The sequence below is a fragment of the Balaenoptera ricei genome, chromosome 2 (genome assembly GCF_028023285.1).
Source record: "Balaenoptera ricei isolate mBalRic1 chromosome 2, mBalRic1.hap2, whole genome shotgun sequence".
Classification (NCBI taxonomy): Eukaryota; Metazoa; Chordata; class Mammalia; order Artiodactyla; family Balaenopteridae; genus Balaenoptera; species Balaenoptera ricei.
Genome location: NC_082640.1, coordinates 156,764,997 through 156,819,768, shown reverse-complemented (window position 1 = coordinate 156,819,768; position 54,772 = coordinate 156,764,997). Strand labels below are relative to the sequence as shown.

Below are 54,772 nucleotides of genomic sequence, written 5' to 3'. Positions count from 1 at the left end.
ATCGTGGCCTCTCTTGTTGCGGAGCACAGGCTCCAGATGCGCAGGTTCAGTAGTTGTGGCTCACGGGCCCAGTTGCTCCACGGCACGTGGGATCTTCCTGGACCAGGGCTCGAACCCGTGTCCCCTGCATTGGCAGGCAGATTCTCAACCACTGTGCCACCATGGAAGCCCTAGAGCTTCTCTTGAGGCTGGCTAAACCCATTGTCAGGCTTGCATCAGAGCTCAACCTTTCCCTCGGCTGACTCTTGCTTCCCTCCCCTCTTTTCCACAGAAGTTGATTCCCAAGCCATGCTTGCTGAACACCTCAGAGTCTATCTCCCTGAGGGCTCACTCTGTGACACTGAGTTCGACAGTTAAGTGCTCAAGGACCCTCTAGCTGTCTCAAGCAACCTAGTTTTTAGGAGATGGTTTCTGATCCCTATAAGCTGTGCCTCCCCCAAACCCTTTTCTCAGCCCCACTGCTCTCAGAGACCAGGTTCTGGGCAGCAAACCTAATTCCAGACTCTACCTATTGGTAGAGATGAGACCCAGAAGACATTGCCTGGCTTGGGTAGGATTAACCCAGAAACTATTCAGGCTAAGTGAGGATGAACTGTCATCACGGATGTTTGAACTGGGAATACAGAGATTTAAAATGAAATTCATTTTGTTGGTCCAAGGCAGCGTTTCTCAATTTTTTTTTTCATTATTGAGCCCTTAAGGAGCCTTTTTAGAGGCTTTTCTCTAATTGCCATCCTCCCCCATGACTTTTTACAGAGGGAAGGTGTTTTCTTAAAACAATTTTATTGAGATATAATTCACATACCATAAAATTCACCCATTTAAAGTGTACAGATCAATGACTTTTAGTATATTCACAGAGCTCTACCATCATCACCACAATAATTTAAGAACATTTTCATCAACCCCCAAATAAACCCTGTACCCATTAATTATCACCCCAAGCCCCTACCTTCATTCCTCCCAGCCCCAGACAATCACTAATCCACTTTCTATTTCCATAGATCTGCCTTTCTGAACATTTCATATGAAAAGAATTATATAATATGTGGTCATAGGACAGATATACTATACATTTATTTAGGTACTGCATATATATCTGTGCTTTATACATAAAGAGAGTGAAATATTTTTACAACCCCCCCCAAAAAAACATTTTTCATTGCCCCATTGAGAACGCATGACCCTATGTGACACTTAGTTTCTTTCTTTCTTTCTTTCTTTATGGCTGTGCTGGGTCTTCGTTTCTGTGCGAGGGCTTTCTCCAGTTGCGGCAAGTGGGGGCCACTCTTCATCGCGGTGCGTGGGCCTCTCACTACCGCGGCCTCTTTTGTCGCGGAGCACAGGCTCCAGATGCGCAGGCTCAGTAATTGTGGCTCGCGGGCTTAGTTGCTCCGCGGCATGTGGGATCTTCCCAGACCAGGGCTCGAACCCGTGTCCCCTGCATTGGCAGGCAGATTCTCAACCACTGCGCCACCAGGGAAGCCCGACACTTAGTTTCTACACAGAATTTTCCTAACCAGTTGCAGATATCAAAACTGAGTCATTTGTTGATAATACATGATTATCAAAATGAGGTCTTTGTGTAATTGGTTTTAATTACTACCACCACCTCCAGAACTTGGCTACAAGTGAACTCTTCATGGGCTTAAATAGAAGTGGGTACACTTTTTCTGACTCAACCCAAATATGCCTTTATAAACGGAAGAACCTGATCCTTAGAAGTAGCAATCTGTACTCCATCTTTTACCTGCATCTGCCTTTGAATGGACACCTGGAGATGTCACTAGGGTGAGCATATAAGTCAAAATCACTCAACAGGGTAGGTACTTAATATATTTTTTTACTCATTGGTGGATGAACCATGCGTTAGAAACCCTGGGTTTTACTTCCAATCCTGCTACTAACTAGCTGTGCAAGTCACTTCTCCTTCCTGTGCCCTAATTTACTTATTTGCAAAGTGAGGAAAATGGGCCTCATGACATCTAAGACTTTCTCATTCCAATATTCTATGGTTAATACCAATTGCTTCTGTTTTAAAGCTACAAATAGCCCTTGAAACTTTTGTAGGATTTTTTATATCAGATAAATAAAATGGAATAATAGTGCCATTGTTCTCCTTTGGCCAGTTAATTTTCACTGAACAATTCAAGAAAAAAAATATTTATCAACTAATTACTAGGTGCTGGACATTGAACAAAACTAATATCATTTCTTCCCTCCTGGAAGTTAGAATCTGTTGGAGAGAACACGGGGACGTGGAGGGGAGGGGAGTGAACAAACAGATGAAAATATTTACAAGCAGTGATAGATGCCATAAAATAAAACAAACAAACCCAGTGAGAGCTCATATGAATTAAAGGGAGAGGGAGGTTGCCCTTACATGGGGCAAGTATGGAGGATACAGTCAAGCAGAGACCTGATAGGAAGTTTTAATTCACTCAGCAAATAACTATTGAGCTCTTCCTATGGGCCAGGCACTACTCTTGGTGTTAGAAATAGAGCAGTGGAAAAAAACCAAAGTCCTGGCCTCAAGGAGCTTGCATTCTGGAAGTGAAAAGGGGGCAGAGGTGGTCTACAGTCTGTGAGTGTGTGGGAGTGGTGGGTGGGATGGAGTTATATCTCAGGCCAAGGAACTAGCTGGTGGGAAGATCCTGCAGAGGTCAGCTGGGTATTCCCCAAACCAAAATCAGGCCAGTGTGGCGGGAGCATAGCAAGGGTAGTGAAACTTGGTTGAAGAGGTGAACTGGAGCTAGATCATAAGCAGTTTCACAGGCCATGAAAATGAGATAAAAAGGTTAAATGAATATGGCTTATGGAAAGAGCCTAGCATGAATTTGAACTGAAGCCACTAACTCTAGGTTTAAAATTACTTTGCTGGGTAGCAATTTAGCTGATGATTGAGCCCCACATCCATAACGCAATGAGCCATATTCTTAAATCTGGAAATGCAAGAACTTCTGCAGTGTATGTGCATTGTTTACCCACAGGGCTGCTATGATACCAGTTACTTGGCGGGGTCATGGCAGTGGTGAATATGTGTGCATCCCTGGGATGGGGAGATAGGGCTATAGCTTGGCTGGATCCTTAAAGGTCAGAGATCCACAACCCATAAAAGAAGAGGTCTAATCAAAGGATTTGGACCAATAGAGATCTACAGCAGCACCAAGAAACATATTTGGTCATTTATTCATTTATTAATGCCACACTGGACACTCTGAAAGCTTATGACCACACGAGTTGCCCCAAAGAAGACAGAGACAATTTGACTATTACAACATAAATGTGATAAGTATTGTGACAGAGAAGTGCTATGGATGCTATGGGAACATTTAAAAGGGCTACCTAACTCACAGTGGTGATGGGGAGGGTCTGGGAAGAATTCCAACACAACTAACTTGAGTTGCCTCAACTAAGTTTTGAAGGACTTCTAGGAGTTGGCTGGGTAAAGAAAGGGAAGTTTATTCTAGGTAGAGAGAACTCCATGAGTAGAAGGATCAAGATGAGAGAGATTAGAGTGCATGGCTAGGGGCAAAAGTAGAGAAATGAGGTTGGAGAGGAAAATAGAGGTCAGGTCACAAAGGGCATTGTAATCCATGTCAAGGAGTTTGGACTTCATCCTGAGGACAATGGAAAACCAGTCCATAATTTTAAGCAAGGGAGGGACCTACTATAACTTCAATAATGAATAATAATTCATTCAAAAGTGTGCCAGGCACTCTTTTGAGGATTGTCACGGACGGCTCACTTAATCTTTTCTAGAATCCTTTGAATTAAGAACTATTATTAGCACCATTTTGTAAATGAGGAAGCTGAGGCACAGTTAATGTAGGAACTTTTCCCAGGGTGGTTCAACTAGTAAGTGGCTGAACTAGAATCCCAAACCAGACTGTTGGCTCCACAGAGAAGCACTTGACTACTATGCTACCTATTTAATTCCTTGTCACCCAAAGTGTGGTTCCTGGGCCTGCAGCAGCAGCATTATCTGGGAGCAAATCTTGGACCTCACCCCAGACCTACCAAGTCAGAAACTGAATTTTAACAAGTTTCCCCAGGTGATTCGCAGGCGCATTAATGATTGAAAAGCACTGGCCTAACCCCCATGAGAGAACTGGGTCAGAGGTGATGAACTGGAAGATAAATACCCCATCTAAAGAGGAATACTGTTTTAGCTCCAGTTGATTGTTGAATGTCAAAATGTAAAGAGCACCGCCATCCCTTCTGAAAGTTCATTTTTCATGTTTTGATGGCAAGGAAAGGATAAAGATTTTTCAAAAAATATTGTGCGGGGCTTCACTGTGTTGGCTAACAAAAGATGCTTGTAAGTAGCATTTGCTGTAGCAGCTGCCAGTGTAAAATCTCTGGCTCACATTTTAGTGATTTAGAGGGCAGGGAGAACCTTCTGTCCCCTTGGGTCATTTATTTAGTTGCTTTTTATTGTCACTAGGATGACAAATATTTGAGGGTAATGATCAGGGAATAGGTCTAGGGGCAAGGGGCCAAGGAAGGCCCTCCACCTGTGTTTCACCTGGAGTTTTGAGAATTGCCCGTTCTAAGTGGCTCTTATGTGGTCCATTCAAGTTCTCCAGGATAATACTTTGGGGTTTGGAGCCAAAGTCATAGGTTGGTAATGAAAAGCAATTATTTTCGTGGTGTGTCTGAGATCTTATGGTTAAAGTTGAAGACAACTTGTGAAGAATATGGGGGCTCAGGATCTTGACCATCTGACCTTGTCTTTTCAGAGGGTAATCAATATACATATGTTTGGGAACCACTTTTTCAAGATATCCTGGGGGATAACTGTGAAGTGTTAGAGGCTTACAATGTATGATGTAAAAATAAGTATCTTTAGTAAGGCTGCTCTATTCTCTAACTGCCAAGAAAGCCAAAGCAAGAAGTATAGATTTTTCTTTTGCAGACTTGTAGGGAGCCATGAGAAGTTTTAAATGGCAGAATATATATAATTGTATTTTAGAAATATCACTCTGATGGGAATACGAAGAATGAACTGCCAAGGGTAGAGATTGAAGATCAATAAGGAGAATATTTTAGTGGTCCAAAAGAGAGATGATGAGGTCATGAACAAAGTCATTGGCAGGGCTACAGCGAGGAAAGATGAATTCTCTTTGCTTCAAACATTGCTCAGGCACATAAGACTCTAGTCCACAGCTTTCCCTTGACCTCTAGCTCGTATTCCAATTGCCTTCTGGATCGCACTGTTTTATATGTTCTATAGTCATCTCAAGCTTAATATGTTCAAAACTCCCCTTCTCCTCTTTTACTCCCTGTCTCAGTGAATGATATCAAACCATTCACCCAAGCCAAATAACTAGGAATCACCCTGGACTTTTCTCACTCCCACATCTATTCAGTTACTAAGTTCTTTAAATTCTACTTTCTTGATGCCCATCACATCCATTCCTTCCTCTTCATTCCATTGCTGTTTTCCCTACTCATGCCCATATTCTTTTTCACTTACACCATAGGCAATAGTCTCTCCAGTCACTTATACCCTTCAAACTGTCTTTCATACAATTGCCAGATTGGGCTTTCTAAGATGAAAATCTTACCTTATTATTACTCTAAGTAAAAAATTCTCCAATGGTTCCCCAATTGCCTACAGAATAAAGCCCAAATTACTTATCACGGACTACAAGCCCTCCAATTACTGGGCTTCACTTTGCCTCTTACTGTTTCTTATACTCACTCATCTCACTCATTATCCACCTTATCCAGACATAGGGAAATGTTTGCAATACTTTGAAAATTCCAGGATGCTTCATGTCTAAATATTTCTGTTTCCCTTCCTTTTTCCTCCCTACTCCTCTCTTTCCTCACCTCCCTATCCCATCTGGAAAGAAAACTTCATCTTTCATGTCAGCTCAAATGTCATATAAAGCCTTTGCTGAAAACTCCACCCCATTGCTCCCCTTATTTCCTGGGAAGAATTTCTTAATCCTTAGAATATAGTAATGGTATAATAATAAATATTCATAATAATTATTTATTGAGTAAGTGAAAAATGGGTGTGTGCTCTTTCCCTAGTTCGTTAGTAGAAGAGTTTGATTATTTGTTTTTAATATTACATCACTGTCTAGGAGAGCTTATTCATTCCCGTGGGCTTCAGTTACCAACTCTACATAACTGACTTTCAAAGAAGCTCTGGTTCTATGTCTTTTAAGGCTTATCAGATAGTCCAGTGGGAAAAATAAACCAGAGGCGGAGACAGTAATCCAAAGTCTGTTATAATAACCTAAGTGAGAGGCAGTGAGAATGGAAATTAGGGGAAAAATTTAAGAGACGTCAGAGAAATGAGTTGCATCCAGGTCAGATGAGGGGCCTCCTGCCACCGCTCTGAAATTACGCAGCACGTGCTGATGTCTACTTCCCGAATGGTGAAGGCTGACACAAGGAGTGTTCACCGGACTGAGAAGGTCAAGTATTATCAGAGCACCACTCCTTCTCTCTTCCCTTCTCTTCTCAAACTCTAATGTACAGATTGCTGAGAAATCAGCAAAGTTGGGAAACAGGAGGGAAAATCCCAGTTTCTCCTTTCCCTACCCAAGCCCCGGGCCTAACCTTTGTACTTGGGCTTCTCAGATATAACATATAAAATCAAGACTGCCAACTACCCTTAGCAGTTGCATAACATTAGACCAAAAATTTTCCTTTATTCTCTCTAGTCACAATTTATGGCTTTTGGCAGATTGGCATGCTGGACACATGAATCCATTTCAACTTATTATCAGATCTGGATTCTCCTGGATTCACATTGAGTAGTGTGGCTCCAGGACAAAATCCTATGTGTGGTCAGGTTTGACCACAGGGAATTACAGGACTTTGGTAATTGCCTGGCAGGCCTCATGGGGGAAGCTGCCCTCCCCACATCATACTTGTGCATTGTAGTTTTCTGGAGGGAGTTGCAGTCAATGACTCAGGCCTTGTTGGGCAAGCCATGCTCTTATGCATATCTCCATTCCCAGCCCGGGCACCTCCATTTGGAAGTCTCTTTATCTGGGGCTTTGGCTGAGACATTTTCCAAGCCCCTCCACCAAGACCTCATTATCAGGGACCCTTGGCTGAGGCCGTTTTTCTCACTTTGACTCAGTACTTTTCACACCTAGCCCTTTCCCCTCTTCCTTCCTGTAGACACACAGGTCTGTAAAAGAGCAGGAGCTTTTTGTTCAGGGTTCTTTGCCAGTGAGATGATATCTCCCATCTGTGCTTCCATTGATCCTTGCCTGGGGCCGTTCCATGGGGGAAAATGCAACACTAGGGAGCCAATGCCTTTCTCTTTTGCCTCTTGCTTGCACTGTCGCAGTAAATGAATAAAGAGGTTTGATTGTTACTTTCATTTTGGCTTGTTATCCTAATTGAACACCTCAACATCTGGCAGCTTGGCACAGATCTGCCTGGTTTCTCTGTCCTTTAAATAGGTATAAGAATATCCTATCCTAACCCCGTTCTGTGAAGGGTGCTGGGCTCTTGAAACAAGAGTTTTTTCGTATACATTCCATATATTCTATTTTTTCTTTTCACTCTAGCAAGATTCAAATATTTCAAGAAAAGGAGAATGGATAATTCAGATGCACGTGAGACTACACTGGATAGGATATTGAAACCTCTTTAAAAAAAACAAATATTCTTGCTTGGCCTACAGAATAGTGTAACTAATTTTGGCCAGATGGAGCATGATTATGAATTAGCTACATGTAGATGAGATTTGAGACATAGACAATTACCCACTGCATAGCTTTAAATTATACAGACGAGGCTCTTTGCCCATGGTGGTTTAATTATTTTCTTGGAAGACATTCATTCTTCTTCATTCAGGAAGCCTAATGAATTTTATAATTACCTTTTCCTCTGAAGTCTACAAGTGATAATTCCCCATCTGGATTGGTAAAGAAGAACCCACAGCAGGAAATATTATTGATGTGTGAAAAACTCAGGACTGCACTTTTTTGCTGACCATTCCCATTTTTGCACATACGCAACAGCTGATTGAAGTGCTTGTATCTGGGAGGAGGAGAGCAAATTTCTTTTACCCCTCCAAGGTCTATACCTCCATTACTTTGGTAGTTCCTGCCTTAGTTTGGTCCATCATCAGTTCTTGTCTGGATTGTTAGGAGCTATTACTTAGTATTCATCCAATTCAGCCTCCACACTGACATCTGAGTTTCCATGATCAAATAACAATCTCCATTGACTAGCCGTTGCCTTTAGGATCAAGTCAAAACTCTTAAGCAAATAAGATCTGAAACAAATGGGGCACAAGGGTCTTATCTTTCATCATCATCTTCCAGCATCATCACATTGTTTGCTCAATGCACAATACACCTGCTCTCTTTTGAACAAAATCTCTTCCACATCTGAATTTGCATTAGCTATTCCCCCAGCCAAAGTGCCCATTGCCTTTTCTCTTCTAGGAAAAAAAATCATACTCATCTTTTCATACAAGTTCAAGTTTCGGTTTTTGTGTTCAATATGTAAAAAGCAGAACAGCAAAATGGGAAAGAGTAAGGGGACTGGAGACTTGGGCTCCACCACTGATCACTGTAACCTCAAGTGACTTGTTTAACTTCCCTCAGCTTCTGTTTCCTCATATGTAAGGTGGCAACTTTTTCCTTCCACCTTTACTGATGTATGATTGACAAATAAAAATTGTATATATTTAGGCTGTACAATGTGGTGATACATATACACTATGAAATGAATACCACAGTCAAGTTAAGTAACACATCCATCACCTCACATAGTTACCATTTTTGGGGGGGTGTGTATGGTGAGAACACGAGATCTACTCTATTAGCAAATTTCAAGTATACAGTACAGTATTAGTAACTATAATCACCATGAGAGTCCCAGAAGTTATTAATTTTTAACTGAAAGTTTATACCCTTTGACCAACATCTCCCCAGTTTTCCTCAGCTCCTGGCAACCACGATTCTGCTGTCTGGTTCTATGAGTTGTAGATTTAATAGTAAGTAACTCATGAGGTTGTTGGGACGATTAAGGGCAGCAATCTTTTTAAAGTGCTTAGCACTGTACCTGCCATATTGTAAGTACTTAATATGTAAATATTAACTATTATTCCTATTTTTGCTGACATTTTCTCCAACTCAATTGTATTTTAACTTTGTTATGTTTCAGCTTAACCAGCTTTTATGCCTAGAATTATATTAATTTGGGTGAATTGAATGAGCAAGGTAACAGTCATTACCAACTCTAGTTCCTTTAGTCCTTAGCATTTATCACAGCTGTATCTCATGGAGTATGGTTGAACAAGTGATATTGAACTGCCATGTGACAGTGATACTTTTAAGTGTGATTCCATCAAGAAGTTTTAAGCCAGGATCAAACTTTTGTATTTTGGGCATTCTTAGAGTCCAGTCAGGTATTTTTAATGCTTTGCATTAATAATAAGCAACATTAAAATAACCAAATAATTTCAAGACTCTACCTTTGTAAAACTCTTTCTACCTATGTTTGCTATGTCTGTATGGAGAAAAATACTTTTACCGAATTTATACACACAAGTGTGATTTTTAAATACCACTTTGAACTTACTCTAATTTGAAATTTGACTTATTTCATGTTAACTACACATCAAAATAAAATTTATTTTCATTCTATGTCAAAATGCCACAGATACATTGTGATTTTTAATCTAGCTTTTGAGATCTGACAAACGCTTATATGTAAATATAAGTTTCTGGTAAGAAGGGTAATAAAACTTGCAGCACAAATTAATTATGAATTACTTATCTCATCTTTGAGTGTATACATGTGTACAACTATGTCTTATCATCTAAAAATACAAACTTAGGGGACTTCCCTGGTGGTCCAGCGGCTAAGAAACCACGCTCCCAATGCAGGGGTCCCAGGTTTGATCCCTGGTCAGGGAACTAGATCCCACATGTCGCAACTAAGAGTTCGCATGCTGCAACTAAAGATCCCGCATGTGTCGAGTAAGACCTGGCGCAGCCAGATAAATAAATAAATAAATATTAAACAAAACATACAGACTTAAATGTCTTAAGCATAGAAGGATTTCCCCATTATTCCACAGCTCCCCATGAGCTTTACAGTTGATTTGTCTTCTGTAAGCCTGTAATAGTAACACCTATTACATCACTTTTCAATTTGTATTACAATATTGGGTCACAGGGCCATTTTATACTCACCCACAACTGACAGCTGAATAGATAAATAAAAATGATTAGATGAATGATCACTGAGAAGACAGATTGTTTCTCTGAGTGATTTGTCCACAAATCAGACAGATATTTCCAGGTTTGTGTATAGCATGTTAAAAAACAAAGCCCTGAATGCTAGCACATGTATAATTTGGTTTTACATTTTACATGGGTATATGGTATATCCAAATAGTATATGCATTGATACTTTTCTTGCATATAACTTGGGAATAACTTTTGGCATGGACTGGAGACACAAGAAAAGACACTATTACAAAGTCTATCATCTCATACCTTTTTTCTGTTTTTAAGTTTTATTTGGCTGTTAGTGAATTTTTTTATCTTGTTTTAATCCAGATCTGTGAAATGACATTGAAGCTTACACTTGAGCACTCACAGGAAAGTAAAGAATTAGCTCACATTATATGTCAGGTTTACATAAAGCCATACTCACAAGGACAGATAATCTGTGAAGCAAAGGGTCACTTTATCTGGCAGGAAATGGAAATGAACCCAGAAATTTTCCTTCTACCAATAAACATTTGGTAAATGTTTTTTATAAATACACTTTATACATGACCCTAAGAAAATAAAATTATTTTCTTAGGTCCACATATATGAAATCTAGAAATAAATAAAACATAAACTGTAAGAAAACTCAGCAGGAGACAATTATTGGAGAATACGAAGAAAAGCATAATTACTAGGAAGGCAAGCTTGGTATCAGGGTTACCAGGCAACCAATCCCAAGAGAAAGTAACATGAAAGTGGATTAGGAGATGGAATCATCCAAATGCCTGGGCAATTAGGTGTCTGAGAAGGAGTGGAAATGGATGTGTTATCATTTCGTGGAATCTAAAGAAAATTTCCTCAGTCAGCAGAGAGAGGATAAAGAGAAGGGAACTATCTGTCAACACAGACTTTATTAACCATTTCCTGACTTTTCCCTGTACCTACTCCCCTCTAATGAAATCACATTCATCACTCATTGGCAGCATTTGCAAAATAATAAACTTAAAAAAAAAAAGAATATAAACCTTTCCCCCCATTCTAATCTTGCTTACGCATAGGTAGATTTTTCCAGGTAAATATGTGTGTTCGTGTGTGTGTGCACGTGTACCCATGCACATTTGCTCTCCTGTATACTGAGCTGAGAGTGTGAGTGAAGGAAGGGAGAGGATAGCATTCGAAGTTTCCAGGTAGAACCACTTCCAAGGGCGCAAAGACATAAACATCCTCCACAGTTCTGGAATCTTCGATAAGCTCAGTATTGTAGGAGGGCTTCAGAGTGTGAGTGGTGGTTTGTGGTCTGGAGATAAAGCTGAAAAGCAAGTTGAGGCCCACTTAACATTTCATTCTGTGGGCAGAAAATAGGGAGTCGGTAGAGATTTTAGAACAAGAAAACACTTTTCAAAGAAAAGTTCCCCTAGCAACAGTGCTCAGGCAAGACAGAATGAGGGTTGAGATGAAAAGCGCAGCAATGATGTTGCAGAGGAGGAGCCTGATACAAGAGAGGAGCCTGAGGAGGATGGATGAGATTTGGTGAAGTCAGGAAGAGGGGAGGCAAGGTTTCTCAGCTAAGATCAAGAATACAGGCAGGAGTGAAAATCTTTCAGTCTGGGACGCAAAACAGCAAGTCGGAGCTGTCCAGAAGGCAGTTGCAAATATGTTCCTAGAACTTAGGAAAGAGATCTAGATTAGGCTACTTTGTAAACCATGGTAAAATAGATGGAAATTGAAGCCACAGTGTGAACTGGATCATCAAGAGAGGAGAGTGAAAAGCAGGAAGATAGAAACGATGAGGCATGGAACTAAGGACTAGAGAATTTGAGGGTAAAACAGAAGAAGAGAAGCCAATGTAAGAGGTAGAAAAGGAATGGTCTGAGAGGCAGCAGAAATGCTAGGAAGGTAGTGCTATGGAGACCAGAAAAAGATAGTTTTGAGATGTTGGGGGTGTCTAATGCTTCCAGATTCTGTAACCAACACTCAAAGGATGCATTTCCTTCTTAAGCATACATGATCATATAAGGCATAAAGCAAACCTAAACAAATATCAAAGAATAGGTATTATAGAGAACATGTTCTCTGAAAACAATGCAATTAAGTTAGATGCTAGCAACAAAAAGATAAATTTTAAAATGCCATATATTTGGAAGTTAAAAAAATACATATAAGTAACTCATGTGTCAAAGAATAAACTGAATTAAAACCTAAAGAACACTGAACAAATGATAATGAAAACACTATACTTCAGATCTTGAGGTATACAGTGAAAAGGTTTCTTCAAGGAAAATTTATAGCCTTACATGCTTATTGAAGAAATAAGTAGAGGCTGAAAATTAATGAACTAAATGTTCATCCCAAGAAATTAGGAAATGAGCAACAGAATAAAGCCAAAGAAAGTAGAAGGAAGGAAAGAAAAAAAAAATAAAAGCAGAAATAAGTGAAACAGAAAAAGACACCAAAAAAAAAAAAAAAAAAGAGAGAGAGAAAAGAAAAAGATACCACAGAGTGAGTTAATAAAGCTAAATGTTGTTCTTTAAAAAATACAATCCAGGGCTTCCCTGGTGGCTCAGTGGTTAAGAATCTGCCTGCCAATGCAGGGGACACAGGTTTGAGCCCTGGTCTGGGAAGATCCCACATGTCATGGAGCAACTAAGCCAGTGTGCCATGACTATTGAGCCTGTGCTCTAGAGCCCGCGAGCCACGACTACTGAAGCCCACGTGCCTAGAGCCTGTGTTCTGCAACAAGAGAAGCCACGGCAGTGAGAAGCCCGTGCACCACAACGAAGAGTAGCCCCACTCGCCACAACTAGAGAAAGCCTGAGTGCAGCAACGAAGACCCAATGCAGCCAAAAATAAATAAGTAAAAAAAAGAAAAAAAGTTTATTAAAAAAAAATCCAATGGATAAACCATTAGTGACATTAATCAAAAAAAAAGAAGAAAAGATATGATTAAAAATGGGGACATATGTGCAGCTATAGCCTAGATTAAGAAGACAATATGAGAATACTATGAACAATTTTAACACTAATAAGGCCTAGGAATGACTTCTTTCTTTCCTGTAATCTTATTGAGGAAACTACCAAATCCTTTACTTGTAGGTCCCTAAGAGTAAAGCAAAATCTACCAGCAGATTTGCAAGCTATTGCCTCAGCCACTCCTTTCCCAAGGTTTGCTGGCATAGTCACTTGAGATATAGCAATTTGACTTTCAGCATCACTTTCTAGGGCTCTACTTGCTGTATCAGTGGTTAGCCAACGATCTTCTTTGGGATACTCTCTTTGCTTCACTCCAGAGTTAGCAAAACAGCTCAGGGGCATGCTCAGCCCAACAGGATGAGACTTGTTAGCCATCTTTGAACGCCATAGTGAAGTCTAATCAATTTAGTCAGCTTTTGCAATTTTTTTAAAAATAATTTTTTTGGTATTTATTTTTATTTGGTTGCACCGGGTCTTAGTTGTGGCAGGCAAGCTCCTTAGTTGCGGCTCCCAGGCTCCTTAGTTGTGCATGCGAACTCTTTGTTGCGGCATGCACGTGGGATCTAGTTCCCTGACCAGGGATCGAACCCGGGCCCCCTGCATCGGGAGCTCAGAGTCTTAACCACTGGACCACCAGGGAAGTCCCAGTCAGCCTTTGCTATTGCTTTGTGATGCTGCATGGAGTCTTATTGGAGGTTTAGTACTGCCCAATCTCATGGATACTTGACCACTGTCCTGCAATGGGAACAAAATCCAAGGAGAGGTTCTTGGAGGGAAGATGATTCTCTTTCTTCTGGACTACGCTTATCTGTACTCTATGTTTGGGATTCTAGGGTTGGACTCTTAGTGATCGGGTTTTTTGTTCTACAATTATAGCTAATTCCTAAGGTGAACAGCTGCCTTCAGAGGTACTGCCCAGGGTCAGGTTTTGGTGTTTGCCATGCAGGGGTAGTGTAGATTTTCTCACAACCCTTAAAATACAAAATATTTAGTACCATATCTCTCCATGGACCATCGAGGCCACTCCCAGAGGTTCCAGGGAAACTTTTCAGAGATACCTCCTAAGTAATTCCGAGGTAATTTTCTGTCCTGTTCTGTATTTTGAAGTAGCTGGCTTTTTGCTCATTAAATAAGAGAGAAAAAACTCACACAAGTTTAATATTTTCTAGAACATTTTTCTGGTAGGATATCACACAAAATACAACCTTGTGTTTTTCTTTTTATTCTGTGGATTTCCAGAACATTAGCATAAATGAAGTTGTTGTTGTTTGTTCTACATTGTTCTAAGATCAAGAGAGATTTTCAGGAGTTTTCTTATAACTTCCCACAAATCCACTTCCACTTAACAATCCCATTACATTTATCCATTATTGAAATGCAGAAGTTTGTTATTGATCTGAGGGCCATTGTATCATCCATTCATTTACACATGATTTGTTAATTCAACAAATATTTGTCGAGCACCTATTACATGGAAGACACCATGCCAGGGACTAGATCAAGTATATCAGGCAAACACATACCTGACCATGTCCTTATGGAGTTTACAGTCTAGAGAACTTCTTTTTAGGAAAGAGTCTTAATTCAGGCCCTGGAATTATAGAGGTATCCCTATAAATAAGGGCACACAGGTGAAGAAGTGGGAGGATATGACGTGTGTAAATTTAGACTATTGGAAAGAATGTTAAAGAAAGTAAAACATAGTAAAGAGGAGCAGTGTGTCAAGTATTTAAAAGGCACCTATGTGAGGAATCTCGATTGTAGCCACATGGAGGAAGGTGCGAGCAGGTAATTGTTGTTAATGTGCTATTAATTTCTCTTAACCAATCAGAAAATCATTCCCACCCTCTTACTGAAGAGCTTTTTGTTTTTCTCTTTCATTTGCACTCTAACACTTGCATATCAAACGATGTAAGTCCCCAAACCACAAAGCCTCAAAGGGCCATATTGTATATAGGGGAGGCAGGTACAAATTTTTAGCATATCCTACAGAAAAGGGAGTAGATTACATCACCATTACTGATTTTATAGAAGAGAGAGTACAAAGCAAATTGTGTGTGTGCGTTGGGGGGTGGTTTAACACAATAAAACCTTATTTCTTGCTTTTATCCAGGTCCCATGTAGGTCAGCGGGTTGGTTCAGCACCATGGTCAGCCATTCAGAGATCCTGGCTCTCCCCATTTTCAATCCATGACTTGAAGGTCTCTATGATATCTACCAAGTGGAAGCAGAGAGAGATAGTGGAAAAGGCACCAATGTTTTTAACCACCTTGGCCTGGGGATGACACTAATCACTTCCATCCATACTCCATTGATGAGAACTACCTATGTAGCTACATCTAGATATAAGGGGAGTGGAAAATGTAGATTAACGATGTACTCACATAGATAATAAGTTTGTGAGCAGCTAATTCATCTGCCTCATTCAGTCTCCTCATTTGCAAAATGGGAGTAATAATAGCATCTGCCTCATAAAATTGTTAGGGGAAAACTGGATAATTCATCAAAGGGCTTAGCACAGTGCCTGATCCACAGTAAGTGGCTCAACAAACAGCAAATATTTTTGACATCCAGTTTAAATTTCCAGTTAGAACTAATACCTTTGTGGCATTCTACTCCTTAAAGTCTTTAATAGCTTCTCATTTCCTTTGAATAAAAAAATAAGTTATTTACAAGGCCATCTATCACCTGACTCCTACCTTCTTTCTTCGTCTCTTCCCACTATTCCTCCTTCACTTATATGATTCAGTTTATATTGGCCTTTTCCTGGTTCCCAGACCAAGCCACTTTCCACTGCAGGGTCTGTACACTCTTCTCTCTGCCTGAAAGGCTTGAGCCCCAGCTCTTCATGTGGCTGATTCATTCTCATCCTCCAGGTATCAGCTCAGATATATCACCTCCTCAGAGAGGTCTGTCCTGACCATCGTATCCAAAGTGGCTTCCTCCAGTTAATCCCTATCTCATCTCCCCCCATTTTTGTTAGCACAATCTGTAATGCTCTTCTTTATTTATGTACTTGTTTATCGTCTGTCTTTTCCATCAGACTTGTTGACTCCTTGAAGTCAGAGGCTTTGCTTACTGCTTTACCCTCTGCAACTAGAGTTGAGCAAAACATAGAGTAGGTATTAAATGATTGGTGGCTGACTGAATGAATGAATGAATTTGCTGAAGATTAATTGAAGATCTTCTCTGGGTCTTTTACCTTAGCCTATCCACATATTCACATTTCAGTATTATTATGTCCATACGGCTTCCAGATAGCACTCTAGGCTTCCCTCTCAGCCTTGAAAATACAGTCTATACCCAATGCCACTTCCCTTTACTCCTGAACATACTCTCCTCTGACCCTTATCATTCCACAGAAACTATTCTTGTTAGGGGCATCCTATTTACCGAATCCAATGCCTGCTTCTTAGCCCTTATCTCACTTATCTGCTTGACACTGTGAGTACTCCTCTCTTCCTAAAACTTTTCTGCTTTGACTTTATACTACTATAGATACCTTTGTAAGCAGTGGTTATGAACTGGGGGCAGTTTTGCCCTCCAGGGATATTTGGTAATGTCTGGAGACATTTTTGGTCATCATAACTGGGAGGGGGCTGCTGCTACTGGCATCTGGTGGGTAGAAGCCAGGGTTGCTGTTAAACATTCTACAATGTACAGGACAGGTCCCCATACTTACAGCCAAGAATAATCTGGCCCCAAATGTCAATAATGCAAAGGCTAAGAAACTCTAGTATACAGAATGTCCTGCAGACACTTCATGTATAAGATGGACATGTTCAAAAATAAATCATTACTCCCCTTTTCACCTACTTACTTGTTACTTGTTATTCCTAATTTGATTAACAACACTTAGGCTTATAAAGCAGTATCCTGGGAATAATTTTTTATTTCCTGCCTCTCCTTCATCAGGCCCACCTACTAGTCACTAATTCCCTTTTGATTTTATCTCCTAAACATCTGTCATCCTTTTTCTTCCCTCAGCTACTACTGCCTTTGTATGAGTGTAGACATCGTTTAGTTTGCAACAGTCTCCTAAACGGACTCCCTGTTTTTAGGCTTATAAATGCCTCCAACTCATGCTCCTTGGACAATCTTTCTAAAATGGAAGCCCAATTACATTTCTCCCACTGCCTACAAGATAAAGGCTGAGCTCCCAGGTCTGGCCTACCATGCTTACCATATGTTTTATTACCTACAGATCTGTGTTCTGTTGTACTTATTCCTAATCCTCTTCTAATAAAAACACAAGAAAACAGAACCGACAAAACAAAACAAAAAGCTTGATGTTTCACACTTCTGTTTATTGGACATGATAACCCCTGTTTTGGAATGCCTTCTCCACCAGGGCCTCACCAGGTCTTTCTCCTTTGAAAACTCTGCTCTGTGCATGTGCATACTTTTATTGGGACACATACTGTATACATACCATCTGAAGTATAAAATCCCAGTTCAAAAAGTGGAGTGTAACAAAGAAATATATTTTTATGCCACTTAGAGTTAAAATTTTTGAATTCCCAGTCTATGAGGTAGAATATTCCAATAAATTCATGGTCCCCCACCCCTTTACCTCTGTTTTGTGGTTAAATTCTGGGGGAATCTTCATAGTACCTAAGTTTTGGAACAGATATAGACACTAACACTTCATCACCATACAAAGGGCTTCTTCAGATTTGGGGGTTCTCTTCTTGGCATCTGTGTCTTGCTTGCAGATATCCTCATCATTTTGCTTTTATGGAGCTTGAAAATCTTTCTAAGGCTTCCTATGGCTTCTGCATTCCACAGAATTATTCCCTCTCCGGCATCTTGCTATCTAGCCCAGATTAGCCGGAATGCAGACGTTAGGTCTTTACTCAGGGACCCAGGTGTATTCCCTTTCTTTTAATCTTGTTAATATTTTGCTTCAGAAGCATTTCCTGTCTTGTGAAAATTTGTCTCAGAGGCATGTAATATTTTCTTCAGTGGGTTTAGACTTTTAATGGGCTTAGTCACATAAAAGCTAATGACTGTCAAATTCTTCCTGCTTAGTCCGGCCCATCCCCACACTTGAGGCAGGGTGAAAAACAGAATGGCCAGTAGCTCCTAAACTGAACAGTTCATTGGATACACCTGAAAGAGCTTTTAAAATGAAAGATGTTACCACCCCCAACTCTGCACAATCAGAATTTGTTCTTATAAACGATCACAGGAGATCAAGGTCGAATTTTCGAATCCCTCAGTGGTGGACGTTGGGCAGGCCTCTGCTCACTCTGTTTTTCCTCAAAGTCTCCAAATTTTTACCCCAGTAGTATGCCCTGCCTCTACCTCTCCTTCCTTTGGCGCTGCTCTCTCCTTCCTTACTGCTAGCGGCTCCTAGCCTCTCCCTCCCCTTCTTACCCCTTCCCTCCCCACCGCGCTCCACCTCCCAGCCCCGCCCCGCCCCGCCCTTCTCTGCCTCGTCCCACCCCTCTCCTCCCCACCCAACTCTACTTCCCGGCTCCATCCCGCCCCCTCCTCCTTGCCCCGCCCCACCTCCTAGCCCCGCCCCACCCCTTCTCTCCGCCCCTCCCCTCTTCCCCGCCCCGCTGCACCTCCCAGCCCGCCCCACCCTCTCTCAGCCCCGCCCCTCAGCCCCGCCCCGCTCCACCTCCTATTCTCTCCGCTTCTTCCCTTTCCCTGCCCTGTCTTCCTGGCCTCTCAGTCTCCTCCCCTCTTTTGGTTCCTCCTTAACATTCCTCTGCTCTGCTGCAGAGCTCTTTCGTCTCAGACTTGTTACGTTTACTCTGCGCCGGAAGAAGAACCTGAGAACGTCCTTGGAACTATGGCGGCGGTGGATATCCGAGGTAACCTGTGCTGTCCCCTTTGTTTCCTGATTGTTTGGAATCTGATTTAAGGATTTATAGATCTTGAGGGCAAGATTCCGGTTCTTTTGTGGTGTCTCCCAAGCTCTTTGGAATGTTTTCTGTGAACGACCCAAAGCGCCAATCTGTCGAAAAATTGCCCAGATTTTCGCAGTTCTTCAGGAGTCTCTTAGAAGCGTCAAAACGAAGGGGTTGGAAGAAGCTCTGGACTTTGAGCCCTGCGGTGTTGTCCTACATACGTTTCTCTACAGCAGTATTGGGACTGTTCTGTCCAGGTGAAGGAACGACAGAGAAGGGGGTGGGGTCGTGAGCCGACAGTGTTTGGTTCATTCTTGGCACTTGGCCTGGGGCCTACCTTATTCCTGACGTTTGAGGTTCCTTTTTCTATATTAACCAAATTGGAGTCTAGCACACATATTACAAATATATTGTGATTTATATATTGTCAAAATGTCCAGTGATCTTCAGCAGTTCTGGATAATGTTTACTATATGTCTTTCGTTATGAGTGAGAATATCAAGTACCTAATTTCATTACTTGCTGATTGTTAGAGAGCTGTATTAGAGCCATGTCAATATGCTCTCCCGTGCTACTGAATAAAAAAGAGAAACATTTAGTCCATCAGGCTATTTAGCTTTCATAACTTTTTACTTTTTATCTAGATTTGTTAGGGCCATTACAAAGGCTCTAGGGCGGGAACATGTCAGCAAGGGTGCCAGTTTGGCTGAAGCACAGTGAGAGAGGAGGCGGGAAGTAGATGAGGTCAGAGAGAGAATTGGTGTGGTGGCTTGATCATACAGGAATTGTAGGCCGTGGTAAGGCCTTTGGTTTGTCCTCTGAGTAAAATAGAGAACCACTGGAGGGTTTTGACCAGAGGGGATGAACGTAACCTGACTTACTTTTTTTTAGGATCACCTTGGCTGCTGAGAACACTGTAGGAGGGCAAAGGTAGAATTAGGGAGACCGGTTAGGAAGGCATTTTTGTAATGCATGGAGATATGGAGGTGGCTCAGACTAGGGTGGTAACAGTGGAGATGGTAAGAAATAGTTGGGGTCTGCTTGTTTTGGTAGTGTATTCTCTTTATTGGGCTGTGGTCACAGGGAGTTTCTATGTGGGAGAACTAATATATACTATTTCACAGCCACACACCACCCTCTTAACCCCAGTTAACTAGTTTGTAACTGAACATCCTTGGATACTGGAGTGTGTGTAAATTTATGACCAGTGGAGTAACTTGTCCTTAGCCCTTAATCATGAATTAATAAACATTTTCTAATTCTTACCAAACAGGTCCTGTGCTAGTTCTGATGAGTAACCCACAGCCCCAGTTCCTTAAAAAACTCAACATTTAGTGGGAAAACATTTGTATTTGTGGGTTATTAATAATTAATAATAAAACTATATAGAAACCGCTATGAGGACATAGAGAAAGAAACCATTATTTCTGCCTTGCAAAGTAGAGAAAGGCTTTGCAGAGATTAGTGACATTTGAAATGAGTTTAATCTAGCGTGACCATTTGAATATCTAGTAAACCTATACCCTTTTGAGAATGAAAAATGTTTCTATTTTTTTTAAAAGTGCATAAACTAGGAAAAAAAAAAAAAGAGGCACAAACTAGGACAGCCTTTGGTTAAGCCAGAAATAAGTTTGTTCATATTAATCTTAAAAGAAATTGACTACCAACACTACCACCATCATCATCATAATGAACATTTATTGGGTTATTACAATGTACTAAGCATTTTACGTATATAATCTAGCATGGAGATACTATTATAATCCCTATTTTATAGATGAGAAAACTAAGGCATGGGGAGGTTGAAGTTTTCCATTCTTCCTCCTTCAGCCAGTAATTATATAGGCAATTTGATGTTTCATGACTTACAGCTAGTGGGATTTAGTACTGTCAATGGTATGAAACATTGCAGCCAGTACCCAATAAAAGCTCATTAATTAAAACTATCTAGCCCTACTTATCATGTCTTTTTTTTTTCTTTTTCCAGTTTGAAAAATTTAAGGTTTAATTCTTTAAAATATGAAATTGTATGGCTGTAATTAAGGGCATTCTACTTTTCATTTGCCCCTTTTACATCATTATTATCTCATCTATAATAATAGATTCCTAACTTATTTCTGTCTCTTTAATTGGAAGATCTCCCACTAGTGGCAATGGATGTGTTTTCTTTGGTATACATATTATCTGAAAATTTTTGAATTAGTTGCCAACATTATAAAAACTCAGGATTTCCAATATTTTGAAAGACCTCTCTAGATTTCAAATCCTATAACTTCTTCACGTAATTGAGTTATTCTTTAAACATATACTTTTATTTATTTATTGAATCTTTGAATTTTATTTATTTTTTATACAGCAGGCTCATTAGTTATCTCTTTTATACATATTAGTGTATATATGTCAATCAGAATCTCCCAATTAAACATATAATATACTTTTATATTTCCCTGCCTTTGTATATGCATTACCTCTGCTTGGAATTACTTTGCCTCCCTCTTCTCCATGGTGAGCCTCTATTTATTCTTTAACATACAGTGCTAAAACCCACCTCCTCCTCACCCCATGAGAAATCATTCCTGTTCCCTCAGGTAAGGTATTCTGCTTGTTCCGCTGTGCTCTCATAACGCATTTATTCATACCTTTATTATGGATCTTGTGTTGTCATTGCTTTCTTGCATACTTATCTCTTCTGCTGGACTGAGAGGGTATGTAGGTTAGGATCCACGTCATCCTTATATTCATAGTGCCTCCTACGTTATATGCGTAATAAACGTTTGTTGGATTGGATTTTTTTCTCTTTTCTCATCCTTTATCATTTTGTTTCCTTTCTATAGATAATCTGCTGGGAATCTCTTGGGTTGACAGTTCCTGGATCCCTATTTTGAACAGTGGAAGTGTCCTGGATTACTTTTCAGAAAGAAGTAATCCTTTTTATGACAGGACATGTAATAATGAAGTGGTCAAAATGCAGAGGCTAACATTAGAACACTTAAAGTAAGTTATTATAAGAAGGTAGCATCTTTGCCAACTGCAGATTTTGTAGTGAATAGTTCTTTCCAGCTGTGGATCATGAAGTACAGAGTAGAAGTTTTGGAAGAACCGGAGTTTTGTTTGGGTTTGTGCAAATTTGACATGCAAAGGAATTATTAGTAGTCACTTGTAACCTAGGAAGTCTTTTCTTTATAACTTCACATATTACTGTCCAGTTAAAATGCAGCTATGAGGTTTAGATGTAAATCTCATTGATTTCAGCAATGCAACTGTTGTCCTTAACCAGGTAACTATATATGTTGTCTCCTCTACATCTAATTTAATGTCTTAAACCACAGTCGAGTTTACAGTAGATTTTTCTTTGTTTGACAAACAAAATTTTAGCCAAATTTAGCAAGATTCTTCAGACTTGGGATGCTAAATAATTAAGAATTTATCACTATTACAAAAGTTTCTGAAACAACTGTGTAATGAAGTTTTTCATCTGTCAGCTAAACATGGGGAGCAGGGGATCTAAGAAATTAAATTTCTGGTATTTTAAATAGCTTTTGTTATGAGGTAAATATTTACATTTACTGAGATACCTTGGTGTTGCTTTTAAACATAGTATGTCAGGAAAAAATATGTTGGGGGTGAGGGTAAGGTTTTTGATGTTTTCTGGTTGGGTACAATATATAGTAGCGATCTATATTAAGACAGGTATAGTGTTCATGTATATTTTTATATTTTATATATATTTATAGATCTCCTTGGTCAGGAAGCATCCTGGTATTTTGGTTGCCTTTTTTGAAATGTAGGTTCATTGTACTTTCATGACTGAAAATACTCTGATTTAAGTTCATCATGGATTTTTGTAGAGAAATTTTGTTGTTTAAAAACAAAATCTTACTTTATCTGTGCCCCACCTACCTGGGAAAAATAGCCAGTTTTATTGAACAGCCAATTTTTAATATCAAACATAGGCAGTTTTATCCTGTTTACAATGTTGCTATACTTTTATGTGATAATTTGAATGTTCTACAGAATTGTTTGTAGGGCATTCATAGATCTCTGAATGTCTGTGTCCTGTTTTCAGTCAGATGGTTGGAGTGGAATACATCCTTTTACATGCTCAAGAGCCCATTCTTTTTATCATTCGGAAGCAACAGCGGCAGTCCCCTACTCAAGGTAAAATATGTAAACTTTAGGCATTATTTTCTTCTTAAAATACCATGATTTATTTACTCCTGAGCTATATGTTCTTATTTTTGTGGATTGGGTTCTGTTTTAGGGATTTGTAGGAATCCATGTGTACACTTCCTATGCTTTCCCTTCTGTGAGGGGCCACACCAAGTGCACCTTCCCTCTAGTAGTGAAATGCAGCCCCACGTGTGTAATATGTCTGCTCAGAGCACGGGGAAGACTGTTTGAGACTCTGAGTCCAGAATTTTTATTGAGGGCTGATCATGTAGACGTCCTCTGCCTGTCAAAATTCTAGTCTCTCAGAAGGAAATCAGGTTTAATTCATGATACATGCAGTTGCACCAAATTCATAAAAGATCAATGGAAAATCCTCATTGACACATTCAACCAAAATTACGAGACAAAAACTTGCTTTAGAAATCATACTGAAAAGTATAGAATTCAGACTTGATTTTGAATCAAAGAGCTAGTCACCTATTCCAGAGATGACCAGCTGTATCTCTTAAATTAGATACTCTCATCAAGACCTTTGAGAATAACCTTCACCCTAGTATTGATTCCAGAGAATGACTTGCTACTGAAGTTGTGGTTCCAGAGAGTCAAGAATCCAAATTTACTTTCAAAGTCCAAGATCTAGGACTTCCCTGGTGGCGCAGTGGTTAAGAATCCGCCTGCCAGTGCAGGGGACATGGGTTCGAACCCTGGTCCGGGAAGATCCCACATGCCGCAGAGCAACTAAGCCCGTGTGCCACAACTACTGAAGCCTGAGCGCCTAGAGCCTGTGCTCCGCAACAAGAGAAGCCACCGCAATGAGAAGCCCGCGCACTGCAACAAAGACCAAACACAGCCAAAAATAAATAAAGATAAATAAATTTAAAAAAAAAAAAGTCAAAGATCTAGAGTCCCTGCCCAGAGAGAAAGAGAAACTTAGAACAAAGACAAGGCTGGGGACAAGAGTTCCATGATGAAAGGGTTCCAGGTACAGAAGCGACAGAAGATGGCACCAGCCTCACTAGCCACTGTTTTATTCCTTAGGACCTCGGACTGGGGCACAGAGGCAAGTTCGGCATGTCTGGTATCTTCATCCTGGGCCCTAAATCTCTCTTGCTCTAAGGTCTTACTCCCCAAAGTGTGGTTGACTGACAGCAGCATTGGATCACTTAGGAACTTGTTAGAAATGCATTGTCTCTACTGAGTAAGAATCTGATTTTAACAAGATACTCAGGTGATTCAAACGCACGTTAAAGTTTAAGAAACACTGCTCCTAGGGCAAACTTTTTTTTTAGCAGACTTTTTCTGTGAAGGTCCAGAGACTAAATATTTTTAGGCTTTGTGGGCCTCATGGTCTCTGAGACAACTATTCAACTAGTGCCATAGCAGCCTTAGATAATAACGCAAATGAATGAGTGTGGTTATTTTCCTATATAACTTTATTTACAAAAACGGGACTTGCCAAACCCTACCTTAAGCTTTAGTATGGGAAAATGTCGAACTTTAGTTGTTCTTTTTATGGAAATATATTTAGCAGTTTGTGTGCATAGCTATATTGATAAACTTTTTTTTTCCCCACTGCTTTAGTTATCCCACTGGCTGATTACTATATTATTGCTGGAGTGATCTATCAGGCACCAGACTTGGGATCAGTTATAAACTCTAGAGTGGTGAGTGTCTTTACATACTTTAAACATTAAAGAAAACTTCTAACTGAACTACCTTGCTACCGAGAATTAAACAGGAACTCCTCTCCCTTGTGTAAGTTGGTGTAAAGTGTTGACTATTAGAATATCTTAAGCATTGGTTCCAATGGGCCAACTCCATGTTCAAAGTATATACCACCCCTAGATACATAGTGATTCAGGTTCTGAAAAGCAGAAGAATTACTGTCTTTGCATATGTAATATTTTGTGTTCACTTTGTAAATTTTGGATGATTGATGAGAAATTCAGAATTGTTTTCTCTTTATAAGCTTACTGCGGTACATGGCATTCAGTCAGCTTTTGATGAAGCTATGTCATACTGTCGATATCATCCTTCCAAAGGGTATTGGTGGCACTTCAAAGATCATGAAGAGCAAGGTAGGTGGGACACCGAGACCCTCCTAAAACACTTTTTGTTACTTGGAGAATGAAGCTGCTTTCTTTCGGAAAATGGCTATTGATGATTTCTAGCTGTGTTTTACTTCTCCATAGGAAGGTTTCATAGGATGATGACATTGTCAGAGCTATGATTCATGTAACTAGATGTGGTAGTAATAGCATTCCCATAGGAACAGGTACAAATTTTAATCTCTTTGGTACATGATAATCTTTGATAAGTTGATGCAAGGTTTAAAAATATTTAGGACATGTAGGGGAAATCAGTGATGAGGAACGAGTAATGATGATATTTCCTGCTTACCAAACTGTTGAGTCATCTTGAAATCTGGAACCCAAGTCTTCCAAGTTTTTGAAACAGGGGAGATGCTCTTAAAGCCCTATCTCCAGATGACCAGTCTGTTTTCTGATCTTTCCATGTTACCGCCTGTCGTGATGCCAGGTCCTCTAGTTGCCATAGCTGCTAATCTGCTACTTGTTCTGCACCATATTTTACCAATAAAAGTACTTCTAGAAATGTATCTATAGCAGTATACCTATATTCTGCATTTCTTTCTAGAGAAATAGCAACTTAAAATGAATTACTATGGAAAAAGTAACCTTTAAATAAAATTCAGACCCATGGAATGAATGGTCTTTGAGATACAGTTATATTTATTCATAATAGTAGGTCCTGGCAACAACATTTGACTTAGGAAAGTTTGCATCAGTTGAATAAACTTCTCCCTAGAGCTCTTTGCCCCTACCCTAATGAAATGTTTGGAGTAAAACTTAACTGGAACCCTTTCTTTATAGACAGTCCACCAGCACACTCCCCTCCCAGGAAAAATCCCACACGTGATTAGCTTCATAATTTTTCTTGCAAGTTCTTTTCTCTCTTGTCTTTATGATCTTCTGTTGTTTGGTTTGTCCTGTTTTTCTCAGTGGATTATAGTCTTCATAATTGAGTATGGTTACTTGAGTTTATGAAAGTTGCATTTTCCATTTGGACCTATTAGGTTTTGTGGGAAAAGTCCGTTTAATACACTTAAAATATACACAAGATAATTTCAAACCAATACTCTGAATGTGACTTAGGTAATTATGGAAAATTTAGCCTTAAAGTTTTCCATAATGAAGTAATTATGGAAACATAAGAACGATGTTTATCCATGTTTACATGCTAAAACTGAAATGTCTTTAAAAGATATATCAGCTTTTTAAATGTTAGAATTTTAACCTCATTTCAGAGGGAGAGTTTGAATGCTTCTCTGTGTATGCTATGTTTAACTTATTTGGGGGGATTATCTTTGGAATAGCAGCCATTAGAAATAATGAAATTTGAATATATTCATGGCAGACAAAGATTTGTAAAATATAAGGCACCAAAGTAGTTAGACAATGTTTTGATTTGGACTTTATATTTTAATAGATAAAGTCAAACCTAAAGTCAAAAGGAAAGAAGAACCAAGCTCTATTTTCCAGAGACAGCGTGTGGATGCTTTACTCCTAGACCTTAGACAAAAATTTCCACCCAAATTTGTGCAGGTAATGAGAATGCATGTGGTTAATTTTGATTCAACACTTTTTCCTGGCATATTTATTTTTAATTGAGAACTGTTTCAGATGTGACCTAAAAATACTGATTTTCCTCGTTAGTTAAAAAAATGATCTCTGAATCAAAGGAAGGTTTTTCAAGGACTTAATGGAGGAGGTGGTAAAGGGAATGGAATTAGTACTGTTCTGTGCTCTTAAGTTTAATTCCTCATTGAATCTTCATAAACTATGAGGACTGAATATAGAGAATATTCTCATTCAGAAGGTTGCTGAAAGTGTCATAGATGGTAACAAAACTAGAATTTGAAACTCATGCTGTTTTTACTCTACGTGCTGCCTTCCAGCCTGATGTAGAGGGTATTTAAGTCCTTAAATGATAGAATAATAAAAACTTTGTAATAAAAAGAATAGTACATTTGATGTGGAGGGTTTGGCATGATAAATGGAGGAGGCAGGAGTAATAATAAATAGACTTATAACATATACTGGTGTTGGAGTTATATGAATTCCATTATGTTGTCTTGGGCATTCCAACAGCAATAGCAGGTCCACGTACTGTGGTATTAAATGAACTTTTGCAGAGAAGTAAGTGTGAGATGGAATATATGAACATGTTGTTCTTATGGTTTGTCTAAGCTCTTACTTATCTTTACAGGGCTGTGTACACACAGGTCATGTTTTTCCCGTGGAGGGCCTATTTAAGAGATTTTCAAGGGTTGTTTTAGACTGAGGTTTTTCACACACTGAGATGACTTTAGAATAGGCCTTTCCTTCCCCCTTCCCTGACTCTACTGGATGAGATGTACTGTTGGAATGGTGACGTGGTAGTGAAGGGAGCAGAGGCCACAGTTGGAACTCAGGACCAAAAAGCCAGTTTAGAGAAATCTCATGAATTGCGCTTGAAGATGAAACAGTGTCTGCTCAATAAATAAATAAATGAATTATAGCTGTGTGTAAGATGATGAGTAGTGACTACAGAGTGTAAGAGGTTAGGTGTGGTTGGCCATTCGTGGCAGAACACCTAGACCTGCACAGTACAGTAGCCCCTAGGCACATATGACTATTGTGCATTTGAAACACAGCTAGTCCAAATTGAGTTGTGTTATGTGTGAAATACATACTGGGTTCAAGCACTTAGTACAAAAAAATTTATAAAATATTTCATTAGTAGTTAAAAATATTGGTTATATGTCAGTGATACTATTTTAGATATATTTGGTTAAAAATAATAAAATTCATCTGTTTCTTTCTGAAAATGTGACTACTAGAAAATTTTAAATTACATATATAGCTTGTATTTGTGGCTCACATTGTATTTTGGGCAGTGCTGACCTAGAAAATGGGAACAGAAAATACAAAACCAAAAACATGAAAGATTATTAATGAACACATCTCAGAAACCAAGAAAATCCCTTAGTTTGTTCTTTGTCTAGTTTCTTGAGGTGTAAAGTTAGATTGTTTGTGATCTTTCCTTCTTTTTAATGTAGGATTTATTGCTATAAACTTCCCTCTTAGTACTTCTTTTCCTGCATCCCATAAGTTTTGGTATGTTGTATTTTCATTTTAATTTCTCTCCAGATAATTTCTGATTTCCCTTTTGATTCCTTCTTTGGCCTACTTGTTGTTCATGAGTGTGTTGTTTAATTTCCACTTATAAGTTAGCAGAAGGAAAGAAATTACAAAGATTAAAAATTATGATAGAGACTAGAAAAACAATAGAAAAGAATCAGTGATACACCAGAAACTAACACAACATTTTAAGTCAACTATACTTCAATAAAAACAACAACAACAACAAAAAAGCAAGGAAACTAAGAGTTGGTGTTTTGAAAAGATAAACAAAATTGACCAACTTTTAGCTAGACTAACAAAGAGAGGAGACTCAAATAAATAAAGTTAGAAATGGAAGAGATGTTACTACTAATGCCACAGAAGTAAAATGATCATAAGAGACTACTGTAAACAGTTTATATGCCAAGAAATTGGGTAACCTATAAGAAATTCCTAGAACATATGACCTACCAAGACTGAGTCATGAAGAAATAGAAAATCTGAACAGACCAATAATGAGTAAGGAGACTAAATCAGTAATCACAAACCTCCCAAAGAAATGTCTAGGAACAGATGACTTCATGGGTGAATTCTACCAAACATTTAAAGAGAATTAACACCAATCCTTCTCAAACTCTTCCAAAAAATTAAAGAGGAGGGAACACTTCCAAATTCATTTTATGAGGCCAGCATTACTCTGTTACCAAAGACCAAAAGACACTACAAGACAAGAAAACTACAGTCCAATAAAAATAGGTGCGGGCTTCCCTGGTGGCGCAGTGGTTGAGAATCTGCCTGCTAATGCAGGGGACACGGGTTCGAGCCCTGGTCTGGGAAGATCCCACATGCCACGGAGCAGCTGGGCCCGTGAGCCACAACCACTGAGCCTGCGCGTCTGGAGCCTGTGCCCCGCAACGGGAGGGGCCGCGATAGTGAAAGGCCCACGCACCGCGATGAAGAGCGGTCCCCACACCGCGATGAAGAGTGGCCCCCACTTGCCGCAACTAGAGAAAGCCCTCGCATGAACCGAAGACCCAGCACAGCCCCAAAAAATAAATAAATAAATAAAAATTTAAAAAAAGTAGCTATAAAAAAAAAATTAAAAAAAAAATAGGTGCAAAAATTCTCAATGAAATACTAGCGAATCAAATGCAATAGCCCATTAAGAGGATCATATATCATGATCAAGTGGGATTTATCCCTGGGGTGCAGAGATGGTTCAACATACTAAAATCAATCAGTATGATACACTACATTATCAGGATGAAGGATGAAAATCACATGATCATCTCAATAGATGCAGAAAAGCATTTGGGAAAATTCAGCATCTTTTTATGATAAAAACAGCAAACTAGGTATAAAAGGAATATACCTCAACATCATAAAAGCCACGTATAACAAACCCACGGCTATCATCATATTCAGTGGTGAAGAACAAAGCTTTTTCTCTAAGATCAGGAACAAGACAAGGATATCCACCCTCCACACTTCTATTCAGCATAGTGCTGGGAGACCTAGCCAGAGAAATTAGGCAGTAAAAGGGATCCAAGGGTTTCCCTGGTGGCGCAGTGGTTGAGAATCTGCCTGCTAATGCAGGGGACACGCGTTCGAGCCCTGGTCTGGGAAGATCCCACATGCCGCGGAGCAACTAGGCCCGTGAGCCACAGCTACTGAGCCTGCGCGTCTGGAGCCTGTGCTCCGCAACAAGAGAGGCCATGACAGTGAGAGGCCCGCGCACCGCAATGAAAAGTGGCCCTCGCTTGCCACAACTGGAGAAAGCCCTCACACAGAAACGAAGACCCAATGCAGCCAAAAATAAATAAATTAAAAAAAAAAGGGATCCAAATGGGAAAAGAAGTAAAATTGTCTGTTTGCAGATGATATGATCTTATACATAGCAAACCCTAAAGACTCCATTAAAAAACTGTTATAACTAATACATGAATTCAGTGGAGTTGCAGGATACAAAATCAACACACAAAAATCAGTTGTACTTCTATATACTAACAACTATCAGTAAAGGATATCAAGAAAATCCCACTTATGGGCTTCCCTGGTGGTGCAGTGGTTGAGAATCTGCCTGTCAATGCAGGGGACACGGGTTCGAGCCCTGGTCTGGGAAGATCCCACATGCCACAGAGCAACTAGGCCCGTGAGCCACAACTACTGAGCCTGCGCATCTGGAGCCTGTGCTCCGCAACAAGAGAGGCCCGCGCACTGCGATGAAGAATGGCTCCCGTTCACCGCAACTGGAGAAAGCCCTCACACAGAAACGAAGACCCAACACAGCCATAAATAAATAAATAAATAAATAAATAAATAAATAAATAAATAAAATCCCACTTATAATAGCATCAAAAACATACTTAGGGATAAACTTTTTGTTATCAGCTTTATTGAGATAAAATTGGTGTAACATTGGGTGAGTTTAAGGTGTACAACCTATTGATTTGATACACTTATATACTGCAAAATGATTACCGCCATAGCATTAGCCGACATCTGTCATGTCACATAATTACTGTTCTTTTTTATAGTGAGTTCATTTAAGTTTTACTCTCTTAGCAACTTTCAAATATATAATACAGTGTTACTAACTATAATTACCATGTTGTGTATTAGATTTCCAGAACTTATTTCATCTTATACCTTTCACCAACATCTCCCCATTTCCCCCACCCCCTCAGCCACTGGCAGGCACCGCTGTACTCTCTGTAGGAGTTTGAACATTTTAGATTCCACATATAAGTGATGTGATATATCATATTTGCCTGTCTGACTCCACTTAGTATAATGCTGTCCAGGTTCATCCTTTCACAAATGACAGGATATCCTTCTTTCTCATGGCTAAATAATATTCCTGTATATGTGTACTTGTGTGTGTGTGTGTGTATCACATATGTCTCTCTCACACACACACATATATATATCTCACATCTTCTTTACCCATTCTGTTGACAGACATGTAGGTTGTTTCCATACCTTGGCTGTTGTGGATAATGCTGCGGTGAATGTGGGAATGCAGGTGTCCATTCGAGATCCTGTATTCATTCCCTTCAAATATATACCCAAAAGTGGGATTGCTGGATCATATGGTAGTTCTGTTTTTAATTTTTTGGGGAACCTCTGTACTGTTTTCCGTATTGGCTGCACCAATTTATATTGTCACCAACAGTACACAAGTGTTCCCTTTTTTTTACATCCTCACCAACACTTGTTACTTCTTGTCTTTTCGATGGTAACCAATATAACAACTATGAAGTGATATCTCATTGTGGTTTTGATTTGCATTTCCCTGATGATTAGTGATGTTGAGCAACTTTTCATGTACTACCTGTTGGCCATCTATATGTCTTCTTTGGAAAGATATCTATTCAGGTCCTCTGCCCATTTTTTAATTGAATTGTTTGTTTTTTCACTGTTGAGATGTATGAGTTCTTTATATATTTTGGATATTAACTTCTTATCAGATATGCGATTTGCAAATATTTCCTTCCATTTTGTAGGTTGCCTTTTCATTTTGTTGATGACTTACTTTGCTGTTCAGAAGCTTTTTGGTTTGATGTAGTCCCACTTGTTTATTTTTGCTTTTGGTGCATTTGCTTTTCATGTCAAACCCAAAAACTGATCACCAATACTGATGTCAAGGAGCTTACTGCCTATGTTTTCTTCCGGGAGTTTTATGGTTTCAGATCTTACATTCCAGTCTTAAATCCATTTTTAGTTAATTTTTGTGTGTGGTGTAAATTAACTGACCATATATGCATGGGTTTATTTCTGGGCTCTCTATTTTGTTCCATTGATCTATGTCTGTTTTTATGCCAATACTATACTGTTTTGATTACTGTAGCTTTGTAATATAGTTTGAAACCTGAGCTATCTGTATTCCCATTTATTATTTTAGTGAATATTTAGCATTATCCACAATAGCCAAGGTATGGAAATAGCCCTAATGTCCATCAACAGATGAATGGATAAAGAAACTGTGGGATATACATATAGTTGAATATTATTCAGCCTTAAAAAAGAAGGAAATTGTACCATTTGTGTTGTCATGGATGAACCTGGAAGATATTGTGCTAATTGAGATAAGTCAGTCACAGAAGGATGAATACTATATGATTTCACTTACATGAAATATCTAAAATAGTCAGACTTACAGATGCAGAAAATATTATAGTGGTTGCCAGAGGATGGAAGAAGGGGAAAATAGGGAGTTCTAAAAAGGCTGTAAAGTTACAGTTATATAAGATGAATAAGTTGTAGAGATCTGCTGTACAACATACTGCTTACAGTTAACAATATGGTGTTGTGCACTTAAAAACTTGGTAAGAGGGTGGATCTCATATTGAGGGTTCTTAACACACACGCACACACAAACCCCAAACTAAAGGAGCAGAAGAAATCTTTTGGAGGTGATGGATATGTTTATTACCTTGATTGTGGTGATGGTATCACAGGTGTATGTATATGTCCAAACTCATCAAATTGTGTATATCAGATATGTGCAGGTTTTTTTCGTGTATCCGTTATACCTCAAAGTACCTGTAAAAAAAAGGAAAGGAACCAGAAAATACTCTGAAGTTTTATTACTCTTATGTGTTTGTGAAGGGAAGGGTAGTGAAATATGAGACTTAAAATTTCGATTAAGGTCATATTGAGAAGAATTGTATATGCTCCACAAAGGAGTTTGTGGTTAGTTCGATAGTCCAGTGTTTATTCACTATTTTAAACCCATAACCTGGTACCACTCCTGTAAACATATGTTTCCAGGTACATTAAATGTTATTTGAAGTATTAAAACAATAGCTATCATCACTAAAGACAAATGAAAGCAGTGGTAATTTTTGTACATTCTTTTTCAAATACACCCTCTCTTGAAGTAAACTGAGATATCCTCTACCTCATTTTCTTGACCCTCAGCACTGACTAGCTGTGAATTATTGATGATGGTAGTAGGGACCCATTAAATGTTTAAAAACAGTTGCAAGGAAATAATGTAGTTACTTGTTTGTTTTAGGAAGATAACCATTAATGGTATAGAAGATGCATAGGAAAATGTGTCATGTACCACAATGTTCATTGCAGTTCTGTTTACAATAGCCAGGACTTGGAAGCAACCTAAGTGTCCATTGACAGATGAACAGACAAAGAAGATGTGGCACATATATACAGTGGAATATTACTCAGCCATAAAAAGAAGCGAAATTGAGTTATTTGTAGTGAGGTGGATGGACCTAGAGTTTGTCATACAGAGTGAAGTAAGTCAGAAAGAGAAAATCACATACCGTATCCTAACACATATATATGGACTCTAAAAAACAAAAAAAAAATGGTCATGAAGAACCTAGGTGCAAGACGGGAATAAAGATGCAGACCTACTAGAGAATAGACTTGAGGATACGGGGAAGGGGAAGGTGTAAGCTGGCACAAAGTGAGAGAGTGGCATGGACATATATACACTACCAAATGTAAAATAGATAAGCTAGTGGGAAGCAGCCGCATAGCACAGGGAGATCAGCTCGGTGCTTTGTGACCACCTAGAGGGGTGGGATAGGGAGGGTGGGAGGGAGGGAGACGCAAGAGGGAAGAGATATGGGGATATATGTATATGTATAACTGATTCACTTTGTTATAAAGCAGAAACTAACACACCATTGTAAAGCAATTATACTCCAAGAAAGATTAAAAAAAAATGTGATGTTTGGAGTCAAGGAAGTTAGACTATGGAAAGCCTGAATTAATTCTGTGGCCATAGATAGAGAGGAAACAGATTCAAGATACATTTCAGATTTAGCATTGCCTAAATTTGGTGGTTGGATGTGGAGAGATTGGCATTATGGATGATTCTGAGGTTTCAGGCCTAGGATTAGAATCAACTTGGTGTTGAACCCAAATTCAGAATATAGGAAAAGAAACAGATTTGGGGTTAAATATAGTTGTTAGGGGTTCTATTTTCATAAGCCAACCTCCAGAACATTCAATAGCTTACTGCTGTGTTTGGGTTCTGTGGTACTCCAGCTGAATGACAGTTCCTTTTTCTCTGGCTAGGGGTCCTGACTTGAATTCCATATACTGTTCTATCCTGGTGAGCTAGGCTGGACAATGTAGAAAGCTCAAAGACTCTCTTGAATCTTAAAACAAAAAAACTTCACTTTGTAGAAAGTTATGGAAATTTAGAAACACATATAAAAATAGAGGGAATAATAAAAAATGAAACCCCCATGTACCTATTGATATTATCCTGCTTCAACAGTTATCAGGCATGGTCAATCTTGTTTTCTCTCTTCTTCCCCTATTTCCTCCCAATTATTTTAAGCAGGTTGCACACTACATATCATTTCAGTGAGTTTTTACATTTTTCTTGTAAAGGTTTAGCCATAGTCATCCTTAAGTTGTCATTTTCCAGAACCTCACCTTCTTTTAACCATCCAGGGGCCAAAAGCCAACTCAAAGAGAGAGAGTATGTCAACTCTATGTAGCAGAACTAGGAGAAGGAAGGCTTTCGCTAGAACTTTTAATAATCTCTTTGTTTCTCCAACCTACAGCATTTCTCCTCAGATCTGGAGAAGAAAATAGATTCTTGGTCTCCTTGAAGCCTTCTGTGAGCTCCTATTTACCCATTGTGTCTCCCAGAACCATTTGTAGCTTAGGAGTTCTGGATCCGAGGGATGTTGCCCCTTTATGGGGGTGCTCAGGAGAATATTGGAGAAGTCCTGCATTTTTCCTTGAAGCTCCTTTTTCCATATTTTAACTTTTGTTACTACTGAAAGTAACAAAACTGATGTGATAGGAGTTCAGGCCTTCAGTGCCTTTTATTATGAATGTCTTTTCAGTGCTGTTTTCAGAAGCTGCTAGGACACCACAGGATATTGCTTCAGTTAGGTTTATTCCAAAGTTACCTAATAAATTTTGTCAGAAAGGCCACCTCCATTCTATTTTCCCATCTTAAACTACATCCTATTAGTTTGTGTGACAGTATTCACTAGAAAAGATTAGACAGTGTGCACTAGGTAGATAATGACATTATTTTAATGTCTGGATATGGTCCAGTGTCCAATATAGTTCAAGTGGTTCAGTGCTAGCAGTATAAGAATATCCCCTCTCAATTTCTCATTCCTCAATGTTACACCATCTATTTCCTCTCCTGTTTTAAAGTAAAGAAAAATTATTAGTTCCCTCAAATTACTTTAGACATGTTTAAGTCCGAATATGTTCATAAAATAGGTAATAATGTTGTTGTGTTGGGGGTTCCCATGACCACCCCCATGTTTGGAGATTTGCTTGAAGGACTCACAGGAGTTATTACAGTGACATAGTAGGGCTATACAGCCAGATATAAGGAAAAAAGGCGTTAGTGGAGTCTGGAGGAATCCATCTGCAGGCTTCCTCACACTCTCTTCTTCCCATGAAGAGTCATACAGAGTACACTCTTGCCTCAACAGTGAAAATGCAGCAACATGTAAGTGATATTTCTGCCTAAGGAAGTCCATTAGAGACTTGGTGCCCACATTTTTGGGGGAGGTTTTTCAGGTAGGTACCTTCTACCTAGCACATACCAAAATTGCACATTCTTTGAAGGAAGGCAGGTATTCAACAAAAACAACATTTTTTATACAAACAGTCTAGGCATAATGAACTGCCATTATCAGTTACAAAATGGTGGGAACCCTCCTGAAATCCAAATTTCCAGATACCAGCCAAAGACCAACCTTGCAGCCTGGCCCTTCTAAGGATAGTAGCCTCAGGCCTTCTATGTTAACCTTTTCTGTACAATGGGTAATAATGGGAAACTCAGTTTTGGTCTTATTAAGTGTAATGGTTCCCAGAACTTGTAGTTGGAGTGGGCTAGTAGGCAGTTTGTAGCATGAATCTGGAGTATGTGACATCAGAAAATTGTGTAGTCTCTAGTCATAGGAATAGATAAGAAGCTTAAGGAGGGCATGTAAATTCAGAAAGAAATTCAGAAGACAAATGGAGGCATTAAACTTTATAAAAATAAAGAGAACACTTTTATTCTGAGATGACAGGGAAGTATAGAGAGGTATTTTTTATGTATATATGTCTGTATATAAAGGTATAATAGGTTTGGAGGTAGATAGATGGGAGAGAACTTGGGGCATTGACACCCTTATTGGCTGAGGGTGAGGGGTAGGTTGTGAGCCTTGAGGAGGAAGAAGGAGGGAGAGGAGGAGGAAAGTGTTTTAAAGCATTTAACTTGGGTAGTGAGAACAGGGAGATGACAGGGCCCCCTGAAGTAAAAGAATTGCTGTGCAGAATGAAGGATCTGACCTTGTTCCTGACTCCTAGTGCCCCCATCATTTTTTCCTGCAGTTTGATTTCTAATAGTACACTCAACAGAAGCCTTATATTCATAGAAAAATACCTCTTTTTCTTTACGTCCCCTACCTGCCAACTGTAAAAGTCAGACATCCAAATTTCATTCTACTTACTTATAGCTCATATACCCTATGCAAATAAGTCTCTGGAGTCTTGAAAGGCTCCATTATTCCCTCTCATTGGATTCTCCTTAGCTACTTTTTATAAAGCATTGTAGCCTCGGTGCAGAGGCAAAGGGCTTTGTTAATGTTCAAGGGTTTTTTTATGTTTGATTCTTTTGTTCTAGTTTTAGATTTGTGTCTTTTCTGGAACAGGGGAATAAGAAGTAGAAAATGATAAATTTACTTTTTTATGGTACATGGATAGTAGTTCCTCTTCATGAAGTCATTTATAATATAATTCTCATGCAGGTGTAATTTTAATGAAAATTATGACGTCAAGAAGCAAAAAGCTTTGCTAACCTGCCCTGTTTTCTTCTTCCTCTTCCTCCACCCCTCTTCCCCACTTTTTTTTTTTTTTTTTTTTTTAATTACAGCAAAAGTCTGGAGAAAAGCCTGTCCCAGGTATGGTTCATCTGATAATTCTTATCAAACTTGAAATAAGACCAAACAACCTGTATAACTCAGTAACAATCATAACATGTGAGGTGAATTATGATCATTTTGTCCTTTTAGACTCTCTAATGCTAGTTTGTTACTCCTAACCTTTGATCTGCTGATTGTCAAAAGGTGGTGCTTTTGTGGTAGTGATACTAGTATTTGAAAGATGCGTTAGAGTGGGATGAACAGGTATTGAGGGTGTGTGGAGAAGCTGAGGTGATTCGAGGTTGTCAAAAGTTTGATAAAAGGCCTTCTGTTTCATCATTGAGAATAGGTATTGGACTATCCATTGACCTGGCATAGAATAATTATGTATCTTTTGTATGCATAATGTCTTATTTAAATGTCATGTATTTTTGTCTAGTATCATAATTTGCTTGTATTATCAGGTTTTTGGTTTGTAAATTGGTTCTTATACATCTGCCTGATGAAACAGCTAAATTTAGAACTTGAGATAAGTAGTTCTAAATTAATTTGAGAGTCTGAACCATTCACATTAACTGTTGTCTAAATTGGTCTTATCCCTCCACCCTCCTCCGCCTCCAAAAAATATCTGCTTTTGATGTCTAGTGGATCAGACAAAGAAAGAGGCAGAACCTATACCAGAAACTGTAAAATCTGAGGAGAAGGAGACCACAAAGAACGTTCAACAGACTGTGGGCACTAAAGGCCCCCCTGAAAAACGAATGAGACTTCAGTGAGTATTGGACGAGAGAGACGCCTGCAAGACTCCTCTTGTCCATATTTTACCTCATTACTGTGACAGGCTCTTGAACTTTAAAATTCTTTGTCACAATCATTTGTATAGAATGTGCTTGTTCTTTGAGAAAGGATGTAAGGATGCTCATGCTTTCAGTCTGAATATTTTTAATGTATCTTTTGTAAACTTTTCCCTACCGGACTTGATCAGCTTCCTCCCTCACATGTTTACTGTGATATATGTTTAAAGACAAAATAAAGGTATTTGTATAAATTAGTTTATCATGACTTTTTCCCCCGTATTTTCCCTCTGAAATATTTCCACATGCATTTTGTAAACACAAAGGATTAATGTTAAAATAGTAGCTAAGCTTATTTTCTATTATTAGTTGCATATTCCTCAGTATTAAAATAGTAAAGTTACTGACAATTTGAAAGATAAAGAAAAGGAAAACAACCTCATTCAGCAATATCACCATCCTACAGATACTATAACAATGTTGTGGATTTTCTTTGTCTTCTTTTTCTGTGTGTAGATTTTTTTTTTTCTGGCCGCACCGCGTGGCATGGAAGCATGGAGTCTTAACCACTGGACCACCAGGGAAGTCCCTGTGTGTAGATATTTTTAAAACCATAGTTTGTAATTATTGTGTTCATACACTTTTACTTTATCGTATTATGCCTGTTGTATGCGCTATTCCATGTTTACTTAGTTTTTATAGACTATTTATATTTTATTAACTGAATAATTCCTATGAGTGATTATATCTGTTTTCTTAAACTCTCCCTGTGTTGTACTTAAGTTTTTCCCAATTTACAATTTGCATTAAGGCTGTAGTGATTACATTATTTAAATAAGGCTGTAGTGTATCATGAGTTTTCAGTATTTAGTATTTATTTCCTTAGTATGGAGTCCCAGCCGTAGAATCATTAGAATCTGTACTTTTTTTTTTAGACCTGTTATTACTCTAATAGCAAAATATGAAAGTACCAAGTTCTCTAGAATCTCGCTGACACTGAGTATTGTCATCTACATTTTTAGTGCCAATTAAGTAGCAAAAAAATGGTGTTTCATTATTTTAAGTGGTTGCATAGTTTCTCATCTTTGATGAAGTGTCTGATTTTCTGTATTGTGTAAGATTTTTTAGTTTTTTTATTTTGACATAATTTCAGGCTTACAGAAGAGTTGTCAGAGTAGTACAGAGAATTCCTCCATATATACCTTTTGCCCTAATTCCCCGTATATTAAAGTTTTCCATATTTGTCTTATTCTTTAATCTCTATCTCTCTTTCCCTATGTCAAACTCCTGTTGTCATTTGCTGTTTCTCCCTCTCTCTCTCTGTGTGTGTGTGTGTGTGTGTGTGTGTGTGTGTGTGTACATATACATATAATACACACATATATACACCTTTTATTTTGGATTGAGAGTCGGTTGCAATCTTGATGCCATTTTCCCTAAGAACTTTAGTGTGCATTTCCTAAAATCAAGGACATTCTTTTACATAGCCTTGGTACAATTATCAAAATTAAACTGGTATGATACCATTATCTAATCTGTAGGTCTTATTCAGATCTTGCTAGTGGTGCCAAGAATGTCATTTACAGCAAAAGAATATCCTGAATTGTGCATTAGATTTAGTTGTCCTATCTCTTTAGTCTCCTTTAATCTGGAGCAGTTCTTTAATCTTCCATGTTTTTCATGACTTGATATTTAAAGAGTAGGCCAGTTATTTTGTTGAATGTCTCTTAATTTGGGTTTGTTTGATATATTTTCATAATTAAATTCACCTCATGCACTTAAAAACATTTTTTTTCACGTTCCAAGCATTGTTTATTCCAGGATTGCGAGAATGATTCAACAGTTGGAATCTGTTACTCTGAATTAACATATTAATTGCAAGAATACACTTTTGTTAGGAATACCATGGAAAAGATGCTTATGGAGGCACGTGCTGTCAATTTGTCCCATTTCTGGTGATGTTAACTTTGATCACTTGGTTAAGGTAGTGTTTGTCAGGTTACTCCACTGTAAAGTTAGAAGTTTTCTTTTTGTAATTTAGGTATTTTGGGGGGGGGAGTAGTTCGAGGTCTGTAAATACCCTGTTATTGCTCAGAACTTTTACCCTCCAGTAGCATTCACTGATAATTCTTGCCTAAATCATTTATTACTATTATGGTTGCCAAATGGTGATTTTCTAATTCCTTCATTCCTTCTGTGTTTATTAGTTGGCTTTCTGCTATAAAGAAGAGCTTTCCTTTCCCCCCTACTTATTTATTTATATCATTGTAGACTCTTGGATTCTTACTTATTCAACGAGTTATATTTCTTTACTATTATTAATTTATATTGATGCTCAAATTGTCCCAGATTGGGCCAATGGGAACCGTTTCAAGCTGATTCTTAGGTCCTTTTGACATGACCTTGTCATTCATTGAGGATTTTCTTTATGTTTTGGCACAATAAGATATCCCAGGCTCATTCCAACCCTGGAGTCAGCCATTTCTCTAAGGATCCCTAGTTCCTTTTGGTGGAGAATATATTTGGAAATCAAGATCTGTGTGCTAGGTGTGTTCATTTGCTCCTGGGGTGTCATGGCTTCTGGGCTTTGTCAGCTGATAGAGTTAAGAAATAGATACATACTGGGACTTCTCTGGCGGCCCAGTGGTTAAGACTCTGTGCTTCCACTGCAGGGGGCATGGGTTCGATCCCTGGTTGGGAAACTAAGATCTTGCATGCTGCATGGCATGGCCAAAAAAAAAAGAAAAAGAAATAGATATGTACATATGTGTGTGACATGAGTGAATGCATATATGTCCACACACATATCTATCTGTCTATTCTATATATATTAAAAGCAACCAATTCACACTGATAACACCAATTCCAGTTTATCATCACAGGGTTCACTCTGTTCTCTTTCACATTTGTAACTTTCTTCCACATTGATGAGAATTGTTTCTTGTTATCCACAATGTTTGTACTTATTTGCTTAATCCTAGAATAACAGAAAGTTGTTTTAGAGTTGCTAACCTATACCTCTGCAAAAAAAGAAACCTCTTAATTAGAATTCAGTATTTACTTAGAGTTCTTTTTGTCTTTAGTTTGTAGATATATAGTTCAGATACTGTGTTTAAAAATTACTTGGGTTAATTTTTTTTTTTTTCCAGTGTGGTTACACTACTCATTTATCAGATGTTCCAGTTCATTTGGTTCTGTTTTGAATTCCATTTTAGTTTTTCCCCTCATTCGTATTGATTACTTTGTTTTGTTGTTGTTCTGTGGGATGTGTGAGTTGTTAGCATAGTTCTTAATGGCAGACCTGTCCAAAAGAGATTCTGAGTATCATACCCCTTCCTCACTTCTTCTTTCTTTTCCACCTTATTCCTACCTGCCCCTCTTGAAGAAATGAACCTGTTTAGTCTCTAGTTTACCTTTACTGTATTTCTGCTGCACAAATGAATAGATGTTTTCTTATTTCCCCTTCTTACACAAAAGGCAACATATTATCTGAACTTTTGCACTTTGCTTGTTTTCCACTTATTTAAGCATGAACTTTGAGATAAAGATATTAACCCTAGTATTTTTTCAACTTTTTATTTCCAGCAAAGCTCCTGTTTCTTTCACTTACATTATTTTAAAATTTCACTTAACAGAAAAGTACACAAAATAATAGTACAGTTCATTGTACCTGTGTAACTTACCATGTAGGTAAAGAAATAGAACATTGCCAATACCCCAGAAGCTCCTTTATGTCCCCTCCTAATCACAATGTTTGTCCTGATTAGAGGTCACACTTATTCTCAGTTTTATGGTAATCATTTGTTTTCTTTACATTTTTACCACATCACCTTGCATCCCTAAATAAATTTTTAGTTTTGATTGCCTACTTTTTATTTTTAGTATGAGTAGATTCAGTATGTATATTTCATGTATGACTTATTTTGTTCAATATTATGTTTGTGACATTTATCAACGTTGTTTCATGTTATTGTGGTTCTCTTATTTTCATTTCTGTTCAGTATTCCTTTACATACATGTATTACAACTTAAAAAAATCCATTCTAATGGTGATGGACATTTGGATTGTTTGTAGTTTTGGGCTATTGTGAAAAATTGCTTTTATGAATATTCTTTTTGGTGTATATTATAGGCTGAATTGTGTCATCTCACCCCCCTCTCCACCCCCAACATGTTGAAGTCCTAACTCCCAGTACCTCAGAATGTGATATTATTTGGAAATAGGGTCATTGCAGATGTTATTAGTTAAGATGAGGTAATGCTAGAGTAGGCTGAGACCCTATTTTGATGTGACTGGTGACCTTATAAAAAGAATGCCACATGAAGAGACAAAGGGAGACACCATGTGAAGATAGAAGATTGGAGTGTTGCATCTATAAGCTTAAAAACACCAAAAATTGACACCAAATTACCAAAAGCAAGGAAGAGGCAAGGAAGGATTCCCCTGTAGGCTTCAGGGGGAACATGGCCCTGCACATACCTTGATTCTGGACTACTAGCCTTCAGAACTTTGAGATAATAAATTTCTATTGTTTTATTTTCCAGTTTATACTCCCACCAGCAGTGTGCGAGAGTTCCTATTGTCCACACCTTTGTTGACCCTTGATACTGTCAACTAAAGAAAATTTTAGTCATTCTGATGGGTATACAGTGGTATCTTGTTGAGGCTGAAATTTGTATTTCCTGGTGATTTGATGATGTTAAGCATTCTTTCCTGTGATTGTTGTCTACTTGAATATCCATTTTTGTGAAGTGTGTTTTTTGCACATTTTTCTACTGTTTTGTCTGTGTTTGTCTTATAGAGTAAGAAGAGTCCTTTGTATGTTTGGATAAGAGTCCTTTGTTGGTAACATGTATTGTGTTTAAATGTATCTTCTCTCCACTCTGGCTTGCCTTTTTACCCTTCTTAATTTTTTTTTTTTAAATTAATTAATTAATTAATTAATTTATGGCTGCGTTGGGTCTTCTTTTCTGTGCGAGGGCTTCCTCCAGTCGCGGCAAGCGGGGGCCTCTCTTCATCACGGCCCCTCTTGTCGCGGAGCACAGGCTCCAGATGCGCAGGCTCAGTAGCTGTGGCTCACGGGCCCAGCCGCTCCGCGGCATGTGGGATCTTCCCAGACCAGGGCTCGAACCCGTGTCCCCTGCATTAGCAGGCAGATTCTCAACCACTGCGCCACCAGGGAAGCCCTACCCTTCTTAATTTTAACGTAACTCAGTTTGTCAATCTTCTCCTTTATTGTTAATGCTTTTTTGTGTCTTGTTCGAGGTTTTTCCCTACATTGAGGTTATGAAGATATACTCCTCTGTGATTATCTACAAGCTTTATTATTTTACATTTCACATTCAGGAGTATAGTCCATTTGGTTGGGATTGGTCTATAAATCAGTTTGGGGAGAACTGACAATTTAGCAATATCGAGTATTCAGAACCACAGACTTGTTATATTCCTCCTTTTATTTAGGTTTTCTTTAACTTCTCTGAGTAAAGTTATGAGCTTTCAGAGTACAGGTCTTGTACATGTTTTGTTAAAGTTACCACTAAGCATAATGTGTTTTTTTGATGCCGTTGTAAAAGATGTTTAAAAAATTTTAATTTCCATTTGTTTGTCTCTAGTATATAGACCTTGTATCCTGTTACTTTACTAAATTCAATAATTAGTTCTGGTAGCTTTTTTGTGCATTGCTTAGGAATTTCTACATCCATGATCAATGTCATCTGGGAATAAAGAGTCTTATCTTCAACCTGTATACCTTTCAAAAAATTGTGGTAAAATATAAATAACATAAAATTTACCATTTTAAGCACTTTAAGTATACAATTCATTGGCATTAACTACATTCACATTGTTGTGCAGCTATCATCACCATCTCCAGAACTTCTTCGTCGTTCCAAACTGAAACTCTACTCATTAAACACTCCCTTTTTTCCCCTTCCTCCAGCCCCTGGCAACCACCATTCTACTTATGTCCTGATGCATTTGACTGCTGTTGGTATCTCATATAACTGGACTCATACAATATTTGGTTTTTTTGTGTCCGGCTTATTTCACTTAGCATAAGGTCTTCAAGGTTCATCCATATTCTAGCATGTGTCAGAATTTCCTTTTTGAGGTTAAATAATATTTTGTTGTATGTATCTATGTATGCACACACACATTCTGTTTATTCATGCGTCAGGCCATGGACATTTGAGTTGCTTCCACCTTTTCACTATTGTAAATAATGCTAGTACAGGGACTTCCCTGGTGGTCCAGTGGCTAAGACTCTGCACTTCCAACGCAGGGGGCCCGGGTTCGATCCCTGGTCAGGGAACTAGATCCCACATGCCACAACTAAAAGAGCCTGCATGCCGCAGCTAAAGAACCTGTGTGCCACAACTAAAGATCCCGCACGCAGCAACGAAGATCCCACCTCCCACAACTAAGACCCAGCGCAGCCAAACAAATGCATAAATAAATATTTTTTAAAAAATAATGCTGGGGGCTTCCCTGGTGGCACAGTGGTTGGGAATCTGCCTGCTAATGCAGGGGACACGGGTTCGCGCCCTGGTCTGGGAAGATCCCACATGCCGCGGAGCAACTAAGCCCGTGCGCCACAACTACTGAGCCTGCGCGTCTGGAGCCTGTGCTCTGCAACAAGAGAGGCCACGACAGTGAGAGGCCCGCGCACAGCGATGAAGAGTGGCCCCCGCTCGCCGCAACTAGAGAAGGCCCTAGCACAGAAACGAAGACCCAACATAGCAATCAATCAATTAATCAATCAATAAATAAATCTTTAAAAAAAAATAATGCTGCTACAAACAGTGATGTACAAATATCTGGCAATGCATGTGGGAAGGGGTGCAGAGCCTCCATGCCCTTTCGGGGTGCACCACTCTCCAAATCTCCCCATGTTCACTGACCGGAAAGCTTTCAGAACCTTGTCCTTTTAGGGTTTTTATGGAGGCTTCATTACATTGATATGATTGATTAAATTATTGGCTATTGGTGATCAAACCCAACTTCAGCCCCCTTTCCATCCCCAGGGGTGGGGGTGGGGTGGTATCGAAACCCTCTAGTCACAAGGTTGGTTCCTCCAGTGACCAGCTCCCATTTTTAGGTGACATAGGGGCTTTCCAAAAGTCACCTCATTAACATCACAAAAGACACCATGGTTCTCCTCTCAGGAAATTCCAAGGGTTTTAGGAGTTCTGTGCCAGGAAGAAGACGACCAAATATATATTTCTTATTATAAATCACAATATCACACCTAACAATTATTGAGGTTGACCATCTTTTTATGTGCATATTGGTCATTTGTGTATTCTTTTTTTACATAAAATATTTTAATAAAATTAATTATAAAATTAAAGCAGAATATTTGTATGTCTTTGGAGAAATGTCTATTCAAGGCTTTGGCACATTTAAAAATATTTTTTAATTAAGGTATAGTTGATTTACAATATTATGTAAGTTTCAGATGTACAACATAGTGGTTCACAATTTTTAAAGATTATACTCCATTTATAGTTATTATAAAATATTGGCTATATTTCCTGTGCTATACAATATATCCTTGTAGCTTATTTATTTTATACATAGTAGTTTGTACCTCTTAATACCCTTCTATCTTGCCCCTCCCCACTTTCTCCCCACTAACCCCTTATTGGTCATATCATTTGCAAATATTTTCTCCCATTCAGTAGGATGTCTTTTTGTTTTGTCAGTGATTTCCTTTGCTGTGCAGAAACTTATAAGTTTGATTAGGTCCCATTTGTTTATTTTTGCTTTTATTTGTTTTGCTTTAGAAGACAGATCCAAAGATCTATGATTTATGTCAAAGAGTGTTCTGCCTGTGTTTTTTCTAAGAATTTTATGGTTTCTGGTCTTACATTTAGATCTTTAACACATTTTAAGTTTATTTTTGTATATGGTGTGAGAAAATGTTTTAATTTCATTCTTTCACATGTAGCTGTTCAGTTTTCCCAGCACCGCTTATTGAAGAGACTGTCTTTTCTTCATTGTATATTCTTGCCTCCTTTGTTGTAAATTAATTGACCATAAGTGCATGGGTTTATTTCTAGACTCTCTCTGTATTCTGTTCCCTTGATCTGTGTGTCTCTTCCTGTGCTAGTACCATACTGTTTTGGTTACTGTATCTTTGTAGTGTAGTCTAAAGTCAGGGAGTGTGATACCTCCACCTCAGTTCTTTCTCAAGATTGTTTTGGCTTTTCAGGGTCATTTGTGTTTCCATGCAAAATTTAAAATTATATGTTCTAGTTCTGTGAAAAAATGCCATTGGTATTTCAGTAGGTACATTGAATCTGTAGATAACCTTGGGTAGTATGGTCATTTTACCAATATAAATTTTTCTGGACTATGAACACAGTATGTCTTTCCATCTGTGTCATCTTCAATTTTTTTCATCAGTGTCAGTGTTCCGAGTTCAGATCTTTTACCTCCTTAGGTAAGTATATTCCTAGGTATTTTATTCTTTTTGATGCAATTGAAAATGGAGTTGTTTCCTTATTTTCTCTTTCTGATAGTTTGTTGTTAGTAGATAGAAATGCAACAGATTTCTGTATATTACTTTTGTATCCCGCAACTTTACTGAACTCATTGATGAACTCCAGTAGTTTTTGGTAGCTTCTTTTGGATTTTCTACATATAATATCATGCCGTCTGCAAACAGTGACAGTTTTACTTCTTCATTTCCAATTTGGATTCCTTTTATTTCTTTGTCTTATCTGATTGCTGTGGCTAGGACTTCCAATACTCTGTTGAATAAAAAGTGGCAAGTGTGTGCATCCTTTTCTTGTTCCTGATTTAGATGAAATGCTTTCAGCTTTTGACCATTGAGTATGATGTTAGCTGTGGGCTTATCATATATGGCCTTTATGATGTTGAGGTATGTTCCCTCTATACCACCCACTTTCTGGAGAGTTTTTTTTATCATAAATGGATGTTGAATTTTGTCAAAATCTTTTACTGCATCTATTGAAATGATTATATGATTTTTATTTTTCAATTTGTTAATATGTATCACATTTATAGATTTATGGATATTGAGCCATCCTTGTATTCCTGGGATAAATCCCACTTGATCATGGTGTATGATCTTTGTAATGTACTGTTGAGTTTGGTTTACTAATGTTTTGTCAAAGATTTTTACATCTATGTTCATCAGTGATATTGGTCTCTAATTTTATTTTTTTCTGATAATCTTTGTCTTGTTTGGATATCAAGGTGATGTTGGTCTCAAACAATGAGTTTGGAAGTGTTCCTTCCTCTGCAATTTTTTGTAATAGTTTGAAAAGGATAGGTGTTAACTCTTCTGTAAATGTTTGGAGCATTCACCTGTGTAGCTCTCTGGTTCTGGACCTTTGTTTTTGGGGAGTTTTAAAAAATTGCTGATTCACTTTCATTACTGGTAATTTGTCTGTTCATGTTTTCTATTTCTTCCTGGTTTAGTCTTGGGAGATTGTACATTTCTAAGAATTTGTTCATCTAGGTTCTTCATTATTGGCCTATAGTTGTTCACAGTAATCTTTTATGATCCTTTGTATTTCTGTGGTTATAACTTCTTTTCCATTTCTGATTTGGGCCCTCTCTCTTTTTTTCTTGATGAGTCTGGCTAAAAGTTTATCATTTTTGTTTCTCTTTACAAAGAACCAGCTCTTAGTTTCATTGATCTTTTCTTTCTTTTTTTAGTCTCTATTTCATTTATTTCTGCTCTGATCTTTATGATTTCTTTCCTTCTAACTAACTTTGAGTTTTGTTTGTTCTTCTTTTTCTAGTTCCTTTAGGTGTAAGTTGGGTTGTTTGAGATTTTTTCTTATTTCCTGAGGTAAGGTTGTATTGCTATAAACTTCCCTTTAGTGCAGCAATTCATTGGTTATTTAGTAACATATTTTTAGCCTCCACGAGTTTGTGTCTTTTGCAGTTTTTTTCTTGTAGTTGATTTCTAGTCTCATAGTGTTGTGGTCAGAAAAGATGCTTGATATGATTTCAACTTTCTTAAATTTACTGAGACTTGTTTTGTGGCCTAGCATGTGATCTATCCTGGAGAATGTTCCATATGCATTTCAAAAGAATATGTGTTCTACTGGTCTAAGTGTGCCCTTGTTTCCCTACTGATTTTCAGTCTGGATGATCTGTCCATTGATGTAAGTGGAGTGTTAAAGTTCCCTACTACTATTGTGTTACTCTCAATTTCTCCCTTTTAGTCTGTTAATATTTTCTTTCTATATTTAGGTGGTCCTACAATGGGTGTGTATATATTTACAATTGCTATATTTTCTTGGATTGATCCTTTGATCGTTATGTAATGTACTTCTTTGTCTCTTGTAACAGTCTTTGTTTTAAAGTGTATTTTCTCTGATATAAGTATTGCTACTTTGGCTTTCTTTTGATTTCCATTGTATGAAATACCTTTTTCCATCCCTTTACTTTTAGTCTATGTGTGTCTTTAGATCTGAAGTGAGTCTTTTGTAGGCAGCATATATATGAGTCTTGTTTTTGTATCCATTCAGCCACTCTATGTATTTTAATCGGAGCATTTAGACTATTTACATTTAAAGTAATTATTGATATGTATGTTCTTATTGCCATTTTTATTGTTTTTGCAGTTCTTTTTTGTTTCTTCTTCTTTTGTTCTTTTCTTTTGTGGTCTGGTGACTATTTTTAGTGTTATGTTTGGATTCCTTTCTCTGTGTGTGTGTATCTGTTACAGATTTTTGGTTTGAAGTTACCATGAGCTTTATATGTAGCTATCTGTCTATCTATGCTGTTTTAAGTTGATAATCTCTTAATTTCAAACATTTTAATAACCCTGCATTTGTACTCTCCTCCTGTCATGATTACTGTTTTTGACATACTTTGTATCTAGTTGTTTTGATATCCCTTAACTGTTTACTGTAGATATAGATGATTTTACTGCTTTTGTCTTTTAACCTTCCTACACATTTTGTATGTGGTTGATTTTGTTACCTTTACTGTATATTTGCCTTTGCCAATGACCTTTTTCCTTTCGCAATTTTCATGTTTCTAGTTGCGGCCTTTTCATTTTTGCTTAGAGAAGTCCCTTTTACATTTCTTGTAAAGCTGGTTTGGTGGTGCTGAGCTCTTTCAGCTTTTGCTTGTCTGTAAAACTTATGATCTCTCAATCAAATCTGAGTTAGAGCCTTGCTGGGTACATCATTCTTGGTTGTAGGTTTTTCCTTTTTCATCACTGTAAATATATTGTGCCTCTCCCTGCCTGCAAAGTTTCTGCTGTAAAGTCAGCTTTATGGCCTTATGGGAATTCCCTTGTATGTAACTTGTTGCTTTTCCCTTGTTGCTTTTAATATTCTCTCTTTACCTTTAATTTTTGCCATTTTACTTATAATGTGTCTTGGTGTGTTTCTCTTTGGGTTGATCCTGTTTGGGACTCTTTGTGCTTCCTGTACTTGTATTACTTGTATGTCTGTTTCCTTTCCCATCTTAGGGAAGTTTTTAGCTGTTATGTTTTCAAGTATGTTCTCTGCCACTTTCTCTCTTCTCCTTCTGGAATCCCTATATTGTGAATGTTAGTATGTTTGATGTTGTCCCAGAGATCTCTTAAACTGTTCTCATTTCTTTTCATTCCTTTTTCTTTTTTCTGTTCAGCTTCAGTGATTTCCACTATTCTGTCTTCCAGCTTGCTGATCTGTCTCTCTGTATCATTTACTATACTGTTGATTCCTTTTAGTGTATTTTTCATTTCAGTTATTGTGTTCTTCATCTCTGTTTGGTTGCTCTTTATATTTTCCTAGTCTTTGTTAAAGACTTCTAACTTCTTGCTCTGCATCCATTCTTCTCCCGAGTTCTTTGGTCATCTTTACAATCATTACCCTGAACTCTTTCTTAGGTAGAGTGCCTATCTCCCCTTCACTTAGTTCTTCTTCTGGGGTTTTATCTTGTTCCTTCATTTGGAATATGTTCCTCTGTTGCCTCAGTTTTGCCTAGCTTGCTTTTTTATTTCTGTTACTGGTAGATTGGTTATGTTTCCCAACCTTAGAGAAGTGACCTTTTGTAGGAGACATCCTATGTGTCCCAGCAGTGCAGTCCCCTCTCGTCATCTGAGCTGTATGCTCTAGGGGTGCCCCCTATGTGGGCTGAGTGGGTCCTTCTGTTGTGGTGGGCTGACTACTGTGGGTGGTCTAGTAGGCTTGGTTGGCCTCCAGTATCTTTGGTTGCCAGGCCCTGCCTGTGCAGAGGCTGCTGGCTGCTGGGTGGTGGGGCTGGGTCATGAGTCGGCTGGCTGCAGGACCCCAGGCCTAGTGCCGGCCCTCTGGTTTGTAGAGCCAGGTCCTAAACTCTGGCTGCAGGGCCCAGGGGTTCCAGAGCTGGTGTCGGACTGATGGTGGGTGGGGCCAGTTCCTGACACAGCTGGCTGCAGTGTCTGAGGTGTCTTAAAGCTTGTGTTGGCCTGCTTGTGGGTGGGCTGGGTCTGCAGGCTGCAGGACTGCAGTTGTCCTGCAGCTGGTGCCTGCCCACTGGTGGGAAGAGCTTGGCCCCAGTTCCTCTGGCTGCAGGACCTTGGGGGTATCAGGTCTAGTGCCTGCACACTGGTGTGTGGGGCTGGGTCCTGGACCCTGTGTTGGGCAGGGCCGTGTCCAGGGGCAGCTGTGGGCTCAGGGGTTCTTAAGGCAACCTGCCTGCTGGTGGGTGGGGCTGTGTCCCTGCTTAGTTAGTTGCTTGACCTGTGGCATCCCAGTACTGGTGCCTACAGACTGTTGGGCAGGGGCAAGGCTGGGTCCTGAGGCTGATAAGCTAGAGGGAGGATTCCAAAATGATGCTTGCCAGCACCAGTGTCCATGTGGTAGAACAACATCCCTAAAATGGCCACCACCAGTGTCTGTGTCCCCAGGGTGAGCTCCAGTTGCCTCCTGCCTCTCCGGGGACTCTCCAAGATCAGCAGGTAGGTCTGACCCAGGCTCCTTTCAAATAACTGCTTCTGTTCTGCATCCAGGAGTATGTGAGATTTTGTGTGCTCCCTTTACTTTGTCTCCATTTCTCCTTCCTTCCATCAGCTCAGGTCAAGGAAGTAACAAGGATTAAAAAGATCCTGAGGTGGGCTTATGCTTTGGTGTGTTAGTGGATCAGCAAGGAGAACAGCTGAAAAGGAGTGAACAAAGTGCAGAATAGGTAGGAGATGAATCAGAGAGATAAGGAGGGAGGGGTGGGTAGTGGTGGCAGGAGTTGTATTGGGTAGGACTTTATAGAACATTCTATAGGCTGTTATTGTGAATGAGATGGGAAATCATTGGAGGATTCTGAGCAAAGTCATGATGATATGATGCATCATTACTTGTAGAAGCATTCACTCCGTCTCCTGTGTGGGAATTGAGTGTTGAGGATCAGAATGGAAGCAGAAGACAAATTAGGAGGCTATGGCAGTAATCAAGGTGAACAATGATGGTAGCTTTGACCATGTGGTAATAGTGCAGGTGGTGAAAAGTAATCAGATTCTATGTATATTCTGAAGGTTGAAACAATAGGATTTGCTCACAGATTAGATATGAAGTAACAAAAAGAAGAATCAAAGTTGACTGTAAGATTTTTGTTCTGAGCATCTCAAAAGATAGACTTGTCATTAACTGGGATGGGGAAGACTGAGACAAGCAGATTTAGGGATGAGGGTGGGAGGGGAGAGATAAATAATTCAGTTTGGACATACTTATTTTGAGGTGTTAATTAGACATTCAAGTGGTGATGACAAGTAGGCAGTTGGAAGCATGTATCTGGATATTAAAGAAGTCTCAGGCTGGAGGTCACATTTTGGAGTCATCTGCGTGTATATGGTCTTTAATACCATGAGGTGGAATGAAATCACCAGTAGGATGAGTGCAGAGAGAGGGGAAAAATATCCAAGGACTAAGCACTAAAACACTCCAACATTTCGAGTTGTGGAGATAGAAAGAATAGCAATAAATATGAGTAGCAACAGCCAGTGAAGTGAGCCCCTGAAAACCAAATGAAGAAAGCAATTTAAGGAGGAGGGAGTGGTTAACTTTGTCAAATGCCAATGATAAGTTTTTGAAGATGTTGTTCCTTTTTCGTGAAATTTTTACATTTTGCCTCCCAGCTTGCTTATTTTTACTTCATTTGCATGTCTCAGATCAAGTGTCTCTTCCTCAGGGAAGCCTTTTCTGACTCAAACTAGTTTATACATTTTCGTAGGCCCTTACATTCTCTTTTGGGAGTTCTCAACACAATTGTACTTAATTATTTGTTTAATGTCTGCCTCCTGTATTAGACTTTAACTTCCATAAGCAATATCAGAGTTGATTGTTGCTACATCCCCAGCATTTCTCACCATGCCCAACAGCAGTAAATGTTTGCTGAATGAAAAGATGAATGAATGAACACCCACATCCATGTATGCTATGACTAGCACATTTTAGGATGACTTAGAAAACTCCACCCTAACACTCTTGGCCTGGTTCATACTTTGGAACTTGAGCAACACCAAAGCAAAATGCTGAGTTCTTGGCCTTGACTTTTTTTTTTTTTAACATCTTTATTGGAGTATAATTGCTTTACAATGGTGTGTTAGTTTCTGCTTTATAACAAAGTGAATCAGCTATATGTATACGTATATCCCCATATCTCCTCCCTCTTGCGTCTCCCTCCTAACCTCTCTATCCCACCTCTCTAGGTGGTCACAAAGCACCGAGCTGATCTCCCTGCGCTATGCTTGCCCTTGACTTTTGCCTATGAGGAACAGCAGAGAGTGTGGAAGGCAACACCACCATCCTTACTATGTGACAGATGTTTTATATGTGCTGTCTTTAAAGTTCACATCAATCCTGTAGGCAACTGATAGTGGTGTTACAATCAAGGAAGTAAAAATTTGCAGAGATTAAAATGTGGAAGTACTATTGCTAATAAGTGGCAGAACTCGGATTCTCCAACTTTAAAGTCTGTGCACTGTCTTCTATGCTATGCAGATTTTTAACTCTTAGTTTAATGATTAAGAATACAGCCTAGGTTCAAATACTACTTCACTTTTTGCCATCTGTGTCCTTGAGTATGTTATCCAATCCTTCTGGGCCCGGTTTCTCCAACTATAAAATGGGGATAACAGCAATACCTACATGTCAGGATTGTTTTTTGAAAGTTAAATTAATTAATATTATTTTAGATTAGAACCTGATACTTGATAAGCATTCAGTAAGGGTTGGCTGCTTTCATTATCACTTGTCCTTCTGAGGTGACTCAGTTTAGCTGTCACCTCTTTTAGGAAATCTTTCTGATTGCCTCTTCTCCCCTCCAATAACTTATGCTTCCAAGAACCCTGTGTACACCATCTTAGAGCACTTATCCTACTCTACTGTAATTCTGTAAATTCTCACATCTATTTATCCCAGCTAGACATGGAGCAACTTTAGAGGGCAGGAGGGTCTCCACAGCTCTGTACAGTGTACTTGGCACTACACACACACACACACACACACACACACACACACACGTTTGAAAGTTAGGTAATTCATCAGCACAATTACCCAGAGACACCTAATTGGGTGCTAAAGGCAGCTAGAGTCTCCAGGGTTCCTTTCTAGTAGCCAGGTTGGTAACTATAAGGTTTGGTGCCTGTTTGTTATTTTTATTTTAGACTAGACTTTTCCTTGCCAGATTCCTTTCCGAAACTAATTCACTGGAGATCTTTTCAGACCATTGCCTGCTTTTATGAAAACCATAAAAACAGAAAGCACATTTTCCTGTGCTTTCCTTTGACTGCATGAGTTTTGCCTTTTAATATCTTTTTGTAATTCTCACCTCATTTCTGGCTCTTTGTTTATTAGCCTTATTCCTTCCTCTGATTTCCTCTACCATTTCTACTTCAGATATTACAAAGGAGCCTATACCTTTTAATGCTTTGTCTTAGTTATTATGCCACACACTTGTTCCCTTATACCTGGTTAAAGGGTGTAGCCACAGAGCTAATATAATGAAAGCACTGGAACACATTTCCAGGGTTTCCTGCTGAGAGCAACCCTGCCTTAAATAGAAAGAACTAAATACTAAGGAAAAGCAAAAGACATTTAATTTTGGAAGTTAGGTGCCTGCTTATCTTTTGATTAAATGCAGAGAACCAAGAATATCTGCCTTTAATCAGACTTTCTAAAGTAATGAACTGTGGGTCGTTGGGCAATGATCATGCAATGTCTTCCCTTTCCAAAGACATTTTCTTTAAATCAGTGAATATTTTGCAATACTCTGTTTCCTATTTTAAGTTCTTTTACTCTTTTCTTGAGTAGGGACTCTTAAAAACAGAGTAGTACTCTGATAAAAACATACGATACTGAGGCAAGGAAAAAGAGTTGGACTGGAATTACTGTGTAAAGAATTGTTAATAGTGAGGGAAGGACACTGCCCCTTGGAGTGGGACCGCTGTCTGAGCTTTCTGCATAGGCTGTAAGGTCACAGTAGGGGGGAGCACACTCATATCCACAGTGGCAATGTTTTTCATCGTTGTATACTCCTCTCTTATGACATTTCTACAATTTGCAGAATTGAGGGTTGAATAATTGACACAGCTCCTTCTCGTACATATCTTGCCTAGAGCATGCAAGGTGCCATCTTTTACTTCTCCAATATCAACTGTATCCCTCCCAAAGTGGTAGCTGGTTTCCCAACACTTGGTACCGTTAACAGTGTTATCTGAATTATGATGTTGTGTTATTTTAGATTGGGAATTGTTTCTATATATTCACACT

The 54,772-nt window shown here is 38.7% G+C and overlaps 1 protein-coding gene across 2 annotated transcripts; it reads left to right on the top strand.

Annotated features, from left to right (window-relative positions):
• Positions 1-18,842: 18,842 nt before the first annotated feature.
• Positions 18,843-38,310, top strand: MED6 (mediator complex subunit 6). 2 transcript variants are annotated; one of them, XM_059915771.1, is made up of 8 exons: positions 18,843-19,006; positions 21,877-22,036; positions 23,109-23,200; positions 24,794-24,876; positions 25,182-25,290; positions 26,720-26,835; positions 37,271-37,298; positions 37,905-38,310. In XM_059915771.1, the coding sequence occupies exons 1-8, from the start codon at positions 18,985-18,987 to the stop codon at positions 38,033-38,035; spliced, it is 741 nt and encodes a 246-aa protein (XP_059771754.1). In that variant the 5' UTR covers positions 18,843-18,984; the 3' UTR covers positions 38,036-38,310. The 2 variants fall into 2 exon arrangements, with proteins under 2 accessions (XP_059771754.1, XP_059771753.1); XM_059915770.1 differs by lacking the exon at positions 18,843-19,006 and adding an exon at positions 19,041-19,299.
• Positions 38,311-54,772: the final 16,462 nt, after the last annotated feature.

Bases quoted from the DNA above. Each gene is read 5' to 3' on its own strand.
- MED6 (XM_059915770.1), top strand. From the start codon at position 19,119: ATGTTTTCTGTGAACGACCCAAAGCGCCAATCTGTCGAAAAATTGCCC. The intron at 22,037-23,108 runs GTAAGTTATTAT...TCCTGTTTTCAG, and splicing joins CTAACATTAGAACACTTAAA to TCAGATGGTTGGAGTGGAAT. The intron at 23,201-24,793 runs GTAAAATATGTA...CCACTGCTTTAG, and splicing joins GCGGCAGTCCCCTACTCAAG to TTATCCCACTGGCTGATTAC.